Source organism: Lytechinus variegatus, chromosome 4 (assembly GCF_018143015.1).
Source record: "Lytechinus variegatus isolate NC3 chromosome 4, Lvar_3.0, whole genome shotgun sequence".
Classification (NCBI taxonomy): Eukaryota; Metazoa; Echinodermata; class Echinoidea; order Temnopleuroida; family Toxopneustidae; genus Lytechinus; species Lytechinus variegatus.
The window spans coordinates 17,629,952-17,693,494 of record NC_054743.1 but is presented as its reverse complement, the minus strand read 5'-3'; the positions used below and the strand labels follow the sequence as shown (position 1 = coordinate 17,693,494).

Sequence of the window (63,543 nt, the reverse complement as noted above, 5' to 3'; positions counted from 1 at the left end):
TTTCATCCTTAGTCTTCTCTTTTCTTCAAGGTCTACAAATTACATGTTTGTAGCCAAACTGTTAATGGTGGTGAAATGTAGCATACGTTATGAATTCATATCATGTATTTAATTTCCACAGAGGTAGTCATATGATACCAAGAACTGGTATTTAATCTAATAAACAGGGCTTTTAAGAAAGTGCTAGATGAGTAGTGACTTGTTTACTATGGCTTTTTATTATTACTCTTATCCCCCTCTCGCTGCTGTGCTGATAAATCTTCTTAACCCAAAATCTAAATATTTTTATGCCAGCTCAGAATAAGCTAGATTAGAGTTATGACACGAGTACCATCGTTCTTTTGCCTCAAAGAGTTCTTCACAGGTATCAGAAGACTGTTTTCAGACAATATGAGACTGCCACCATTGCTATACTTTGTAGCCTTTTCTAAGCTCCTCTCAATTCAAAAAAAAATTGAGGTACAAGGTTTTATCAGCCCACTAGTGTTACTGCAGTTTTAGGTATGCATGTCTATAGACATTGCATAAAGAAAGTTTATCTGAAAATGACTGGCCACAATAATTTTCAAGACGATCATATATTTTGCTCCAATTTCTATGAAATATTTGGCAACCTATTTTTTGGAATGAGGAGCAATTTCAAGTGAATACTTTGTGGAAATTTAATGATATTCATGTTAAATCTGAACTATTTTGAGATGCTCAGACATGGCCCCGCTTATCACTAGCATACAGATGAGGGCGGGGGCCAAATTTTTTAAGACCAAGAAAACAGAAGAGAAAAAGAGAGAAGGGTGAATTATGATATTAAAAAAAAACAGAGAAAGACAATACAAGATGGAGAAAGAAAGCGGGAGAGAATTATGAAGAAAGAACATGAGAGACATAGTGAAATAAAGAGATAGAGGATAGAATGGAAGGAAAAAGAAAGGGAACAAGAAAGGGCGATGAATGATCTTCTCTTCCCTATGTCTCCCGTCTTCATCACTTCTCTTGCAAGAGAGAATACCACATATCTTGAAATCATCAATGCTCTGGTAAATTAAAATGTTGAGCAACAGGAAGTCCTGGTGTGCAGAGCCTTATTGATCTTTGATGCTCGGTAGTTCTGTTAGCCATGCTTAGTATCCCGGATGTAGATCATGTTTCAATACCAGCAGACAATGGCATGTACTAGGGTGCTGGAGGTACAGGTGAATACATCTCTTCAATCCTGATATTCAAGGTTGTCCATCGTTTAGCTCCATAAAAAGAATAAAAGAATGCTGTCTAGATCCTGGCTTGTGCTCATCTGGTACAGGTGTCACTCTTCATGTATCAATCACACACCTAAAGGGAAATGGAGACTGTACCTTTTCATCTATTGCTCCATGTCTCTAGACATCCCTCCCTTCTTCACTCTTTAAAATTGACAACATTGAACACTTCAAATCGTCGCTCAAATCTCACTTATTTCAGCATATGTGTAGTAATTGAGCTTAGTTGGATGAGCCTATGCTTATGAATGGTTTTAAACAGAAATATAGCACAATATAAATACTGTGGATCATTACCATCATACCCTAAGTCAGTTGAGGATTGGACGCTTTTCAAAATTGTTTCAATACCATCTACATTCCCTTTTGTTCAGCCATTTGAGGTTAAAAAAGGACCATCCATATTTACCAAATGTCCTCAGGTTTCAATGTTCTGTCATACTGTCATTAAGGTTGACGACAACTACCAGTGCACACAAACATATATACACCTGTAAACATTCACTATTAAACAAGACTCAATAATTCATAACAGTATACTGTATTCATTATATATATATATGCTTTTTTAAGTATAATATTGCATTAATTTTGGTTAATATATATACATTATGGGCAATGGTGACTTTACTTACAATGCAATTAGGGGGATCCAGTATACAGAAGAGTTAGTTTGATAATTTCTTATAGCAGAAGTTCAAAGAAGGGTAAATCTGTCTAAGAATTAACTTCAGAATGCAAATTATTGAAAAGGTGTCTTGAAATGGAATACAATAATGGCCCCATCTTACAAAGAGTTGTGATTGATCCGATCGATCGCAAATATGGACGGCCTGCAATGTCAACACCTTTGTTCAAAATATTTTCTAGCTATGATGTATATTCATTCATTCATCATTGTCTTAAAATTCACTGTGCTTCTCTTTGTCTACAAAGGACATTGAGTACATTTCCAGTAAAAAAAAACTATGACACTAATGGATTTCCATAGAGTTAGGATTGATTGGATCAATCGTAACACCTTGTAAGACAGGACCAGACTCATTCATTGCAGTCATGCCTTACTTTAGCGCAAATCAAAATTTTACATCACTGCATCCAAGCGTTAACACATAAATATGGTATCATATTTTGGGAGAACATACTTTTTTCAGGCCATATATAATACGTATGTGTTCATGACATATTTCATCCTTACATTGGGGATTTGTAAGGTGTCGAGTTTGTTTTTGACTCACGCAGTAGTACTCGATAAAATAAAAAAAATTCAAACAAATACTTCTACTACCCTGGCAGCATAGCCAATTAGAATATAAGTTTTTGTATCTCTACACAGGACAGGAAAATGTTTGTGTATGTTAACTCAGATTCTCATTTCTTTTGATCCCCTCAAGTTGAAATATGGTAACTATGTAATTTCAAATTTTTGTGTAAATAACATATACCTGAGGGTAAATTTTAATCATTTACCAAAATTTAAAGAAAATACATCATTAGTCACTTTGTTGAATATGCAGTGGAGCTATCCCATTTCAGCAGCCAAAGAGGTGGGGAGGGGGGGGGGGAAGATGGGGTTCTGCCCTTCTCACTTTTATCAGTTAAAAATGTACAAAAATTTAGTTGAAAATAACATATTGTGATTTGCATTCAACCCCCCCCCCATTTTCAAAATCGTCCAGCGGCTCCTGCATTTAGCTGCACAAGCCATGAGTGAAATTGTATGAGCATAACGCTGAAAATTTCATGAAAATCAGATGTAAAATAAGAAAGTTATAACATTTTAAATTTTCACTTATTTTTCACAAAACATTTATATGCACAACACTGTGACCTGCAAATGAGATAGTCGATGATGTCGCTCACTCACTAATTTCTTTTGTCATTTATTGTTTGAATTATATAACATTTCATTTTTGACAGATTTGACAAAAAGGACCAACTTGACTGAACCATATAGTATTAAAACAATGCTAATTCCACATGTTCTGTGAGGATTCAATCGTTGTTTCACTTGACAATGAGGAGAAAATTAGGATATTTCATATTTCATATATAACGAAATACAAAAGAAATAGTGAGTGGATGACGTCATCAGTCTCCTCATTTTCAGACCGGCCAGGATGTGCATACAAGTGGAATGCCTCTGGCCGTCTCACCTGCATCACGCGGTTCAATATAGCAGCAGTGCTGACTTTGAATACTACTCTAACTCGCACAAGATGTTCAGTGATACATGGTTACTCTTATGTCCACTTTTTATGAACTAGACCAATAAACTTACAGAGATATGATGGTTATTCACCAAAAAACCCCAACATGGCCAAAGTTCATTGACCTTACATGACCTTTGACCATGATCATGTGACCTGAAACTCAAACAGGATATTCAGTGATACTTGATTACTCTTATGTACAAGTTTCATGAATCAGATCCATAAACTTTCAAAGTTATGATGGTAATTCAACAGATACACCCAATTCGGCCAAAGTTCATTGACCTTTGACCTTGGTCATGTGACCTGAAACGTGCACAGGATGTTCAGTGATACTTGATTACTCTAATGTCCAAGTTTAATGAACTAGCCCAATAAACTTCCAAAGTTATGATGGTAATTCAACAGATACCCCCGATTCGGCCAAAGTTCATTGACCCTAATGACCTTTGACCTTAATCATGAGACCTGAAACTTGCACAAAATTTCCAGTGATGCTTGATTACTATTATGTCCAAGTTTCATGAATCAGATCCATAAACTTTCAAAGTTATGATGGGAATTCAACAGATATCCCCAATTCGGCCAAAGTTCATTGACCCTAAATGACCTTTGACCTTGGTCATGTGACGTGAAACTCATGCAGGATGTTCAGTGATACTTGATTAACCTTATGTCCAAGTTTCATGAACTAGGTCCATATATTTTCTAAGTTATGATGACATTTCAAAAACTTAACCACAGGTTAAGATTTCGATGTTGATTCCTCCAACATGGTCTAAGTTCATTGACCCTAAATGACCTTTGACCTTGGTCATGTGACATGAAACTCTAATAGGATGTTCAGTAATACTTGATTAACCTTATGGCCAAGTTTCATGAACTAGGTCCATATACTTTCTAAGTTATGATGTCATTTCAAAAACTTAACCTCAGGTTAAGATTTGATGTTGACGCCGCCGCCGCCGTCGGAAAAGCGGCGCCTATAGTCTCACTTTGCTTCGCAGGTGAGACAATAACTGTTTTGTGAAATTAAGCGAAACTTTAAAATGTTGTTACTTTCTGATTTTTCATCCGATTTTGATAAAAATTTCAGTGTTATGCTTTTTCTCTTTTTATTAAAATCAACTTTGTTGGGGTAATGAAATGCCTCAAAGCTTCACCTAAAGGTATTTAAATCAAGAGGTATGCTAAACCATGAGGGGGTCGGGTGTAATATAAATTATAAAGCCGGAGTAACATGCTCTACCATGATACAATCCAAATTATATACAATTCCTAAAATTTAATGATGCAAATTTAAATAACAAGGTAATCAGATAACAGAAGGAATCAAAACCATTCACTTATCCTGTATTATGATTTGAATCTTCAACAACAAGACAGGCTTTGGTTAGGGTCCTGTATCTTTGTCATACAATGGCCAATGCTGAAACTTGTATAGTTTGATTTTAAATAGCAAATGTTGCTTTTACAGTGTGTAAGACATCTTCTTAAGAAAAGATGTGCATGTATACCAAACAAGCAGAAAATGATACGGTCCAGAGGAGGTTCACAATGGCACAATTAAATGGATAACAATAGGTCCAAGTCATATTCATGTCCAGGTTCCCCTAAATTGAATGATTTTGACCCAGAGTTCAAACAAGGCATAAGCGATGTTGTGTCTCGCCGACTTGTGAAAATAACCAGAAATATCGCGATTTGCAACGTCACGCAACAGAATCGTATCAAAAGTTCATTGTGAAATAACTAGGATGGAATAACATTTGTTATAAGAGAGTCCTGCACGTAAACTTAAACACTGACCTCAAAATGACTTTTGACCTTACCATGTGATCTCCGACTGCAGCACAATATGCAGGTCTCCTAAGTACCTCTACAAACCAAGTTTGGGTGAAAAAGGACTTACGGTTGCAGAGTTATGTGTCATAAGATAGTCTTGCACATAAACTTTAATGTTAACCTCAAAATGACTTTTGACCTTACCATGTGATCTCCGACTGCAGCACAATATGCAGGTCTCCTCAGTACCTCTACAACCCAAGTTTGGGTGAAAAGTGACTTATTGTTGCAAAGTTATGTGTCAAAATGTTTATGACGGACGAAGACAAACAAACGTTAGGATCCCTTAGTCTCGCCTTCACCTCTGAAGGGCGAGACAAAAATGAGGAACACAGCAATTAGATCTCCCGTTGCAGACAGACTTGGGTTTAAATTGCAACAAAAACAAGAGCATCGCTAAAAGACAAGCACATAATACACCCGTCTGTAATGCACATAATGGAGTTATTGGTCAAGCAAGAAAAGTAGGTGGCGACTTCACCTTTGACCTTTTGGCCTCAAAATCAATAGAATTCTAGGATCTATGCTAGTATCATACACACCAAATTATATGAGCCTAGGTTAAGTTACACTGAAATTATCGCATTTACAAGGACTGCAGAAGGGTAAGATGAAAACATATCACTGTGGCCTTGATCTTTGACCTTTTGACCTCAAAATCAATAGGCTTCCTGGGATTCATGCTAGTATTATACATACCAAATTATAATGAACCTAGGTTAACTTAAACTGAAGTTATCATGTTTACAAGGACTGCAGAAGGGTAAGATGAAAATATCTCAGTGTGACCTTGACATTTGACCTCAATATCAATAGGTTTCCTAGGATCCATGCTAGTATCATACACACCAAATTATATGAGCCTAGGTTAAGTCAAACTGAAGTTATCTCGTTTACAAGGAAATGTTAACGGACGGACGGACACCGAGCATGATAGCATAATACGTCCCGTCCCAGGACGGGCGTATAAAAATCAAATTCAAGTCCCCCAATACACGCATTTTATTGGTTGAAAAACAAGTTGTTTTGAATTTTAGATTTGCGTTTGATAAAACTCTTTTGACGATTGGACCCCGTACACCTAAGCCCTGCTTATAGAAGTTATCCTTCAGGCACAGTATTCAATGTTACCAGTGTCACATCTGGCAAACCAAATGGCAAAGATCACATTTCTTGAAGTACTTTTCCATTGCAAAAATTTCTGACAAGCAAAAAAAAAAGGGATATCAATATTCTGTGAGCTGGGGGACTCTATCTTTTACATTGGGTATGCCAGTGACACCTACTTTTATTGGTGACGAGCAGTCGTGTACATCCACTGGGCATATTCTGACCAATATATGGTGTGTTCAGTACTGCATACAACTGGATTATGAAAGAGTCATATCGTACATTGAATTGCATTGCAAAGTCACTGTGTGAAACGTTCCCTGATCATTGTTTGAGAGGTCAGCTGGTATAGTTAATTTGAGATAGGAATTTATCCACATCCAGATTGACAGGAAATCCAAGGTCTTTGTTCGTCTTAGACTTGCTTCGCTTGGTCTTCTTGGCAACCTGTAGGGATTCAGAACCAGGATCAAAATCTTTACAATTTAAGCTGCTTGTCTTATTCTTTATATAAAATACACTGTTATTCAAGAAACTGATTTGTCAGTGACTGAAAACCTATTTTCCAGAAAAAGATCATACAGTGATGTCTTCAAACTTAAAATAAATAACAGTATTAGAGGCAATGGTTTCTAGATAGACATACATCCTTACTTCAAAAATTTAAAATTTAAATCCTTACTTTTGTCTTGTCAGCATCTTTCCTCTCCCGTTTGGTACCCTTTTTAGCGGATTTGGTTGCTTTGTCCTGAGGAACACCATCTGTCTTAACCCCTTCCTCAGAGATGTTTGGCTGACGCTCATCATCATGGGGTCGAGAGGCTGGTGTAGGCACCTTCCCACTTCTGTTACTCTCAGGTGGTTGTCCACTTTTCGACTGTCCTGGAAGCTCACTCAACTGAACACCATTGACCTGACCAACTGCAGGAATGGTGGCAACTTGCTCTATATTTCTTCTCTCTGTTCTCTTTGCTGGAGAACTGCTACTCAGTGGTTGGAGGCCAGTACCAGCTCTTCTTGAGTGTTTCAAGACCACCACATTCTTGCCATCAATGACAACTGACTGTGTCGTGACTGAACTGTCTTTTGAAGGAGTTGTTGGTAATTTGGTCAGCAACCGAGCCACTGCTTTTTCCTCTGGAGAGTAAAGCCTCTCTGCACTTCGGGGAACTGATCTCTTGGATGGTGTTGTTTCATTTTGGCGCTGCATTCGAGGAGACTGCGACGCTTTCTTTGTCACTTTCCTTCTCGAAGTTGTTTCCTGTGATGTTGAAGCCACATCGATTTTATGGGACTTGTCTTTTTGTTCTTTGGTAGGAGTGGTGCTCTGGACATAGGTTAGCGCTCTGACGTGACCTTTGGGATAATAGTCTAGAAGTGAAGTCAATGTCACGCTTGAGGATTTGCCTTTAGAAGGCTTCCCTCCAGTACCACCTGCACTTTCAGAGTTCATCCTCTGCGGTGCTGTTGATGAGGATGCAGCATCTCCTGCTGACGGACTACTTCTTACCACCATATTGGGAAACATATCCTGTCCCCTTGAAGATAGTCTCTCAAGTTCTTCACTTAAGAATACCTGTTCTTGATCGGTGGAGGAAATGTTACTTTGACCTACGACCTCTGGAGAATGACCTGTTGATGTCCCAGTGGCCTGTGTGACTCCAGTTCTTCCTTGGCTGATGATGGTTACAGTACTTGCTTGTGAGGATGAGGGTATCAAGGACTGTTGCTGGTTAGTCTGACTTGGAGGTAGAGATGGAGCTTGCTGTACAGATGATTCAACAATGCATTCTCTTGAGGAGTTAAGATCATCTGCAGATTGAAAAAAAAGGACTTGATCCTCTAAATTTGTAAAAAGTGGCACCAGAAATATTTTTAGCAGACATAAAAGGAACTATGGAAAAACAACATTTATCTAATACCTCAAGTCTTTGTGTTCGTAATATATTTTGGCAATTTTTTTTTAAACAATATCAATTATAATAATGGCACTAATATCCATATTTTCAATACTACTTGCTCATGTACCACCAAAAAAATGTGAAGAGAGCAATCAATCATATTCATATTTTATTTGGTTATAGTCAGTTATAATTTAAACCTTCCATCTAAAATAGCTATTAATGACCAGCTTGCTAATGAAATCGAGAAAGGAGGACTTTGGAAAGAAAGGAAAATATCTTCAAACAACAGAAATAATGACAAAATCCTTATTTTAGAAGGAAACATGAGGATGGTTCTTGTTTCATCACTATCATAGGTAGATGGTGACTTCATAAAGTTGGGGAACGACTTGACAAGAAACTCAAGGTGTGCTTTATGAAGAATTTACCAACTTCCAATTGAAACTTTGCTACCATAGTGAAATACTATGGCAACAGAACTCGAAAGAAGCCAATCAAAATCAAGATGTCAATTACTTTAATGACACAATAAACATAATCTAAAAGAAACATAAAGAAGCCCTGGTGCCTTGTTATCAATAACATGTGCTAGAATTCTAAGAAAAAACAAGTGTCGCTAAGGTGAGCACATAATACACCCGGCTGTAACACGGAAAATGGAGTTATTGGTCAAGCAAGAAAAGTGAAAGGTAGTGACTTGACCTTTGTCCTAAAAATCAATAGGCTTCCTACACCAAATCATATGAGCCTAGCTTAAGTTAAACAAGCATATAAAAATGATTTTAGCAATTTAGCCAATCAGATTTCTCAATTTCAGATTTTGTAATAAGATGCTCATAATTTTTCATTGATCGATTAAAGTTTACGAAACGGGGCCCAAATCAAGAATCCTGCCTATTGAAACCCAAGAACCTTGCATATCATGAATACAAACCATCCATCTCGGTAGCACTGAGCTGAAGTTTCTTCCTCTCGCTGTTCAAGAATTTATCCCTGTCGGTGTTGAATAGCGCAAAGAGAGAGTTGAAGGTGGGATCGCCGCTCGTCATGTCGACAAACTCGTCCATCATGGAGTCGGAGACAGTCCCGCTGAGGAGGTCGTCCAGGACCTGGCTGTTGCTTCCAGACTGTTGACTTTCCTCTGTTCCCTGACTGATGTTGGCCTGGTCTTGAGGTATGGAGTGACCGGGGGATTCCTCTTGACAGTTCACTTCCCTGTTCCAATATAAATATGTTAATTATTTGACAAGGGTTGACTTGTGCATAAAAAAAGCCTAAAAAGGGAATTTTTCATGACTGGCATCTATGCTCATGCTACGTATGACATAATGCTAACATCTCCCTGGATATCACTTCTAAAATCCTGATTGGTGATCCAAACAGCTGTTCTTAGAGTTAAGCCCTTCTCATTCTATGCGATTCGTTGCGATCCAAATTTCAAATCAATTGTGATAACATTTAATATGGATATTCCAACTAATATAATGTTACGGATCAGAGTTCAGAATATTTTTTCAGTAATTTTTACGCCAAATTTCGAAAATTTCCTTTAATTTTATGTACGATTTTGCTTTGATCCAGCCGGTGGATTAAAGTCAAGAAATAGGCGACTTTTTGGCTTCTGACCACTCACCTATAATCCTGCCAGGTAACCACACATTCACCACACCTAGGTCGAGTACAGCATAATGTGTACCAATTAAAACATTCAGTGGTAGATGATATATTTGATGTGCACTGCACAATTAAAGAACGTCAATATCATAACTATTACTATAGACTCACTGTATTGGTAAGACCTTGTTGATGTTCTCTGCCAGCTTCTCAACAAGCTCTTGATTATTACAGAGTGACCCCCAGGGGGACGGGAGGTCCGGTATCTCCTCCCCATGGGTTACCCCTCCACTGGTAGAAGGGGCACTAGTGATAACCCTCTCCAGGGAAGCTCCTGTGTGGGCCTTGCGTCTGGGTGGTGCACTGTAAAATTCAAACAATGATACCAATGAAAATACAGTGCCAGTATCTTCTAAATAAATCAAACCCCCCCCCCCCCATTACACTATTTCATAATATTAATAGAATGTGTTTTTCATAATTCTAATTAAAAATTCCCAAAACATTGTATACCATCGTAGAAAGGCTAGATTTTGGATATTCTGATGAGAAACATAAAGTAACTGATATTTCTGAGAATTGACAGTGAATCTATATCATCTTTCATGTAGCTCTAATTTAAGCAAAATTAGCTTATCATTCTAAGCTAGCCGGTTTCTGGAAGATACAACACTACTGACCTTTTCCTCTTCGGTGACTTTCCAACGACCTTCTCGCCTCCCACATGTCTGCCGTCCTGTTGTGTTTTAGTAGGGGTCACAAACTGGGTTTGGGTACCTGCGATTGGATACGATTTTTTAATAGGATGATTGAATTTTTTTTACCATTAAAGAACTTGAATGTAACCAATACTTTAAATGCAAATCAAACACTAGGACAAACAAAAATAAAGAGAGGACTGCAGTATTATGCTTTTATGGGAAATAAAAATATAACCCAAGGAATATTCTTTTATACAAGGAGTCCCCAAATTACTGATATGTCGAATATGTACTGGTAGAGCTTTTCATTGAATTTGATTGGCTGTACAATACATGGGAGTAATTTAAAACTCGGACAAAATGTGCGCGGACAAGTTTGATTTAAGATTCAGATTTGAAAAAGAAATCACAATTAAGACAAAGTAAGATTGAAATTGCTACTAATAGTAAATAATAGTAATAACAAAATTATAATAGTGAGAAATAGGGAGGGAGGGGTGTTGCAAGTAAAATTTAAGTGAAAAAAGAGGGACATGGTAGTTGTATGAAAAGGTCATTAGGCAAGATGTATTATTATTCAGAATAATTTCCTTTAACTACCCAGCAATCTGTTAATACATGTCATAATTTGAAATTGAAAATGGGTGTATCAAAATTCTGACTCACTTGTGACGCTCTGCGAAGGAGAAGTGGACAGCGCCTCCTGCACCATCGGTGACCTTGACCGGGGTGTGGAACACCTGCTTGACCCCTCACGGCCCCCTCCATTGTCCGGGAACGGCGAATGCACCATCTGCGGCTGGGTGTCCGGCTCGATATCATGACGGAATGGCCGACGGAAAGGAGAGTTGCTTGGCTCCCGTTTTTGCTTTGTTTGGAGAAAGGGGTGGAGTTGCTGCTGTTGTTGCTGGAGGCTTTGTAGATGTTGCTGGGGTACAGGACCAATGGAATTCACATGGCGTAGGGCATTTTCTCGCTCAAGTTGCATGCGCTCGTGATGGAGTCGATTGAGGCTGTAGCGACTTCTCACTGCAAATGTAAAGAGATGTATGCTGATTAAATGCTGCTAAGAACTTAAGAGAATTTCTAAAAACTGAAAACCATTTTAATCTAATCATAATAATAATGATAATAATAATAATATGCATTTATGTAGCACCATCTATCTAGAAATATTCTACTCCGAGGCGCGTTGTTATTATTATTATTACCCTGGCTTTAGCTCGAGCTGCCTTTCAGCGCTCATGCATTCAAGGAATTAATCCTGCCGAGAACCCATTCAACTCACCTGGGTCGAGTCCAGCACAATGTGGATACATTTCTTGATGAAGGAAATTACACCATGGCTGGGATTCGAACCCATGACCCTCTGTTACAAAGTCAGAATACTAATTCACTGGGCCACAATGCTCCCGTCATCCTAAACCCTAAAACATTGCGTTCAGGAGACAATGACCTATAACCCACAAGATGCTGATGAATTCTCTTTCAATTTGTCAGGATTAAACAAGTGGAACACCTCAGGCAGACTTGCCATCATTATGCAATGCAATGTAGCAGCAGTGCTGAATTAGAAAATTATGTGTACATACAATGAATAATATTTCAAAAAGAGAGGGAAAAATCCAAACAGTCATTTTATAATAAAATGAACCATTATGGCCTTTGCCTTGTGACCTGAAATTACATTAGTTCATTTGCTCAACCTGACAGTCATTATATGTTTTTTTTTAAATAGAGACACTTGCAAAATTATCTTGAAAATTCAAAATTTTGACTTAAAAGATTTTGATACCAAAACATGGTCAAAGTTCATTGATCCTACATGATCATCTATTTTAATCATGTTGCCTGTAACTACATTTTCAAAGTTATGACATTTTTAAAATTTTGATAACACAACATAGCCAAGGTTTTTTTTACTCTGTATGACCTTGACCTTGATAAATCACCTGAAATTTATGCAAAATGATCAGTGATACTTGATTACCCCTTTGTGTCACTTTCATGAAATAAATCCAAATACCTCCTAAGTCATCATGACATTTTAAAAACTTAACCTTGGTTAAGATTTCAATATTCATTGCCCCAACATGGTCCGAGTTCGTTGACCCTAAATGACCTTTGACCTTGGTCGTGTGACTTGAAACTAAGGCAAGATGTTCAGTAATACTTGATTACCCTTATGTCCAAGCTCCATGAACTAGGTCCATATACTTTCTAAGTTATAATGATATTTCAAAAACTTAACCTTGGTTAAGATTTCAGTGTTGACGATGATGCTGTCGTTGCCGTCAGAAAAGTGGCGCCTATAGTTTCGCTCTGGCATGCAGGCGAGACAAAATTGTCCATAATATTTTATTTTGTATATAGCAGAGAAAAAAGGACACGAAGTGTGTTTTGCCCCTGAGATGGGATAAAAAGTGCCCTTACAAAATGGCATTTTAGACCCCCACTGTTTGGTTCATATCAGGGTTGGGCTCAATTACAAAGTAATAAAATACATTTCTTTAGAGTAATTGTATTTGTAATTGAATTTTTTAAAGGGAAAGTAATTGTAATTGTAACTGAAAAATTGTAATCAACTTGTAATCAACTTAAACTACTGTCAATTATTTTTACATTTAATTATATTACTTTATTACTTAATTTATTATTCAATTTACTCAGGATTGCTCACATTCCTTTTCTCTTAGCTATATAGTGCTCTCGAAACTACATCCTTTTCCCATTATAGGGAGGAAAGATTATTGCTATAAAGTGCACAAAATGGGTGGCAATATATACAAAATATAAATTGATCTAATTTATGACTTATAGAAAGTAATTGAATTGTAATTGACAAAAGTAATTGGTAATTATGAATAATGTAATTCAATTGACAAGTAATTGTTGTCACAAGTCAAGTTCCTAAATTGTCATTTTATCTTAAATATTTTTTTCTTTTATCTCCCAAAATTTAACCGAGGAAAAGATTTCTTAATATTTCGTTTAAACAAAATACTGTTCAATGATCGGGCCAATTCAAATGTATAGCAAAATTGCTTCGTGGCGAATTGCCGCCAATTTTCTTTCTTAGCGCTCGTCGCTATGGTAATTATGCAAAATTAGTTCACCGAGCGTACGTGGCTCGTAATTGAATCTGTACGAATATATATACGTACACGTATGTGCCACGCCCAAGTTGATACGTCGGGTAAGGTGTATTGGTTGGTGTACAAGCTAGTAGCAGGCATTACGTTTTTTGCTTTCGTTGAGTGAAGACATGTAGTCGTCTAAGTTTAATTCCTGCCAGTCGCCATTTTATGTTTCCTGAATTGTATCTTCGAGTTATTTAGTCGCCAAATGAATCTTATTTTTTTGAAGTCTTCAGTAATTATTTACCAAGCTTTTAATCAACTTATGAGACGTGTAGAGAAGTCGTCCTTTTTGGTGTATCTGAAAAACTCACTGCGGTGGTAAGCAATGATTGTATTTATTTATCTCTCGCCATCTTTAAGGCAAAATACGACTTTTGAAAGCATTTGAATGCTAAATATAGAACTGATTTCAAATTAATAGTTATTGAGTATTGCTATAGATTAAACTCAATTACTAAATGAAAAAAAAAACGGAAGAAATGAATAGCTAATGTGATAGAAGCATCTTTTGTACATCATTTCCATCATTGATTGTTAATTTATTATTCTTATGAAATGTTTTAAAGAGCATATGAAAGGATGATTTAATCTTTTGAAATGATTTATTATACAAGATTTGTTTACCTCGATCTTTAATGCGTTAGGTAAAATGAGGAAATGTAATCCAAACGGACAAGATTGGCATGTATGCTTGAGGATGAATGCGAATGTTTGTTTGGGTAAATATAATTCGCAATCTCAAAGAACCTTTTCTTGAAAGACATTTTGGATTATTGTTTTAATATAGAGTTCCATCGTCGGGACTGGGGTCGGCTACCCTATTGGGTACGATTATGCAGCCAATACTGATCGTCAAGGACAGCACAAGGTCGTCGTTTTGGGACGTCACAACATCTTTCAGACCACCAATTTGTCGCAGAAATATTGACAGCGCCATCACGGGCAAGAGTTGGAACCGTGTTTCAAAACCAAGGGGCCCCACACTACCGCAAACTGATAATCAGGTTTCGAATGCGTGTGTGTGATTGGGTGTGGGTGTTTCATTTAGTCTGTGAATATTTTTCCTCTTCAATTGATCTATGATTCAAACTCTCAAATGTATTTTGAACACACTAGTGTTCGATTAGTTTTTCCAAGCTTTTGTAATAATAACTCCTTTCCACTGTTGTAAATTGACATGGGAACAAGACCTTATTAATTAAATGATATTACAAAATTTACTCAAAGTGTCAGGGTTTGTTGTACTGAGTATTCGTTCACAAGTCTACCTCTCTCTTTTCTTTCCGGACCCCAATATAGGGCCGTGACATTGTAATTAAATTTTTTTTCAAATGCGTAATTGTAATAAGCCAGTTCGTAATTCTACTCTGCCAATGATCAGAGAAGGTCATTGGTACTAAAGTGACATGGTGGTTTAACGTTTAACCTTGATGTCTTGATTATTCATATATTCTTTTGCATTGTGTTTTTCATTTATATCCAAAAAACAACATTGCGTCCATGAACAACTGGTATTTCAGTTTGCCAAGTACATTTTACAACATGCAAAGATATGCATTCATTTAAAGTAGGAATGTAACAATACCTTCATAGAGTGTTCATTGGTGTGCTATTCTAGTCACTTGGTCTATTCAATTTCTTCATACTGCTATGTAAGGCATGCTTATGTAATATCTTGCTTTGAAATATGCTTTTTATAATGAAAGAAATGAAAGGTCATTAATAATAATAATAATGATAAACATTTCTTGTATAGCGCATATCAAAATTCTAAATAATGTCTCTATGCGCTTCTGAAGGACTTTATTATTACCCCAGCTGTAGCTTGGCAGCCGTAATTACTAAGATTATAGCGCACACGCATTTCAAGGAATAAATTCTTGCCAAGTACCCATTCACCTCACCTGGGTTGAGTGCAGCACGATGTGGATAAATTTCTTGCCAAAGGAAATTACGCCATGGCTGGGATTCGAACCCACGACCCTCTGTTTCAAAGTCCGGAGACTAATCCACTGGGCCACAACGCTCCACAATTGACCAAAATTGTCCATGAAGTAACCACAAACTGGTCTATTGAAGTAATTGAGCCCAAACCTGGTTCATACTTTTCATATTGTATTACCTGACTGACTTGCGAGTTCACTTGACAGCATAGTGATGTTCCCACTTCCTTTGTAGTGATGCCTGTGATACAGAAATATGACACAGGGAATTATGCAGGCCACTTTGTCATGATTTGCGCATTATTAAACGTATCACAATATAAAATACTAAATGGAAATACATACATATGTGTACAAGAATACAGATAAAGGAGCCTGTTTCATAAAATTTGTTATAACAAATTTGCAATAAGAGTTAAAAGCTACTGAAATCCTTCAATCTTATTGGCTGATGGTTAATTTGTTATAGAAATTGTGCATTTATTATTATAACAAGTCTTCATGACACAGGGCGCTGAAACCAACAATGTGGCTGGACAAATGGAGAGACATACCGGTATCAGTGAGGTAACGGAACTTCCATTTGTTGTAAAAGATCATAAAAGAAATGAGTTTTGAACAAAAATCTGATTAAATTACCATCCATGTGTTTGTACCTATGATTAAAATATGTACCTGCAAATTATTAAGGGGTAATGGCAGAGTGATATGTTAAACAGGCCTGGCAGTCTGTCTGGTTGACAGGTCTGTATTCCAAGCTTAAACAATACACATGCCCATGTGTGCTTATCTATGTTGGCCACTTTCAACACTAGTTCAACTGTTCAGTGTAAAATTGGCAGAGGTTATAATGGAAGGCTGAGGTAAAAAAAATGGCAGAGGTAAATATAGCAGAGGCAAAATTGGCACAGGCTTCAATGGCAGAGGTAAAAAAAATGAGAGAGGCCTTACACTCCCATGCAATCAAATTTGCCAATGAAAGTTAATAAGATGTGAATTTAAAAATCAATGTTGGACTGCCTTGAGGGCCTAACTCTCTTATCATTCAGATATCATCTGCACCAAATTGATATTGCCTTATTTATACCTTTGACTAGCAAGAATATCATGTCAAATTCTGGATAACTTTTAGCATTATACAATTCGATAGCTTTGCTCATTAAAACAGGCCAATATAGAAACAAGCATACATTGATTCACTGATGCCCTAACCTTTCCAAACACAGGCGGTAATAATTTTGGAAACTGGTGCCAGGTTTGAGAACTCGACATCCATTCGGCTATAGCTGCTATGACGTATTGCAATGCCAAAGTGAACAATTGTATCAAAATTATTGCAGACTTTACATGTTATATCAGATTATACTTTGAGTAATTTCATCCTGAATGATATTAAAATGATAAAGAATTGCTCTCCTTAAAAAAATGTTTTATTGTTGTTTGTCTGCTATCCATGGCATACATGCCTTTTTCAAAATGGCATTTTCCACACTGGGACATTACGTAAGGTGGGAAAATTTCAAGAATACAGGTCCACTTACTAGTTCTAGTGGAAGAATGTAGTGTTCCTAGACTTGTCAATTTTGGTTGATATAGAATCTGAAATGCTTATTACACTTAAAATGATTATCGTCACTATTCATGAAAGAGTGCTTGAGGTGTGTTAGAAGGACTTACGCCTCCACAAGGACAACCAGACGAAACTACGCCCAGGTCCTGATCATAACCATGACATTGACATGGAAGGAGCAGAGATTACCAAAGCATGACAAGCTGAACGCATCTATCACCCACAACACGCCAAAGCAGATCTACACCATACTGTTACAAATCTACCAAGGGAAGTGCAAGCAAGCCTGCTAAGCCATGCAGACGTTAAAAGGACTCTCCTTAACCAGTGCAGGGGAGCCGACTCTTTGGCTTATTTAGTTGTGGACCCGGAGTTCATGATGGCCGACGGACAAAACACAATTTCTACTGTATGATAATGGGCCACAAGCTCAAAGTCGGATCATTGCCTTTACCATGGAGGAATTCATTGCTCACTTTCAAATGCAGAGCTATGCTACATAGTTGGGATTTGGCTATGTCTCTGACACTCTTCAAATAGCTCTATATAATTTGAGTACTCTTTGGGAATGGAAGTTTTGATGTAACAGTTGTTTATGCCTTTCTGAAGAAGAAACACCAAAGAGACATATGTGGCATAATTTCAAGCCATACTAGATAAAGTCACTGCACTTAGACTTTAGCCAAGATTTGGAACAATAATAACAGACTTTGAGATTGCTGTAATGCAGGCTAACAATGAGGTATTTCCATCCCATCAACACCAAGGATGTTTCCATCATCTCACACAGGCAACTTGGAGAAAAATTCAGGTAAATGTTATCTAGCTTCCTAACAAAAAAAAAAGATAATACTGTTGAAGTACTTTTAATGACTTTTAACCACTAGCAAATGGTTAAAACAGGCTCTTAAGAACTTAAATGTATTTGATAATTTGATTGAATTTATTTTTTAAAATTCATATCAGTTTAAACTATAAAACTCCTATGGAACAATATTTATGTTTTAACAGCATCAACCTGCATGGACTTGGCTAATCTGCGACATTCACAAATATTCCTCCCCTAGAGATTTGACCTTCACCTGTATAGTCATTATTGCAGCTGGTAAAACGTAAAAATATGAAGTTACTATTTAGTGCAAAACATGTGGCGATAGCCAATATAATCTGATATAGATGATGTAGGCATATTACTGACAAATCTCAAAACCAACTGTCATTTCTTCAAGCAGGAACTTGGATTGATCAAGCACTAACGTAACGACACTGACTTCCAGGGTTGATGTCGATAGAGCGTTCGACTCTTTGAGGAATATCGCACCACCACAAGCGAAAGGCATACAAGAGTACTTCAAGAGGACCAATGTAAGAGGTTCCAGGCACCAACATCAAGGGCAACAATTTAATATGCAGCATCGGCTTCCTCCCATCTTCTCTCCCCAGATCCGGAATGTCAATGAGGCAACCAAAGACGGCAACCCTCGTACCAACAATTCTTGCGAGAGGTGGAATTTCAGGTTCCTAAATCAAGTTGGGCACTACCATCCTACTTTCTGGAAGGCATTGCGAAACCTGAGAGCGGAGCAGTCAGTAGCTGAAGTAGCCATCTCCCAGGTCCTGATTGCTAAGCAGAATAGAGACGAAAAGGATGTATCGTGATCTGCAACAAAGGCTCCACAACCTCTGCGTAGAACTTCACATTGGCGCAACATGACCCAAGTTCCTGCAATTAGTCATAACATTCAACCACTAAGAACTTGAATGTTGAACCAGATGAAGTCCAGAGCCTGAAAACATTACTGCAGTGACACTTCAGAGGAATGTAACTGATATAAGTTAACCTGCTTTAGATTTATTTGTTGCTGATCAACACATGATTATTTAGCTGCACTTTAGTTGTGTGTATTCTGTGTTCTTGTTTTACATGATCTCACAGTTTTGCTTTTTAACCATTTTGTGATTTGTATCCGATCCACTTTCTACTTTGTAATTTGTTGTGTGAACAGTACTCAGGCCCTTTCGAGTTTTTGTCCTTTGCGTTTTGCACTGTGCCTGTAACAGTAGAAATTTCTGGCATTGCTAACTGTTAAGGTGAATGCAAAATATATTTTTTTCTTTTTGATTTAAAATTTGGGATAAAGCACAAGACTTCAAATTTATATTGAGGATGTGCGTGAGCGTGTGAGGGGCGTGCAAATGTTTGTTTAAAATGTAAAATTCATGTCTTATTAGCTTTCTTTGTGACCTATTTACACCTTTCCACTTTTCCCTGGGAAATTGGTCATTATATACGCATGGGCTTTGCAATGACAGTTTTATTACATGGGAGTGCAAGACCTGCCAATTTTCCTTTGTCATTTTACCTCTGCTACTTTTACCTCTGCCACTTTTACCTATGCAATTTTTACCTATGCCATTATTTCTTCTACCATCTTTACCTCTGCCATTTTTACCTCTGCTACCTTTACCTCTTCCATTTTGACCTCTGCCATTGTTTCCTCTACCATATTTACCTCTGCCATTTTAACCTATGCTATTTTTTCCTCCACTTTCTTTTCTTCTGCCATTCTATTCTCTGGCATTTTTACATCTGCCAGTTTTACCTGGCACCAATTCAACAACCTTACCGAGACTCAAGGTTTCTTTTTATACTTACTTGATCTGTACCAGGAGAGAATCAAATCTCTTCCAAAGCTTGTAAAGGGCATCATTGGCATTCTTCACTTTACTTGTATCTGAAAAATGAGACAAGAACAATGTAATCATATCATATGGGCACAAAAATGCCACACACAAAATAAAAACTAAATTGTCCCAAGTGGGCTCTGATTGGCCCCTTTGTCCCTGCCATACTCGTCATCATCAAGATTTTTCATCTGATTTATTTATTTCCACATTCCAATAACATAATATATATATAGTATATATAAGAGTAATACTTTCTTAGCATAACATAACAATAAACAAATGACATAATGAATAAGATATGCATATATACATTCTAAATATATTTATACCTGATATCTTTTTTAATTATTAAAACAAATAGCACAAAAAATTAATATATACACATATATTGACACAATATATTTTGAAATGTGGGAGAACTTTATCTTAAGCTTAGAGCTTGAAATTGATTAAGGCCTCAAAAGGAAAGGGGAAAAAAAACCAGACAAACAGTGCAATAAAAGAGACTTATCTTTTATCGCACAAAATAATAGGATTAACAAAAAAGTAGATAGGGAAATAAAAATTCAAATGAGAAAGTTATAATCATGTTGAGAAAACTGCAAGTGTGCAATGGACATGAAAGTACAAGATGTGGCCTTTTATAGCATTCTGATGTAAATGCAGAAAAAAAAATAACATAAAAAAATCAAAGGTAAATTCACAGTGCATTCAAATTGTTCTTTTTATCATAGAGCTTGTTTACCCCATCACACTGTAATTTCATCCCATTAATATGTCCAGATGATATATTTCAGTATGAACTACTTGAGCTCCATGAGGTGACAACTTGTTTTGTGTGTTTTAAAGCGAGCGCAAACCTCACAGTTAGTCTGCAACCCAATTTCAGAATAAAATGTAGTAGGATTTGATGCTAATGAGGCTTGGGATATGTTCTAAATCATTGTACGAATACCCATATTCAAATCTGTGACTATGCTATCATCCTTAGAATAAAAGCAAATTTAACATCTAGTCACAATAACGTCATAGCAGTCATGCGACTGGCTAAGATTTGAAACTAATTTGGCCTTTACTCCGAAATAAAGGCTTGTAATCTTTCAAAATGGTTACCGTATATTAGTATTCTTTCAATTAATTTAAACCTCAAATAAAATGATATGTTCGATTCACATTTTCAGAAAATGAGCAAAATGCGATTTGTTCAAAAATTTGGTCGCTGAGCTATCGTAAGGTATGCGGTGGCTTTCAGTGTTTTATCACCTTTCAGATGTTTAATAAAAATTATCATTTTCTCATATCATATCATCATTATTAATATACATTGCAGAATGCAGTTCAGATTTTATTCCGGGGGGGGGGGGGGGGGAGAATGCATAATTAAAAAGAAAATTGATAGCGAAGAAGCAAAGCTACTGAACTTGCCAGGGAGGGGGGGGTTGCGCTTTTGCACTTTCTAAAATGAAGATAAGGGATTTTGTGCACATGTTTGGTGAATTTTGCGAACATTTACAGAAAAAAATGTAAGTTTTCAAAATTTCTGGGGGACAACTGCCCTCATCCCACTGTGTACAGCCATGGTAATATACATATAATTCAATCTTTGACCTCACCTTGGGACATCAATTCATAATACTCTTCAACGATCACTTGTAAACTCTTTGCTCCAAGAGGCTGAATGAAAGAAAAAAATGTAGAAAACTATAAGATGCATCAAATGAGCATCAATGCTACATTTCTCATATAAATCGTCGCACGCACCGCGAACAGTCCTCTCTGCGCACTTCGATGCGAAAGTTAGTTTTGCAGAAAACGCATTTAAAGAAAAGCTTTTTTAAAACCAGCAATAAGTGCACCTACAAGGAGAGCAAATTATTTACCTGCATCTTTGTTCGATAGTTCAGGTTCCAAAGTTTCATCCCGTATCTTTATATTTGTTTGAAGTGAATTACTTACGCTACAGTGGACATCGTAACAGAGCGGAAGGTGCGTGGTGAAATCACGAGGCGTGATAGCGCAATTCCATGAACCGTCCTCTCTGTTAAGATGCCCACTGTGGCGTAAATAATTAAGTTCAAGAAAATATAAAGATAGGGGATGAAACTTTGGAACCTGAACTATCGAACAAAGACACCGGTAAATAATTTGCCCTCCTTGTAGGTGCACTTATTGCTGGTTTTAAAAAAGCTTTTCTTTAAATGCGTTTTCTGCAAAACTAACTTTCGCATTGAAATGCGCAGAGGACGGTTCGTGGTGCGTGTGACGAAATGTAGGACTGTCATTTTGACATTTGGTTTCTTTATGAAGTTTAGTCATTTACAGTTCAAGCTTTGGTATCTAGTTCAGCTTTGTTTACATTCTTGATGCTTCTGTTGTCATCCATTTACATTTGACTTTCAACCTGCTTCTGTCATTCCTTTCCTATTCAGATGTGTTCATTCATTACATTCTCACATCTGATTCTTTTGTTCAACATTCTTATTATGTAATCATCTCAACATCTTCTTCATCTCACTCCCCTATCTCTTATTGGTTGTTTTTTTATGAATTAGACTTGTCCACTTTCAGTTGGCTCCTCCATTCTCTTTATTTTCATTGGTTGATTGTGATGTAATTTGAATATACATGTATGCTAAATTTGTAATGCAATTCTGAGATTGACTGAGGCAAGGAAGCCTACATGTAGCAAATAAATCAGCGCACTACCAGACTTTATCAAATTTAGTTCAATCATGTTCCTGTGTCTTCCAAGTTAAGTTCCATCTCCTTCTCTTTGTTTGTTTCTGTTTGAGCTTATTAGAAAATTACAGAAAACAATTTTCATTTAAGGAAAGATGTGATTTGCATGTACGTGGAGGGGGGGGGGTATAAATCAAAGAGGGTATTGATCCAGATATTTCTTCAGCAATTAATGAAGTGACACAATTGGCATTGCTGGCTGGCTTCAGAAGAGAAGGATGTCATGATTTTGCCAACATGAATGAGTAACAAGTGAGACTGGTTTCTCTAGACCATTAGAAATTTTAAGGAGTCTAACCTGACAGAAACATAGCTTTAATGAGTATGAAAAACATGATGAAAAAAAGGTACAAATGAAGATTTGGTGTCCACATTTTTCATGTAATATAAATCCTACCAGTATTTCCTTCCCTTCTTCACATTACACATTGTAAACCGTAAACCTTCTCCACGTTATAAACTCCACCATTTGCAAACCTACAAAGATCAACCAATTCCTACCATGTATGAATTGCCTTTTCTCAGAAAGTTGAATTTTTACATTCATGAGCATTCAATCTAACATAGACATACTTCTATGAATAAAATATTTTTGTCAAACAATCAATGGTATTTATCTATTTTTTTTGCTTTGATTGAAACCAACTTTAGATCAGGAAGGACTTATTCTTTTATATTTCAATCATGGCCCTGGGAAACGGGCGCTGATGCACCTTAAAAGAGTTTCCTGAGGGGTGCAGCGTATGATATACACCACAGGCAGCAACCCCTGGAAATCAGGATGGTATGCCAGCTAAATTATATATAAATTTAAACAAAATCACCTTCATTTTAGAGTTAAAACACTTTTTTTTCCAAGCTTGCCTTTTTTTTTCGAAACCAGCATCTCCACTTTATAAGAAATCGTTCCCAGTCCCCTGATTTACATAATTGTACAAACAACTTACCAGTATACCCATGGCAGGGAAGTTTCTCATCTCTTCCAGATGGGGGCTCTCCTGTAAGAATACATCATACGTCTCCTGAAGGCCCTCAGAATACAGGTAATCTGAAAATTGGAGAATTAATTGGCCGGAGGAGCGTTTCTTCAACATTTTGTCGGACAAGTAGTCAGATCTGACAACTTTCATTGATTTTGATTGGCTGAGAAGCAGTATTACCATGGTAACTGTCAATGCAATTGAACTGAAACTTGTCTGATAAAATGTTGGACATAATAAAAAGCTTCCCTGTATTTTTCACTCTGGTTTATCTTAAAGACTATGGTCTCACTATTGCTAAACTCAGGCAATAATTTTTTTTCTCTTTAGTAAGGATGTACATGTAGAGGCTGGTCTTTAGGCCTATTTTTCCGGCCTTGGCCTCCGGTCAAGTCATGTGGACAAAGTCTATGAGAGAAGGTTCTCTCCAGAAGCCTTGTGACTTGGACTTACCAGTCTCGACTACATCCATGAGTTTTGGTACATATATTCAATAGTTCTGGGCCTGTTACATAAAAGTTACAATTATGGTAACATCCAATGGTAACAATACTCATCAGCCAATGAAAATCAAGGTTTCCATGAAAGATACCATTGGATGGTAAAGTTACCATACTAGTAAATTTCATGCAACGGGGCACTGAACTAGTAGTATATTAAAGCCTGCTAAACAAAGAACTGTTTAAAAAAGACCCAGACTGGAACAAAAGTGAAATTGACCAATCATATATTCATAAGCTATCAAATACAAAAGCTAGCCAAACACAGCAATTAAAGCTTTATGCATTTTCACCAATTATCATTTAAGTATTTTGCTGAAGGATAGCTCCAATTATCAAGCTTTGAAAATGCATTTAGGGTTTCTTGAGCTCTCACAAGCCTCAAGAGAAGCATTGTGATTGATTTGTGCACAAAAAAATGTGTGATCTTTCTGCTTTTCAGCTTTCGCATAATTCACTTCTATCACATAAAGATATAAATATCTTTCCGGCAAGCTTTAATTGCTAAATTTTGCACTAGTTTTTGGCATTTATATTTTCCGCTTATTTGGCGCAGCTATCAAATCTATCTGCATTCAGATTTTGTGTAACCACATTTCCTGACATAGCAATTTAGGCCCATTAAGAGTCAAACAAAGAAATCACATAGATATCTAGTAAAGAGTTGTAGATTTCCATTCATTTGAGATCTGAATAATTGTCATTGCCATGTTCCTTTGGAAATTGAAAAAAAAAAAAATCAAATCTATGTATTGTTTCAATAACCTCCTCCACAGACTTAAAGTCATTCTTCCACTCTGTCCAAAGAACCTATACCTACAAATAAGCTTTGGTAAATATCCCAAAATGTGGCTATCACTATTCCAATTCATTACAAAATAAAAATGCCCTAAAGCAATTATGGTGTAATGAAAATGTGTTTACAAGACAATTTTTTGTGATTATACATGATATACAGTTTGATCAAGAGCCAAATCAAAATATAATTTTTCAATGTTATAAAAAACCTATTCCAAAGCATAAAATGGGCTTTTGCTTTTGACATATGTAAAATAAATGCTCAAGGAACTCATTTAAAGGATGAACAATATATCACAGGGACAGGATGCTAAATAAGTCTGATTTGAATATTTAATTTTCAGAGAATTGGCAGTTGAAACTGCCTGCAATGTTTCCATAGCTTAGCCCCAGTTTCTGTCATCAGCAGCCCCATGCGGTTGAGACCCCTATTTTCAGCTTAACTTTCCATTCCAGAGCATCACCAATTCAGAATGCCATAGAAATTATTTTTTCCTGTTCCTGGAATCCTCAAATTTGTGTATTCTCGTTCCAATGCACGCTCATTGAAGAACTACTCAGCCGGTCAGAGTGGCGAGCTCGATCGGCGCAGAGCCACAGTACTGGCCCGCCAAAGCCCCCGCACCCCTACCTAGCTTGCGCTAGCCTGATATTATCATCATTTATATACTACGCTTTTCCCAGAATGGCCCAAAGCACTTACAACAAGAAAAGAAATTGTTATAACAACTATAACAAGTGGAATGCCTCTGGCCGTCTCACCTGCATCACGCGGTTCAATATAGCAGCAGTGCTGACTTTGAATACTACTCTAACTCGCACAAGATGTTCAGTGATACCTGGTTACTCTTATGTCCACTTTTTATGAACTAGACCAATAAACTTACAGAGATATGATGGTTATTCAACAAAAAACCCCAACATGGCCAAAGTTCATTGACCTTACATGACCTTCGACCTTGATCATGTGACCTGAAACTCGAACAGGATATTCAGTGATACTTGATTACTCTTATGTACAAGTTTCATGAATCAGATCCATAAACTTTCAAAGTTATGATGGTAATTCAACAGATACACCCAATTCGGCCAAAGTTCATTGACCTTTGACCTTGGTCATGTGACCTGAAACGCGCACAGGATGTTCAGTGATACTTGATTACTCTAATGTCCAAGTTTAATGAACTAGACCAATAAACTTTCAAAGTTATGATGGTAATTCAACAGATACCCCCGATTCGGCAAAAGTTCATTGACCCTAAATGACCTTTGACCTTGATCATGAGACCTGAAACTCATGTAGGATGTTCAGTGATACTTGATTAACCTAATGTCCAAGTTTCATGAACTAGGTCCATATATTTTCTAAGTTATGATGACATTTCAAAAACTTAACCTCAGGTTAAGATTTCGATGTTGATTCCTCCAACATGGTCTAAGTTCATTGACCCTAAATGACCTTTGACCTTGGTCATGTGACATGAAACTCTAATAGGATGTTCAGTAATACTTGATTAACCTTATGGCCAAGTTTCATGAACTAGATCCATATACTTTCTAAGTTATGTCATTTCAAAAACTTAACCTCAGGTTAAGTTTTGATGTTGACGCCGCCGCCGCCGCCGTCGGAAAAGCGGCGCCTATAGTCTCACTTGGCTTCGCAGGTGAGACAAAAATGAACCTTACAATCCTAAAAATCGGGATTGGAAAAAAGAAAGGTTTTAAGTCCCTTTTTAAATGAAGCAACAGATGGTGATTAAAAAAGGTAAGCGATTCCAATATTTAGAAGCGGTTACAGTAAAAGTCCTATCTCCAGCCAGTTTCTTTGTGATTTTATATGTGAGATGGAATGGGTCACTGGAGGCTCGTACATTCCTGCGAGGGGTGTATAGGGTCAAACAATCACGCAGATATAAAGGTACCTGCTGATTAAGAGACTTAAAAACTAACAAAAGTAACTTAAAAACTATACGATGTCGTATGGGAAGCCAGTGTAACGATTCAAGGAGTGGTTTAGAGAAGTGAAATCTTGTTACTTGATCAGACTATTAGAGCTGCCCAATTTTGAAGCCTTTGTATAATGTACAATTGGGTGTCATCGGCATAAAGATGGTAGCTGATACAATGATGTGTAATAATGTTACCAACTGGTAGGGTGTATATAGAATACCCGATGGGGCCTACTACCGAACCTTGAGGAAGACCAAAATCAAGGTTAGTGGGTTTAGATAGTTCACAAATAATGTTAACTCTGGAAGACCATCCTGTGAGGTACGACTCAAACCATGACAGAGCTGTAGATCTCACACCTATTCTGCTGTAACGACGGGATAAAAGAATTTTGTGATCGATCGTGTCGAAAGCAGCAGATAAATCTAAAAGTGTGATCAAAACAACTCTGTTACAGTCAAGGGAAAACATGATATCGTTTATTAACTTTAACCAGTGCCGACTCTGTGCTATGATGCGACCTTTAAGCAGACTGAACACGATTTTTAAATAGCGGCTACCCATTACGCCTACAATCTAATGAGTTAGGGAGACCCCCCCTTTTTTATATGTTCAGTTCAAGAGCATTGCATTTTTAGCAATCGTTGATCCAAGAGCCTTTCCGGAGACCCCCGTTTAAAGACCAAGATTTAGTACCAGAGCCAAAAATTTTGACTTTGGCACGGCACAAAGGTATGTTACAATTTGAGTACCCCACGCCCCCAGGTCATTCAGGCCTTGTTGCAAAAATATATATTGTATTTGGCAATACATAGTTTCATCTGGCCTGGAAGTTAAGTCCTTATTTACAGCCCCGTGTATCATAGCGATTACTCCCTCATTTAGTGAATTCTATACTTTTACCATTATTACACTACGAAAACTTGGTCTTAAGATTAAAAAGCCAAAAAATTACTAAAGAAATAAACACCCCATTTCTATTTCTACAATGTCAAACGATATCTGTTTAAAGTAACAGAACTGACCAAACACTCTTCTTCATACATGAATATTCATAAAACAACCTTCCGTTTCATGTACCCACTCATTTATCTGTAACTGATCGAGGTAATAGAGAAAAAGAAATAAAGAAAGAAAGCAAGAGTCTGGCTACTCCAATAATTCATGCTGCAAAGGAGCTAGATGCTGACTTCAAAGTCAGTCTTTTACCTCAGTTAAAGATACTTCATATACACACATAATTTTATGATTAAAATCCACTTCACTCTTAGACTAAAAATACCATTCTTATTTCAAGAAACACCCTAAGTAGCATCTTTAACTGATCTAGGTAATAAAGAGAAAGAGGTAGAGATATATTTATAGAGGAAAAAAAGAGGAAAGAAAGGAAGAGACTGGCTACTCCAATAATTCATGTTGCAGAAGAGCTAGATGCTGACTTCAAAGTCAGTCTTTTACCTTAGTTAAAGATAAAAACATAATTTTATGAATTAAAATTTAGTTTACTCTGAGGCTAAAAAAAAAAATCATTCATTTTTCACGAAATGATCTTTAAGTTGGCTAAGCTAACTTCAGTACCTGTAACTGATTTAGGTAATAAAGAGAAAAATAGACAGGAAGAGACTAGCTACCCCAATAATTCATGTTGCAAAGGAGCTAGATGCTGACTTCAAAGTCTTTTACCTCAGTTAAAAATACTTCACATAAAAACATAATTTTATGAATTAAAATCCTTTTCACTCTTAGGCAATTAATGTTGGCATATTATGAAACGATCTTTAAGTTAGCTCAGCCAACTTCAGTATCTGTAACTGAGCGAGGTAATAATGAAAAAGATGTAAAGATATACAGAAAGATAGAAAGGAAGAGAGTCAAGAGACTGGCTACTCCAATAATTCATGTTGCAAAGGAGCTACATGCTGACTTCAAAGTCAGTAAACTCAGTTAAAGATATTTCACATAAAAACATAATTTTATGAATTAAAATCCACTTTACTCTGTGCCTTGAAAAAATCATTCATTTTTCACGAAACGATCTTTAAGTTAGCTAAGCTAACTTCAGCATCTGTAACTGATGGAGGTAATAAAGAAAAAGATGTAAATATATCGAGAAAGAAAGAAAGGAAGAGACTGGCCACTCCAATTATTCATGTTGCAAAGGAGTTAAATGCCGACTTCAAAGTCAGTCTTTTACCTCAGTTAAAGATACTTCACATACAAACATAATTTTATGAATTGAAACCCTATTCACTCTTAGACAATTAATGTTTGCATTTTATGAAACGATCTTTAAGTTAGCTAAGATAACTTCAGTATCTGTAACTGATCGAGGTAATAAAGAAAAAGATATAAAGATATAGAGAAAGAAAGGAAAAGACTAGCCACTCCAATAATTTATGTTGCAAAGGAGCGAAATGCTGACTTCAAAATCAGTCTTTCACCTCAGTTAAAGATACTTCACATCCAAACATATTTTTTGAATTAAAATCCACTTTACTCTGAGCCTAAAAAAATCACTAATTTTTCACAAAATGATCTTTAAGTTAGCTAAGCCAACTTCAGTATCTGTAACTGATCGAGGTAATAAAGAAAAAGATGTAAAAATATAGAGGAAGATAGAAATGAAAAGACTGGCTACTCCAATAATTCATGTTGCAAAGGAGCTAGATGCTGACTTCAAAGTCAGTCTTTTCCCTCAGTTAAAGATACTTCACATAAAAACACAATTTTATGAATTAAAATCCTATTCACTCTTAGACTACAAATACTGTTCGTATTTCATGAAACACTCTTTAAGTAATCAAACCTCACGACAGTATCTGTAACTGATCTAGGTAATAAAGAAAAAGATGTAAAGATATATAGAGAAAGATAGAAAGGAAGAGACTGGCTACTCCAATAATTCATGTTGCAAAGGAGCTAGATGCTGACTTCAAAGTCAGTCTTTTACCTCAGTTAAAGATACTTCACATACATTGTAAAAACATAATTTTATGAATTAAGATCCACTTTACTCTGTGCCTTAAAAAAATCACTAATTTTTAACAAAATGATCTTTAAGTTAGCTAAGCTAACTTCAGTATCTGTAACTGATCGAGGTAATAAAGAAAAAGATGTAAAGATATAGAGAAAGAAAGAAAGAAAGGAAGAGACTGGCTACTCCAATACTTATTCAGGTTGCAAAGGAGTTAAATGCTGACTTCAAAGTCAGTCTTTTACCTCACTTAAAGATACTTCACATAAAAACATAATTTTATGAATTAAAATCCTATTCACTCTTAGGCAACTAATGTTTGCATTTTATGAAACGATCTTTAAGTTAGCAAAGCAAACTTCAGTAACTGTAACTGATCGAGGTAATAAAGAAAAAGATGTAAAGATATCGAGAAAGAAAGAAAGGAAGAGACTGGCCACTCCAATTATTCATGTTGCAAAGGAGTTAAATGCCGACTTCAAAGTCAGTCTTTTACCTCAGTTAAAGATACTTCACATACAAACATAATTTTATGAATTGAAACCCTATTCACTCTTAGACAATTAATGTTTGCATTTTATGAAACGATCTTTAAGTTAGCTAAGATAACTTCAGTATCTGTAACTGATCAAGGTAATAAAGAAAAAGATATAAAGATATAGAGAAAGAAAGAAAGGAAAAGACTAGCCACTCCAATAATTTATGTTGCAAAGGAGCGAAATGCTGACTTCAAAATCAGTCTTTCACCTCAGTTAAAGATACTTCACATCCAAACATATTTTTTGAATTAAAATCCACTTTACTCTGAGCCTAAAAAAATCACTAATTTTTCACAAAATGATCTTTAAGTTAGCTAAGCCAACTTCAGTATCTGTAACTGATCGAGGTAATAAAGAAAAAGATGTAAAAATATAGAGGAAGATAGAAATGAAAAGACTGGCTACTCCAATAATTCATGTTGCAAAGGAGCTAGATGCTGACTTCAAAGTCAGTCTTTTACCTCAGTTAAAGATACTTCACATAAAAACACAATTTTATGAATTAAAATCCTATTCACTCTTAGACTACAAATACTGTTCGTATTTCATGAAACACTCTTTAAGTAATCAAACCTCACGACAGTATCTGTAACTGATCTAGGTAATAAAGAAAAAGATGTAAAGATATATAGAGAAAGATAGAAAGGAAGAGACTGGCTACTCCAATAATTCATGTTGCAAAGGAGCTAGATGCTGACTTCAAAGTCAGTCTTTTACCTCAGTTAAAGATACTTCACATACATTGTAAAAACATAATTTTATGAATTAAGATCCACTTTACTCTGTGCCTTAAAAAAATCACTAATTTTTAACAAAATGATCTTTAAGTTAGCTAAGCTAACTTCAGTATCTGTAACTGATCGAGGTAATAAAGAAAAAGATGTAAAGATATAGAGAAAGAAAGAAAGAAAGGAAGAGACTGGCTACTCCAATACTTATTCAGGTTGCAAAGGAGTTAAATGCTGACTTCAAAGTCAGTCTTTTACCTCACTTAAAGATACTTCACATAAAAACATAATTTTATGAATTAAAATCCTATTCACTCTTAGGCAACTAATGTTTGCATTTTATGAAACGATCTTTAAGTTAGCAAAGCAAACTTCAGTAACTGTAACTGATCGAGGTAATAAAGAAAAAGATGTAAAGATATCGAGAAAGAAAGAAAGGAAGAGACTGGCCACTCCAATTATTCATGTTGCAAAGGAGTTAAATGCTGACTTCAAAGTCAGTCTTTTACCTCAGTTAAAGATACTTCACATAAAAACACAATTTTATGAATTAAAATCCTATTCACTCATAGACTAAAAATACCGTTCGTATTTCATGAAACACTCTGTAAGTTAGCAAAGCTCACGACAGTATCTGTAACTGATCGAGGTAATAAAGAAAAAGATATAAACATATAGAGAAAGAAAGAAAGGAAGAGACTGGCTACTCCAATAATTTATGTCGCAAAGGAGCTAAATGCTGACTTCAAAGTCAGTCTTTTAAGTCAGTTAAAGATACTTCACATACAAACATAATCTTATGAATTAAAATCTACTTTACTCTGAGGCTAAAAAAATCATTCATTTTCACGTAATGATCTTTAAGTTAGCTAAGCTAACTTCAGTATCTGTAACTGATCGAGGTAATAAAGAAAAAGATATAGAGAAAGAAAGAAAGGAAGAGACTGGCCACTCCAATAATTCATGTTGCAAAGGAGTTAAATGCTGACTTCAAAGTCAGTCTACATGTATTCCCTCAGTTAAAGATACTTCACATACAAACATAATTTTATGAATTAAAATCTACTTTACTCTGAGGCTAAAAAAATCATTCATTTTCACGAAATGATCTTTAAGTTAGTTAAGTTAGCAAAGCTAACTTCAGTATCTGCAACTGATCGAGGTAATAAAGAAAAAGATGTAAAGATATACAGAAAGATAGAAAGGAAGAGACCGGCTACTCCAATAATTCATGTTGCAAAGGAGCTACATGCTGACTTCAAAGTCAGTAAACTCAGTTAAAGATATTTCACATAAAAACACAATTTTATGAATTAAAATCTTATTCACTCTTACACAATTAATGTTTGCATTTCATGAAACGATCTTTAAGTTAGCTAAGCCAACTTCAGTATCTGTAACTGATGGAGGTAATAAAGAAAAAGATGTAAAGATATCGAGAAAGAAAGAAAGGAAGAGACTGGCCACTCCAATTATTCATGTTGCAAAGGAGCTAGATGCTGACTTCAAAGTCAGTAAACTCAGTTAAAGACACTTCACATAAAAACACAATTTTATGAATTAAAATCCACTTTACTCTGAGTCTAAAAAAAAAATCATTTTTCACGAAATGATCTTTAAGTTAGCTAACTTCATACCGTGTTTACACATTGACTCGGCTCGCGTGTTGAATCCGCGAGCCGCGTTGAACACTGTGAAAAAGGGATCAGAGATCGCGTTTATACGTACATATAAAAAGGCGAGTTCAACACGGCTCACGGATCTCGAACGGAAGAATTATGACGTCGCAAATTAAAGGCGGGAAATTCACCGCCGGAATCGAATCTTGTCCGTGCGAACAACAACAATGCCAAAAGTGAAAGCGCGGGCAGTGACCTAGGTCAAGAGAGTTCGACACGGCTTTCTGTTTACACACGAAAAAATTGCCGAGTCTGACTCGGCTCGCGGGTTGAAACCTACGATTTTGGCGGATCGAAAAAGCCGTGTTCGACACGGCTCGCGGATCACACTGATCGCGTTTACACAGCATAAAATTGCCGTGTTGAGCACGGCTCGCGTGTCGAACCCCCGAGCCGTGTCACTGTGTAAACACGGTATCAGTATCTGATCGAGGTAATAAAGAAAATATGTAAAGATATAGAGAAAGAAAGGAAGAGACTGGCCACTCCAATTATTCATGTTGCAAAGGAGCTAGATGCTGACTTCAAAGTCAGTCTTTTACCTCAGCTAAAGATACTTCACATACAAACATAATTTTATGAAATAAAATCCTATTCACTCTTAGACAATTACTGTTTGCATTTCATAAAACGATCTTTAAGTTAGCTAAGCCAACTTCAGTATCTGTAACTGATCGAGGTAATAAAGAAAAAGATATAAAGATATAGAGAAAGAAAGAAAGAAAGAAAGGAAGAGACTGGCCACTCCAATAATTTATGTCGCAAAGAAGCTAGATGCTGACTTCAAAGTCAGACTTTTACCTCAGTTAAAGATATTTCACATGAAAACATAATTTTATGAATTAAAATCCACTTTACTCTGAGCCTAAAAAAATCACTCATTTTTCAAAAAATGATCTTTAAGTTAGCTAAGCCATCTTCAGTATCTGTAACTGATCGAGGTAATAAAGAAAAAGATGTAAAGATATAGAGAAAGAAAGAAAGGAAGAGACTGGCCACTCCAATAATTCATGTTGCAAAGGAGCTAAATGCTGACTTCAAAGTCAGCCTTTTACCTCAGTTAAAGATACTTCACATAAAAACACAATTTTATGAATTAAAATCTTATTCACTCTTACACAATTAATGTTTGCATTTCATGAAACGATCTTTAAGTTAGCTAAGCCAACTTCAGTATCTGTAACTGATGGAGGTAATAAAGAAAAAGATGTAAAGATATCGAGAAAGAAAGAAAGGAAGAGACTGGCCACTCCAATTATTCATGTTGCAAAGGAGTTAAATGCTGACTTCAAAGTCAGTCTTTTACCTCAGTTAAAGATACTTCACATAAAAACACAATTTTATGAATTAAAATCTTATTCACTCTTACACAATTAATGTTTGCATTTCATGAAACGATCTTTAAGTTAGCTAAGCCAACTTCAGTATCTGTAACTGATGGAGGTAATAAAGAAAAAGATGTAAAGATATCGAGAAAGAAAGAAAGGAAGAGACTGGCCACTCCAATTATTCATGTTGCAAAGGAGTTAAATGCTGACTTCAAAGTCAGTCTTTTACCTCAGTTAAAGACACTTCACATAAAAACACAATTTTATGAATTAAAATCCACTTTCCTCTGAGCCTAAAAAAAAATCATTTTTCAAGAAATGATCTTTAAGTTAGCTAACTTCAGTATCTGATCGAGGTAATAAAGAAAATATGTAAAGATATAGAGAAAGATAGAAAGGAGGAGACTGGACACTCCAATACTTATTCAGGTTGCAAAGGAGTTAAATGCTGACTTCAAAGTCAGTCTTTTACCTCAGTTAAAGATACTTCACATAAAAACACAATTTTATGAATTAAAATCCACTTTACTCTGTGCCTTAAAAAATCACTCATTTTTCACAAAATGATCTTTAAGTTAGCCAAGCTAACTTCAGTATCTGTAACTGATCGAGGTAATAAAGAAAAAGATGTAAAGATATAGAGAAAGAAAGAAAGAGACTGGCCACTCCAATAATTCATGTTGCAAAGGAGTTAAATGCTGACTTCAAAGTCAGTCTTTTACCTCAGTCAAAGAAACTTCACATAAAAACATAATTTTATGAATTAAAATCTTATTCACTCTTAGACAATTAATGTTTGCATTTCATGAAACGATCTTTAAGTTAGCAAAGCTAACTTCAGTATCTGTAACTGATTGAGGTAATAAAGAAAAAGATGTAAAGATATAGAGAAAGAAAGAAAGGAAGAGACTGGCTACTCCAATAATTCATGTTGCAATGGAGCTAGATGCTGACTTCAAAGTCAGTCTTTAACCTCAGTCAAAGATACTACACATAAAAACATAATTTTATGAATTAAAATCCACTTTACTCTGAGCCTAAAAAAAATCATCCATTTTTCACGAAATGATCTTTAAGTTAGCTAAGCTAACTTAAGTATCTGTAACTGATTGAGATAATAAAGAAAAAAGATGTAAAGATATCGAGAAAGAAAGAAAGGAAGAGACTGGCCACTCCAGTAATTCATGTTGCAATGGAGCTAAATGCTGACTTCAAAGTCAGTCTTTTACTTCAGTTAAAGATACTTCACATAAAAATATAATTTTATGAACTAAAATCCACTTCACTCTTAGAGTAAAAATACTGTTCGCATTTCATGAAACAATCTTTAAGTTAGCAAAGCTAACTTCAGTATCTGTAACTGATCGAGGTAATAAAGAAAAAGATGTAAAGATATCGAGAAAGAAAGGAAGAGACTGGCCACTCCAATAATTCATGTTGCAAAGGAGTTAAATGCTGACTTCAAAGTCAGTCTTTTACTTCAGTTAAAGATACTTCACATAAAAACATAATTTTATGAACTAAAATCCTATTCACTCTTGGACAATTAATGTTTGCATTTCATGAAACGATCTTTAAGTTAGCTAAGCTAACTTCAGCATCTGTAACTGATCGAGGTAATAAAGAAAAAGATGTAAAGATATTGAGAAAGAAAGGAAGAGACTGGCCACTCCAATAATTCATGTTGCAAAGGAGCTAAATGCTGACTTCAAAGTCAGTCTTTTACTTCAGTTAAAGATACTTCACATAAAAACATAATTTTATGAACTAAAATCCTATTCACTCTGAGACAATTCATGTTTGCATTTCATGAAACGATCTTTAAGTTAGCAAAGCTCACAACAGTATCTGTAACTGATCGAGGTAATAAAGAAAAAGATGTAGAGATATAGAGAAAGAAAGAAAGAAAGAATAAAAGAAAGAAAGGTAGAAACTGGCTACTCTATTGATTTATGTTGCAAAGGAGATAAATGCTGACTTCAAAGTCAGTCTTTTACCTCAGTTAAAGATACTTCACATTAAAACATAATTTCATGAATTAAAATCCAATTTATTCTGAGCCTAAAAAAATCAATAATTTTTCACGAAACGATCTTTAAGTTAGCTATTAAGCTAACTTCAGTATCTGTAACTGATAGAGGAAATAAAGAGGAAGATATAGAGATATGGAGAAAGAGAAAGAAAGAAAAAAAGAAAGAAAGAAAGAAAGAGACTGGCTACTCCAATAATTCATAATGCAAAGGAGCTAGATGCTGACTTCAAAGTCAGTCTTTTACCTCAGTTAAAGATACTTCACATAAAAATATAATTTTATGAAATAAAATCCACTTCACTCTTAGACAATTAATGTTCGCATTTCATGAAACAATCTTTAAGTTAGCAAAGCTACATGTAACTTCAGCATCTGTAACTGATCGAGGTTATAAAGAAAAAGATGTAAAGATATAGAGAAAGAAAGAAAGGAAGAGACTGGCCACTCCAATAATTCATGTTGCAAAGGAGTTAAATGCTGACTTCAAAGTCAGTCTTTAACCTCAGTTAAAGATACTTCACATAAAAATATAATTTTATGAAATAAAATCCACTTCACTCTTAGACAATTAATGTTCGCATTTCATGAAACAATCTTTAAGTTAGCAAAGCTACATGTAACTTCAGCATTTGTAACTGATCGAGGTTATAAAGAAAAAGATGTAAAGATATAGAGAAAGAAAGAAAGGAAGAGACTGGCCACTCCAATAATTCATGTTGCAAAGGAGTTAAATGCTGACTTCAAAGTCAGTCTTTAACCTCAGTTAAAGATACTTCACATAAAAACATAATTTTATGAATTAAAATCCACTTTACTCTTAGACTAAAAATATTGTTCATCTTTCACAAACACTCTTTTAAGTTAGCAAAGCTAACTTCAGCATCTGCAACTGATCGAGGTAATAAAGAGGAAGATGTAGAGATACATGTATGGAGAAAAGGAGAAAGAAAGGAAGAGATTGGCTACTCCAATAATTCATAATGCAAAGGAGCTAGATGCTGACTTCAAAGTCAGTCTTTTACCTCAGTTAAAGATACTTCACATAAAAACATAATTTTATGAATTAAAATCCACTTTACTCTTAGACTAAAAATATTGTTCATCTTTCACAAACACTCTTAAGTTAGCAAAGCTAACTTCAGCATCTGTAACTGATCGAGGTAATAAAGAGGAAGATGTAGAGATATGGAGAAAAGGAGAAAGAAAGAAAGAAAGAAAGGAAGAGATTGGCTACTCCAATAATTCATAATGCAAAGGAGCTAGATGCTGACTTCAAAGTCAGTCTTTTACCTCAGTTAAAGATACTTCACATAAAAACATAATTTTATGAATTAAAATCCACTTCACTCTTAGACTAAAAATAATGTTCGCATTTCATGATAAAATCTTTAAGTTAGCAAACCTAACTTCAGCATCTGTAACTGATCGAGGTAATAAAGAGAAATATGTAGAGATATATAGAGAGGAAAAAAGGAACGAAAGGAAGGTACTGGCCACTCCAATAAGTCATGTTGCAAAGGAGCTAGATGCGGACTTCAAAGTCAGTAAACTCAGTTAAAGATACTTCACATAAAAACACATGAATTAAAATCTTATTCACTCTTAGACAATTAATGTTTGCATTTAATGAAACGATCTTTAAGTTAGCAAAGCTAATTTCAGTATCTGTAACTGATTGAGGTAATAAAGAAATTGATATCGAGAAAGAAAGGAAGAGACTGGCCACTCCAGTAATTCATGTTGCAATGGAGCTAAATGCTGACTTCAAAGTCAGTCTTTTACTTCAGTTAAAGATACTTCACATAAAAACATAATTTTATGAATTAAAATCTTATTCACTCTTAGACAATTAATGTTTGCATTTCATGAAACGATCCTTAAGTAAGCTTAGCTAACTTCAGCATCTGTAACTGATCGAGGTAATAAAGAAAAAGATGTAAAGATATCGAGAAAGAAAGAAAGAAAGAAAAAAAGAAAGAAAGAGACTGGCTACTCCAATAATTCATAATGCAAAGGAGCTAGATGCTGACTTAAAAGTCAGTCTTTGACCTCAGTTAAAGATACTTCACATAAAAACATAATTTTATGAACTAAAATCCTATTCACTCTTAGACAATTAATGTTTGCATTTCATGAAACAATCTTTAAGTTAGCTAAGCTAACTTCAGTATCTGTAACTGATCGAGGTAATAAAGAAATTGATATCGAGAAAGAAAGGAAGAGACTGGCCACTCCAGTAATTCATGTTGCAATGGAGCTAAATGCTGACTTCAAAGTCAGTCTTTTACTTCAGTTAAAGATACTTCACATTAAAACATAATTTCATGAATTAAAATCCAATTTATTCTGAGCCTAAAAAAATCAATAATTTTTCACGAAACAATCTTTAAGTTAGCTATTAAGCTAACTTCAGTATCTGTAACTGATAGAGGAAATAAAGAGGAAGATATAGAGATATGGAGAAAAAGAGAAAGAAAGAAAAAAAGAAAGAAAGAGACTGGCTACTCCAATAATTCATAATGCAAAGGAGCTAGATGCTGACTTAAAAGTCAGTCTTTTACCTCAGTTAAAGATACTTCACATAAAAATATAATTTTATAAAATAAAATCCACTTCACTCTTAGACAATTAATGTTCGCATTTCATGAAACAATCTTTAAGTTAGCAAAGCTAGATGTAACTTCAGCATCTGTAACTGATCGAGGTAATAAAGAAAAAGATGTAAAGATATAGAGAAAGAAAGGAAGAGACTGGCCACTCCAATAATTCATGTTGCAAAGGAGTTAAATGCTGACTTCAAAGTCAGTCTTTTACCTCAGTTAAAGATACTTCACATAAAAACATAATTTTATGAATTAAAATCCACTTTACTCTTAGACTAAAAATATTGTTCATCTTTCACAAACACTCTTTTAAGTTAGCAAAGCTAACTTCAGCATCTGCAACTGATCGAGGTAATAAAGAGGAAGATGTAGAGATATGGAGAAAAGGAGAAAGAAAGAAAGGAAGAGATTGGCTACTCCAATAATTCATAATGCAAAGGAGCTAGATGCTGACTTCAAGATACTTCACATAAAAACATAATTTTATGAATTAAAATCCACTTTACTCTTAGACTAAAAATATTGTTCATCTTTCACAAACACTCTTAAGTTAGCAAAGCTAACTTCAGCATCTGCAACTGATCGAGGTAATAAAGAGGAAGATGTAGAGATATGGAGAAAAGGAGAAAGAAAGAAAGAAAGAAAGAAAGAAAGAGAGATTGGCTACTCCAATAATTCATAATGCAAAGGAGCTAGATGCTAACTTCAAAGTCAGTCTTTTACCTCAGTTAAAGATACTTCACATAAAAACATAATTTTATGAATTAAAATCCACTTTACTCTTAGACTAAAAATATTGTTCATCTTTCACAAACACTCTTTAAGTTAGCAAAGCTAACTTCAGCATCTGCAACTGATCGAGGTAATAAAGAGGAAGATGTAGAGATATGGAGAAAAGGAGAAAGAAAGAAAGAAAGAAAGGAAGAGATTGGCTACTCCAATAATTCATAATGCAAAGGAGCTAGATGCTGACTTCAAGATACTTCACATAAAAACATAATTTTATGAATTAAAATCCACTTTACTCTTAGACTAAAAATATTGTTCATCTTTCACAAACACTCTTAAGTTAGCAAAGCTAACTTCAGCATCTGCAACTGATCGAGGTAATAAAGAGGAAGATGTAGAGATATGGAGAAAAGGAGAAAGAAAGAAAGAAAGAAAGAAAGAGAGATTGGATACTCCAATAATTCATAATGCAAAGGAGCTAGATGCTGACTTCAAAGTCAGTCTTTTACCTCAGTTAAAGATACTTCACATAAAAACATAATTTTATGAATTAAAATCCACTTCACTCTTAGACTAAAAATAATGTTCGCATTTCATGATAAAATCTTTAAGTTAGCAAAGCTAACTTCAGCATCTGTAACTGATCGAGGTAATAAAGAGAAAGATGTAGAGATATGGAGAAAAGGAGAAAGAAAGAAAGAAAGAGATTGGCTACTCCAATAATTCATAATGCAAAGGAGCTAGATGCTGACTTCAAAGTCAGTCTTTGACAGTTAAAGATACTTCACATAAAAACATACTTTTATGAATTAAAATCCACTTCACTCTTAGACTAAAAATAATGTTCGCATTTCATGATAAAATCTTTAAGTTAGCAAACCTAACTTCAGCATCTGTAACTGATCGAGGTAATAAAGAGAAATATGTAGAGATATATAGAGAGGAAAAAAGGAACGAAAGGAAGAGACTGGCCACTCCAATAAGTCATGTTGCAAAGGAGCTAGATGCTGACTTCAAAGTCAGTAAACTCAGTTAAAGATACTTCACATAAAAACACATTTTTTATGAATTAAAATCTTATTCACTCTTAGACAATTAATGTTTGCATTTCATGAAACGATCTTTAAGTTAGCTAAGCTAACTTCAGTATCTGTAACTGATCGAGGTAATAAAGAAAAAGATGTAAAGATATCGAGAAAGAAAGAAAGAAAGGAAGAGACTGGCCACTCCAATTATTCATGTTGCAAAGGAGTTAAATGCTGACTTCAAAGTCAGTCTTTTACCTCAGTTAAAGATACTTCACATAAAAACATAATTTTATGAATTAAAATCCACTTCACTCTTAGACTAAAAATAATGTTTGCATTTCATGATAAAATCTTTAAGTTAGCAAAGCTAACTTCAGCATCTGTAACTGATCGAGGTAATAAAGAGAAAGATGTAGAGATATGGAGAAAAGGAGAAAGAAAGAAAGAAAGGAAGAGATTGGCTACTCCAATAATTCATAATGCAAAGGAGCTAGATGCTGACTTCAAAGTCAGTCTTTGACAGTTAAAGATACTTCACATAAAAACATACTTTTATGAATTAAAATCCACTTCACTCTTAGACTAAAAATAATGTTTGCATTTCATGATAAAATCTTTAAGTTAGCAAACCTAACTTCAGCATCTGTAACTGATCGAGGTAATAAAGAGAAATATGTAGAGATATATAGAGAGGAAAAAAGGAACGAAAGGAAGAGACTGGCCACTCCAATAAGTCATGTTGCAAAGGAGCTAAATGCTGACTTCAAAGTCAGTATTTTACCTCAGTTAAAGATACTTCACATAAAAACATAATTTCATGAATTAAAATCTTATTCACTCTTAGACAATTAATGTTTGCATTTAATGAAACGATCTTTAAGTTAGCTAAGCTAATTTCAGTATCTGTAACTGATTGAGGTAATAAAGAAAAAGATGTAAAGATATCGAGAAAGAAAGAAAGAAAGAAAGGGGTCATTCCATGCCAATTCACCCAATGAAAGTGCAATTTTGCACCCGACCCTCTCGGAATTCGTTGTAAATTGGTATACATAAAATTCAAAATGGCCCAAGCACAAAACAAAAAAAATTAGTCAAATCGGTCCGTCGGTTCTCGCGCTACAGCCCGCCCTTTTCTCCTTGTTTTGACAAAAATGGGCGTGACCTTCAACTTTCAATGGCCATTGCGTCATAACGTGTTGACCAATTTTCACGAAAGTGGTACTATTTAATAGGAAATTCAGAGAGGAATCCAAAACATGCATCAAATAATGTATTAGAGCGATTTATAAGGTCGTGACCCTTGACCTATTCTTTGACCTTGAATTTGACCCCCGGACAAATAATTTTTTGACTTGATTTTCATGTATGTTAATTATTTGTATGAAATTGACAAAATATGTTAAAACCAATGATGATATTTTATTTCTTCACCTTTAAAAACTCTTCCAAAGATACCATGAAATTTCACTCTAGTCCCACATACTGATATTCATGTAAGTAAAGTGTTCACCAGTTACATGATTTCTTCCAATCTTTAAGTCACAGTATGCAAACACATGATAAGAAATTAAGCTCATCAGTTCACAAATGAAACATTAAACATTTATGCTCATGAATAGGTATCTGTTTAGGCATTTTTATGTTCAGCAATATATATCATATATGTATATTAGGGATCCTTAAATAAGCATATACTCAACAAGTTGATGATAAAAGTACCGGGTAAACACTTTACTAAGAAGAATATATACATATATGATATATATTGCTGAACATCAAAATGCCTAAACAGATACCTACTCATGAGCATAAATGTTTAATGTTTCATTTGTGAACTGATGAGCTTAATTTCTTTTAATGTGTTTGCATACTGTGACTTAAGATTAGAAGAAATCATGTAACTTTTGAACACTTTACTAACATGAATATCAGTATGTGGGACTAGAGTGAAATTTCATGGTATCTTTGGAAGAGTTTTTAAAGGTGAAGAAATAAAATATCATCATTGGTTTTAACATATTTTGTCAATTTCATACAAATAATTAACATACATGAAAATCAAGTCAAAAAATTATTTGTCCGAGGGTCAAATTCAATGTCAAAGAATAGGTCAAGGGTCACGACCTTATAAATCGCTCTAATACATTATTTGATGCATGTTTTGGATTCCTCTCTGAATTTCCTATTAAATAGTACCACTTTCGTGAAAATTGGTCAACACGTTATGACGCAATGGCCATTGAAAGTTGAAGGTCACGCCCATTTTTGTCAAAACAAGGAGAAAAGGGCGGGCTGTAGCGCGAGAACCGACGGACCGATTTGAATAATTTTTCTGTTTTGTGCTTGGGCCATGTTGAATTTTATGTATACCAATTTACAACGAATTCTGAGACGATCGGGTGCAACCACTGGGTGAATCCAGATGGAATGACCCAAAGGAAGAGACTGGCCACTCCAATTATTCATGTTGCAAAGGAGTTAAATGCTGAATTCAAAGTCAGTCTTTTACCTCAGTTAAAGATACTTCACATAAAAACATAATTTCATGAATTAAAATCTTATTCACTCTTAGACAATTAATGTTTGCATTTAATGAAACGATCTTTAAGTTAGCAAAGCTAATTTCAGTATCTGTAACTGATTGAGGTAATAAAGAAAAAGATGTAAAGATATGGAGAAAGAAAGGAAGAGACTGGCTACTCCAATAATTCATGTTGCAATGGAGCTAGATGCTGACTTCAAAGTCAGTCTTTTACCTCAGTCAAAGATACTACACATAAAAACATAATTTTATGAATTAAAATCCACTTTACTCTGAGCCTAAAAAAAATCATCCATTTTTCACGAAATGATCTTTAAGTTAGCTAAGCTAACTTAAGTATCTGTAACTGATTGAGATAATAAAGAAAAAAGATGTAAAGATATCGAGAAAGAAAGAAAGGAAGAGACTGGCCACTCCAGTAATTCATGTTGCAATGGAGCTAAATGCTGACTTCAAAGTCAGTCTTTTACTTCAGTTAAAGATACTTCACATAAAAACATAATTTTATGAATTAAAATCCACTTTACTCTGAGCCTAAAAAAAATCATCCATTTTTCACGAAATGATCTTTAAGTTAGCTAAGCTAACTTCAGTATCTGTAACTGATTGAGATAATAAAGAAAAAAGATGTAAAGATATCGAGAAAGAAAGGAAGAGACTGGCCACTCCAGTAATTCATGTTGCAATGGAGCTAAATGCTGACTTCAAAGTCAGTCTTTTACTTCAGTTAAAGATACTTCACATAAAAACATAATTTTATGAACTAAAATCTTATTCACTCTTAGACAATTAATGTTTGCATTTCATGAAACGATCTTTAAGTTAGCTAAGCTAACTTCAGTATCTGTAACTGATCGAGGTAATAAAGAAAAAGATGTAAAGATATCGAGAAAGAAAGGAAGAGACTGGCCACTCCAATAATTCATGTTGCAAAGGAGTTAAATGCTGAATTCAAAGTCAGTCTTTTACCTCAGTCAAAGATACTTCACATAAAAACATAATTTAATGAATTAAAATCTTTTTCACTCTGAGACAATTCATGTTTGCATTTCATGAAACGATCTTTAAGTTAGCAAAGCTCACAACAGTATCTGTAACTGATCGAGGTAATAAAGAAAAAGATGTAGAGATATAGAGAAAGAGAGAAAGAAAGGAAGAGACTGGCCACTCCAATAATTCATAATGCAAAGGAGCTAGATGCTGACTTCAAAGTCAGTCTTTTACCTCAGTTAAAGATACTTCACATAAAAATATAATTTTATGAACTAAAATCCTATTCACTCTTGGACAATTAATGTTTGCATTTCATGAAACGATCTTAAAGTTAGCTAAGCTAACTTTAGTATCTGTAACTGATCGAGGTAATAAAGAAAAAGATATAAAGATATAGAGAAAGACAGAAAGAAAGGAAGAGACTGGCCACTTCAGTAATTCATGTTGCAAAGGAGCTAAATGCTGACTTCAAAGTCAGTCTTTTACTTCAGTTAAAGATACTTCACATAAAAACATAATTTTATGAACTAAAATCCTATTCACTCTTAGACAATTAATGTTTGCATTTCATGAAACGATCTTTAAGTACATGTAAGCTAAGCTAACTTCAGCATCTGTCACTGATCGAGGTAATAAAGAAAAAGATGTAAAGATATAGAGAAAGATAGAAAGGAAGAGACTGGCTACTCCAATAATTCATGTTGCAAAGGAGCTAGATGCTGACTTCAAAGTCAGTCTTTTACCTCAGTTAAAGATACTTCACATAAAAACATAATTTTATGAATTAAAATCCACTTTACTCTTAGACTAAAAATATTGTTCATCTTTCACAAACACTCTTTTAAGTTAGCAAAGCTAACTTCAGCATCTGCAACTGATCGAGGTAATAAAGAGGAAGATATTGTAGAGATATGGAGAAAAAGAGAAAGAAAGAAAGAAAGAAAGAAAGGAAGGAAGAGATTGGCTACTCCAATAATTCATAATGCAAAGGAGCTAGATGCTGACTTCAAAGTCAGTAAACTCAGTTAAAGATACTTCACATAAAAACATAATTTTATGAATTAAAATCCTATTCACTCTTAGATTAAAAATATTGTTTGCATTTCATAAAACAATCTTTGAGTTAGCAAAGCTAAATTCAGCATCTGTAACTGATTGAGGTAATAAAGAAAAAGATATAAAGATATAGAGAAGAGAGAAAGAAAGAAAGGAAGAGACTGGCCACTCCAAAAATTCATGTTGCAATGGAGTTAAATGCTGACTTCAAAGTCAGTCTTTTACCTCAGTTAAAGATACTTCACATAAAAACATAATTTTATGAATTAAAATCTTATTCACTCTTAGACTAAAACTAATGTTCGCATTTCATGAAACAATCTTTAAGCAAGCAAAGCTAACTTCAGTATCTGTACATGATCGAGGTAATAAAGAGTACCGGTAAGATGTAGAGATATAAAGAGAGAAAAAAGGAATGAAAGGAAGAGACTGGCTACTCCAATAATTCATGTTGCAAATCCGGAGCTAACTGCCAACTTCAAAGTAAGCCTTTTACCTGAGTTAAAGATACTTCACATACATGTAAAAACATATTTCTAAGAGTAAAAATTTATTTTATTCTTAGATAATTTCTCAATCACAAAACAACTTTTAAGTTAGTGAACCCACATAGACCTCCTCATGTTCCTCGTAAATCATGTGCAAGTACCTTCCCTTATTTACACTCCTTTGGAAGAAAAAGGGTCCAATCAAAATACTTTAGCCAGCTCAGGCATCGATGAAAGTACTTACTTCAGCATCTGCCCTTTTATCAAGTTTTCAAAAACTTAGAAAAATGGTTATCTGTACCTTTAACTTTGCTGTTGTCTTCAACATCAATTAATTCAATCATGCATGGCATGGCACAAATAGGGTGCGTTTCTCTTTCGTATCCATGCAGAATAATTTCACAAAATTAAATATGATTTGAAAATTGGCCTTCTAAATTTGGATTAACTTTTTTTCTGAAATGCTCTGTAGATCTAAAAAAAAAAAGATTCCAACTTATCTCAAGTCTGCGAAGGCATGAAAGGCTGAAAGTAAAAGCCTAAATTTTTCACAAGAGTGACCTAGCATACGTACATGTACTCCCACTGGCACTAGATGGTGCTGTCGTGCATGTGCACAAAAAGTCAATACGTGAGATGGCCCCACCGGTTCTTCTATAGTCTGAGTGAACCATTTAGTTACGTTTAGCGACATTTTCACATTTTCTGTCAGCCGAGTTGATTATCTATCAATAGTCCCAGGGCTTAATAAACATAGTTTTTGGCCACAAGCCTATGGTAATGAGTGTACAGTGAGATACCATTTCTTCTAGGCCTATGTATTTTTTGGTACACAAACATGATTTATTTTGCTACTTTTTCAGAAGTTATACAGAATTTCTGTAACTTTTGAATAATTTTTATTATGATTTAGAGTTGAAGATTATTTTTATGTGTTTTTATGACAACTCAAGAGCTTTATAAAGTTTGTGGTCCTACATGTACGCCAAGAGTCCCAAGACCCTTAAAAACAGACTTTAATTGTCGACTTTCATTGTAAAATCAACATTTTTCAACAAAATGTACCGGTGGATCTACATACGCAGTAAAGGCTCACACAGTCACACGCACACATAAACACTCCAGGGGCAGTATTCTAAAAATGTTTTTATATCTACGTCACAATCTCAAATTGGTATTCTGAAAATGTTCTTAGTTTTCTTACCATCTTGAGTGTGTAAATTTATAACTTGCGCATATAATATCAAAGCGTGCTAGGATAAGAACAGAATGTACATGTGGTATTCTGAAAACTTTCTTTAATCTTTCTTATCTTTAATGATATTTAAGACATTTATAGTAGCTAGAGGGTTATCACATCTCATGATGGCTGGGTTCTTTCTTGCTCAAAATCGACGACCACTGGTATATAACAAGTATTCCTTTCACCCTTTCTTTCATTCACCCTTATTTTGCCCGTCTCCTTTTTTTCCTTCCTTTTTCTGTTTCCTTCCTGTCTTTCTTTTATTCCTCATTTATTGTTTTATTCTTCTCATTTCTTCCTTATTTTTCTTTTACTTTCTTTTATTTATTCTTCATCTTTCTTCCCCTTTTCGTTCTTTTTCTTTCTGTCTTAAATAATAATAATAATGTGACTTATAAAGCGCCAATCCTCTCTGTACATGTAGAGTGCTCAAGGTGCATTAAGACCTAAGAGTTAAATAAAAGAGTTTTGAGAAGATTTTTAAAAGTCTCGACAGAGGTAATTTTTTTAAGTCTACAACAGGCGGCTATTCCACATTGGAATAGCCTTTCTTTTTTCTAATTTTCTTTTAGTCTTTACTTTTGCTCTTTCCCCTTTTCTTCTTCATTTTTTTCCTTTTCCTGCATCTTTGTAATTTTTATTTAATTTCTTCTTACATTCATTCTTTAGATCTTATCTTTATTTTCCTTGTTTATTTCATTTTCTTTTATCCCTTTTTTCTCTTTCTTTCTTCCCCTAGTTTTTAAGGTATACCAGTTTTTAAATCTTATTTCTTCCTTCTTTTATATATTTTTCCTTTTTATTTTTGTTCTTTCTCTACCTGTTCATTCGTATGTTCTTTCTTTCATATTATTTCTGCTTTCTGACACTTATATGCCTTCTTATTTTCTTTCTTCTTTTTTTTTAATATTTCGTTCATATAACCTTGTGGCTTGTCCTTGTTCATTGAATGAGAGAACAAGCCAGGTCCATATTTACCTTGTTCAGACATTTGAATAAGTGGATAGTGCTTTATTCTTTATCTTATCTCAGCACAATGAGATAAGAACAAAGATAAAAACATTTTCTACCATCCCCTGGCATGCCTGGCTTACTAGTCAAACTTTATAGTCTTAGACTTATTTTGGCTAACCTAGGCTAAGGCTAAGCGAGGCTATTCCATTGTGTCGTTTCGGTTTCCTGAAACCTGGAGTTTTATCAGGCCACAAATCCAGTTTACTTTTGCTTTTTCTGTTGCAGCTTACTGTAGCAGAAGAAAGTCAAACGTGTTGCAAGAAGCAGAACGCAATCAAAAGCAAAATAAATCAATTTTTTAAAAAAGGAAGGGAAACAAAAAAGAAAAAAAAAGGAAAAAAAAGAGAAAAGAAAAGAAAAAGAATTTAAAAAAAGAAAAACAAGAAGAAATTTAAGAAGAAAAGCAAAGAAAACAGAAGAAAGAAAAAAGAAAAGAAAAGAAAAAAAAGAAAAGAGAAGACAAAAACTAAAGAAAAGAAAAAAAATAACAGAAAAGAAAAGGAAGAAAAAGAGAAAAAAAGAATTAGAGAGAGAAGGAAAAAAGGAATGGAAAAAATATATAATAAGCTACTGAAAATGGACAAAAGCTGTGGCAAAAATAGTCAATCCTGACTGGTTGCCAACCAAGGAAAGAAGAAGATTGTGCCCTGACTGAGCTGCTGCTAGTGCTAGATCGTCTAGTCATTCGTCAAGCAAGCGCGCGCCTGTACTTACCCAGCACAAGTCGTGCAAGATCCGAAGGGAGTGCTCTCACGTTAACCATTTTCTAATTTCAATTTTTACATTTATCAACAGCAAGTCCAGTTTGCCAACTATGACATGGTGAGTCCTCTGCCTTATCTTGAAGGATGGGTTATACAGTAAAACGATAAAACGACATCTGAAAGCGAGGAAGTTTTGGATTTCAGAGTTTGTTTATGTTTTCCTCGCGGCGAAGATTCAATTTTGCAGCAATCGCGCGAAATCCTTTTGCCATCCACTTCCGGTAAGGGTCAGCAGCTGTGTGACCTTTCAGATTATGCAATGAAGGTTTTTGGCCGCGGCTGCTCTGATCTTGTATAGTCCAATTTCACTGGGGACAAGACATTTTAACAGTCTACTTCTTTGGACTTACCTTTGCAAGCTGATAGTAATGACACAATTCCAAAGATAAAGCACCACGTGACTGCGACTTAATTTTGGCTGTTTGCGGGGTTCTAATTCTGGCAGAAAGCTCAGCCTCAGCAGCAACGAAACCGAACTCTACGTCCCCGGGGGCCAGGGCCGATGCCAGGGCAGTAGTACAGTAGACAGTAGTCACTAGTGGTGTCGCTGGATGGACAATCGCAGGCGCAGTTCAGCAGCAGCTGTCTCATCTCATTTGGTAATGAACATTTTTGCACATTTTGGTTACAAATCTATAGTAAGAAGATGGTCACTAACTTAATTAAATTTTAAAGATCAAGACAAGTCCATCCCAGAAAATGTTGATTGATCCTATTCCTAATTTCTTATCTTAGTTTATTAAATGTAAATCAGATTTTGATGAAATTTTTAGTGTTACAATACATGTATGCTTGTTGCCTGTTGGATTTTTCTCTTTTTATTCAAATCAACTTTTTGTTTGGGTGGACTTGTCCTTTAACTGTCATCCTAAGATAACAAAATATTAAATGGAGATCCAGGGCCAGGCCGACCGGCCAGGGCCCAGGCTGCAGAAAAGGAGATGATAAAAAGAAAAATACTTTGCCACTTCATCAGTTAGTAGAGGCGCATGGCCAATTTGGGAGACTATCTCCCATTTAAGAGACTATCTGCAATATCAGAAACTTCTTACTTTTGTAAAGAATTTGGGTATCCAATTTCAGAGACAGTCTCCAGTTTGGCCTTTGTCAGGCTTTGGGAGACCAATTTTCTTTGTTTACATTTACTACAAAGGATTACCTTGGGCTTGGCAGCAAATGGAATGATAAGCAGATTCCTCATGAAAGATTACCTCTTTTCACCATCTACTTTTGACCTCAGTGAGGTGAAATTTCGGATGAAAAAAAATTAAGTTCTTGTTGATGTTGTTTCTTTTGTCCTTTAGATTGTTTCCCATATTGGAGAGAGTCTCCCACATTGGCCGTGCTCCTCTTTTCTAGTTGGGATTGGGCTTGGTCTTTTTTTTTCATCTACATGTATCCAATATAACGAGGTTATTTTGTTTTCAGAACCCCCGGCCTGTGTAGTGAAATAAGGTTGGCAATGTTTGGCCTATTTTCTCTTGTTCTAAGACTAAGGGGATGAACATGATGAATAATTTATATTGAGTGTCTGTTTCTATTATAGTTATTAATCATATAACATGGCCCTAGCCAGGCCTAAGTTAATGGAATTCTTCTAATTATGTAAAAGAGAGTAAGGGATTGTCCAATCCTAACTTTTACCAAGACTTAGGGTCTCACAAAAATATGTTCAAAATTCAAGTTTTCGACTTCAGCACTCTGGTGAATTAAAAAAAAAAAAGATCCTCAACTGTATGAAAACAAAGCATAAATGAATAGAACTGAGTATCTTTGGTTACAAATAGCCAGACTGCAGAGTCCATGCTAATCAGCAAATAAGCAAGATTTATTCTCACCCTCTTGTGGCTGAATTCACCTCTCCGCAGACTCTCATAAATTGTGAGACTTTCTTATTGTAAAGCTCATTATCTGTTCTTTCTCACAATGTCACTCTTGATATGTGGCACATTGGAAATGGGTCAGGATCCAGCAATTAACAATAAGATACAATACAAGAGACTAGCATGAAATCTATAGAAATGATTGGCTGGATAATGTTTCACATTTATTCACAACAACATGCCCTGGTAAATATGAAGAGAACATCACATGGTGAGTGTGACCTTGGATAGGCCCCCAGAGTGGAAACCATTGAAATTTTGGTGGGTGTTTGGTCTCTTTGACCAATAAGAGTGAAATATTCTAGCTGCAAAATGTACTTTTCCTATTAATAGGTTGGTCCTAAAATGAGGGCAAATACAAGGGAATACAATGCGTAACAAGTTCATGAACTTTTAAGTTCTTGTTTTGAGCAGACCTAATACTACCAGGACTGTGGCACCTCGTTCGTAGGATGAGTGCTTGTCAGCTTGATATTGATATAGTCTTTGTGATCTCATTTTTAAAGAAGTAGATTTAGTTTCAATGCCCTTATTAAAGGAGATATTCTCTGCCATATTTTCCCCTTTTACATGTACATGTATGCTGTGAAATGATTTTTTTTTTTCAAAGGAAAATTACCCTTGCTCTAGAAATTATGGAAATTTTATTAACCCCTACTACTATGCTCAGATTACCCTTTAATTTCTTTAATACTGACTACATTTAGGGCCTAGGTATGCAACAAGAAATTGTTTTTATTTTCTCTTCAATTTGTCCTATTTATATTGTAGGAATTATTGATTGCAACAAAGGAGGATGCTGTCAGATTGAAAGTTTAAAATATTTTTACTTATTTCACTGAATTGAGCCTGAAGAGTAGACTATGAATCATCATCCAAGACCTCCAATAGCCTTCAAATCTCCTGGTCGCCATGGATACGCAGTGGAGTTTTCTCCATATCTTCCCCAGCGACTTGCTGTGGCAACGGCCCAACACTATGGTATTGCTGGTAGGTTTGTGTGTTTTGGGGATCAGGTGCTTTTCTGTAATAACAAAAGAGGTCTCAATTTAATTTCCCCCCAAATAATTTATTTTGACAAGAAATGCAAAGCATTGAGAATACTCTGTAGATTAGATTTGAATGAGTTCAGTTGATAATTTCTCTGCAGATATGTTAATTGTTTTGATGTTTGAAGATTTTTTTTTGTACATGTATCTCCCATTTGTAGTGTAAAAATGTGCTATGGAAAATGGCCTTGCCCTGAAACATTGAGATTGAAGGCATGTTCTTTAATAGATTTTTATTTCCAATAGAAGGGGATTAATACATAAATCAATTCTTGTGTCTGCATAAATACCAAAAGAAATCACTTTGACTTTATCAAGTTGCATTATGTTTGTTCCCTAATTATTCCTTCCTAACAAGGAACTGGCACTCTATTCTTGATCGACATCACACCCGCTGGTGCTGTCCTCCTGGGAACATTTGACTGGAAGGAAGGCCTGTTTGATCTGACATGGTCTGAGAGCAATGAGAGACTCATTATGACAGGGAGTGGGGACGGGTCCATCCAACTCTGGGATATTAACATCCCAGCTGAACCAGTCAAAGTATTCAAGGTTAGTCTTTGTGGGATAGAGAGATGATCTTATTCAGGCATTTTGATAAAAGGCCAAGTTTACTTTGGCTTCACTTTTAAGAGAAATCTGTTCTTGTTCCTTTTTTTTGTATTTCTGCAAAATCTTTCAAGATAGAACAATGAGTGTTCTGAAATCCATTAAATTTTGCAAAGAGTGAATGAGAAGGACTTTGCTTTTTGTGAAGCTATTTGTGAAGCTTTATGTTCTGATATGATTTATGTTTCCTTTTATTACATTCTGTCGATATTGTCTTTAATTGTCCAAGTCTGATCATACATGATTTAAGTACTTTATTATTTTGTCAGCGTAAGGTATTCATTATTTACGTTTGCTTCCATACTTTCCCTCACTGATATAATATTTTCTTTTAAAATTTTCTTCTGTGAGTTCAATGAATTGACACCCAGAATAAATAGAGGGCATGAAACATGTCATTCACTGTTTCCCAACAAAGACATACATGTATGATTGATTGTTTCTTAACAATGAATGAGTTTGAAAAAAAAAGAGTAAAATGAGCAAGTGTGTTTCCCTCAAAAGCCTCTGTGGAACTAAGTCCATTCTAATCTAGAGTAAAGTGAGAGCAATAAGCAAGCAGGCAAAATAATCAGGATAAAAAAAGATAAAAATCATTATTGGATAAATTATTCAACAAAGTTCAACAGTTGCATTGTGTTGTTTGTAACTAGCTTTTTAAGTAACAAAATTAAGTTAAGTTATCATATGTAAGCAGGAAAATGAAAATGTACCAAATTTTAGGGAAAAGGTTTATCTGATTGACAAACTCCCTTTATCCTTCTCTCCAGGAACATGGTCGAGAGGTCTACAGTGTGAACTGGAATCAGACCCGGGACCAGAACTTTGTCCTTTCCGCTTCCTGGGACAAGACCATCAAGTTATGGGATACCAACCGGGACCATTCTCTCCAGACCTTTGTAGGCCACAGACACAATGTCTACAGTGCCGTCTGGTCTCCTCTTGTTCCTGGGTGCTTTGCTTCCTCATCAGGTATGATTGGTTGTTTAGTTTATAGTAGGCCTAAATAATCCGCTTTTATATAGCGCTTAATACATGTACATCGGAACGACGTGTCTAAGCGCTTTACAGATATATTATTACCCTGGTCATCGGATTTATATCAGTCATTCCCACTCACAATATGTGCACATCCTCCACTCCCTGGGGAGTATTCCAGTCAGTCGCCGGTGAGGCGCACACAGTACTGGACAAGCTACAATGACTTTCACATTGTACCAGGTACCCGTTTAGCACCTTGGTCAGAGAGGCAAAGTGTGGATTTACGCCTTGCCAAAGGACGCTAGACTGTGGTGGGAATCAAACACATGACCCTCTGTATACAAGGCAAGAGTCAGAACCACTACACCACGGCTTCTCCACTTATTCACTTGGTATACTGGCAGATGGTCTAAGGTACCTTGTCAAAAGTCTGTGCCATTTCTGTTAGCAGAAATGTGTTTTTCATTGTTGCTTTCCTGCATGCTCCATCATTTTGTCTGTGATTAAGCACAAAAAAATGAAATTAAAGCCACTTTTTTCACACTTTCTGTTTTTATATAGGGCATGTACAAAAGACATGTCAGAATAATGACTTAGAATCAAATCTGACTGAAAAGCCTTTAAAGGACAAGTCCACCCAATAAAAAGTTGATATGAATAAAAAGAGAAAATTCCAACAAGCATAACACTGAAAATTTCATCAAAATCGGATGTAAAATAAGAAAGTTATGACATTTTAAATTTTCGCTTAATTTTACAAGAGTTATATGCACATCCTGGCTGGTATGCAAATGACTCACTATTTCTTTTTTATTTTATTATGTGAAATATGAAATATTCTAATTTTCTTCTTTGTCAAGTGATGCAGTGATAAATTCCTCCCTGAACATATGGAATTAGCATTGTTTAATACTATATGGTTCAGTCGAGTTGGTCCTTAATTGTCAAATCTATAAAAATGAAATATTGTATAATTCAAACAATAAAAAACAAAAGAAATAGTGAGTGATGGACATCATCGACTGCGTCACCTAGTTGTGCATATCACTGTTTTGTGGAAAATACACATGTAAGCGAAACTTTAAAATGTCCTAACTTTCTTATTTTACATCTGATTTTGATGAAATTTTCAGCATTATGCTAGTTTGATTTTTCTCTATTTATTCAAGTCAGCATTTTCCTGGGGTGGACTTGACCTTTAAACACAATAAAAAATGGCTTTGAGGAGTATATTATTGCACATGTTTTGCACTATTGCTTCTCTGAAATGCTGTGGGTGGAAGTGTTTGGAACATCTTCCGATCATGAATTCAACAACCTGTGAAAATGTCAGGACCCCTGCGATTCGCGAAAATTCTGTACGCAAAAATAACAGCTTATACAGTACTTTGCATTATAAAGTGACATCATTAGTTTAGGTTCAGGGTTATTTGGATGATATTCAATTCAATTCAATTTTTCAATTCATTTTATTCACATCGCTTTAAAAACATCAAAAGATCAAGTTTACAAATCAATACAAAATACAACATATTCAATGTTACATGAGTGAAGATATTTATTGATATTAGAGTACTCTTCTGAGTGAATGTCAAACTAATATATGCGAGATAACCCTTGTCATCATAAATGACACCTAAAATTTTACATTGTTTGAATTCTGCATAGTCTGCTGAAAGTGCTAATATCTGTACAGCTCGTTTTACATGTATGATAATTTTTATTCAGAGTTTTATTATTGTTTACAAAACAGGATCAAGGTTATAGCAGAGTTGTTTTATGTTTTTTATCTTTAATCATCACATTTAGACTTACAATGGAATATTCCTGTTTTATTTGGTTGTAAACCATTTTAGAGCTTATTGTGTAAAAAAGGCTGTTATTTTTAGACTTTAACCCTCAAATAAACATGGATAAACTACATACTAAACACATTTCATCATGGTATTGCTAGATCAATAGCCTATGTAAACTATATCTGTTAAACACATTTCTACTCACGTATTAATTTATGATAACTACTAAGAATTTTAACGGTTGTATTTGGTAAAACATTTCATAGTTATTTATGGCTTTTGGCTTTACAGATAGAATTAAAAATGCGAAATGAGATGCAAAAATATGCCTCAAGTATTTTTACATACAAATCTGTGGGTAAAATTGTAAGGAATTTAAAGCAATATTCTATGTTAATTACAACTTATATTTTTTCATCTCAGTCAGATTAAAGAAAACTATGTAGCATGCCATACGTATTCAAATCAGTCGAAAGTCGTACATTTAACTTTACGTGCTGCTGTGCCAAGATTTTTAGAGTTGTGTTGCCATATATCATAAATTTGTGCCTTTGGCATGACAGCGATATGCTTTTTAATATTCTCTGTCCTGCAAAGTGATTCATAAAGCTATTTATAAAATTATGACTTCAGGAACAACTTGCCTATGGAAAGCGAGATGGGGCTCCTTCTCATCAATAAAATCTGCAATATGTTTTATCATATCTTTTCTGATAAAAAAAGCTTTTGAATTATGAAACTATTTTTTTTGGGGGGGTACAATCTTCTTGGAATTTTTCAAAATGCAGTCATAGTTTTTGTCTCACCTGCGAAGCAAAGTGAGACTATAGGCGCCGCTTTTCCGACGGCGGCGGCGGCGTCAACATCAAATCTTAATCTGAGGTTAAGTTTTTGAAATGACATCATAACTTAGAAAGTATATGGACCTAGTTAATAAAACTTGGCCATAAGGTTAATCAAGTATTACTGAACATCCTATTAGAGTTTCATGTCACATGACCAAGGTCAAAGGTCATTTAGGGTCAATGAACTTAGACCATGTTGGAGGAATCAACATCGAAATCTTAACCTGAGGTTAAGTTTTTGAAATGTCATCATAACTTAGAAAATATATGGACCTAGTTCATGAAACTTGGACATAAGGTTAATCAAGTATCAATGAACATCCTGCATGAGTTTCACGTCACATGACCAAGGTCAAAGGTCATTTAGGGTCAATGAACTTTGGACGAATTGGGGATATCTGTTGAATTCCCATCATAACAATTCCCATCATAACTTTGAAAGTTTATGGATCTGATTCATGAAACTTGGACATAATAGTAATCAAGCATCACTGAACATTTTGTGCAAGTTTCAGGTCACATGATCAAGGTCAAAGGTCATTTAGGGTCAATGAACTTTGGCCGAATTGGGGATATCTGTTGAATTCCCATCATAACTTTGAAAGTTTATGGATCTGATTCATGAAACTTGGACATAATAGTAATCAAGCATCACTGAACATTTTGTGCAAGTTTCAGGTCTCATGATTAAGGTCAAAGGTCATTTAGGGTCAATGAACTTTGGCCGAATCGGGGGTATCTGTTGAATTACCATCATAACTTTGAAAGTTTATTGGTCTAGTTCGTTAAACTTGGACATTAGAGTAACCAAGTATCACTGAACATCCTGTGCGTGTTTCAGGTCACATGTCCAAGGTCAAAGGTCAATGAACTTTAGCCGAATTGGGTGTATCTGTTGAATTACCATCATAGCTTTGAAAGTTTATGGATCTGATTCATGAAACTTGTACATAAGAGTAATCAAGTATCACTGAACATCCTGTTCCAGTTTCAGGTCACATGATCAAGGTCAAAGGTCATGTAAGGTCAATGAACTTTGGCCATGTTGGGGTTTTTTGTTGAATAACCATCATATCTCTCTAAGTTTATTGGTCTAGTTCATAAAAAGAGGACATAAGAGTAACCATGTATCACTGAACATCTTGTGCGAGTTAGAGTAGTATGCAAAGTCAGCACTGCTGCTATATTGAACCGCGTGATGCAGGTGAGACGGCCAGAGGCATTCCACTTGTTAATAACTTCCAAGAATATTTTTTGTTCATGAAATTTTGCTCTTAATAATGGTGTATCAGTTTGTGCGTGATTCAGAGAGCATATATTAAACAAATCTAACCTACCAGCTGAAGTCCTGTACACGCACATTTATTTGTATCCAGTCAGAATAATTTTCTCAAATATTGGAATTAATTTACAATTGTGTCATAGCTAAATACAGGATCATAATTTATTTTTTTATATATTTAGCAATATAGTAGCAAGCTGTATATGGGATATGTATATTTACTTACATATTCAATGGTGTTTTATATTCTCATCATTAAATTATAGAAATGGCAGTGATGTGAATTTATCGGTGTTAAATCTTCAAACAGCGAATCAATTCAGCATGGTATGTGATGATATTGACATAATTATATTGCACAATAAGTTTTTTTATTGCATACTTTTCAGGTGAAAAAAATCAGTACTTTATGAGTCTTATGTTTATATTCATGTTTGTTTCTGTTTATTCTTCAGGTGATGGCTCTTTGTGTGTATGGGACATTCGAAGGCCACAGAAACCTAGATTCCTCATCCCTGTCAGCAAAGCAGATGTCATATCATGTGACTGGTGTAAATATGATCAGGTGACTAACATAATCACTCTCTTATCTCAGTTTTTAAGGGCGACTAAAGACTTTGAATCAGGGGTGCCATATTTCAGATCTTGTGTCTTTGATCTTTCCTTTCTGGTATCCTGAATTTTAAATCCCTGGTCCTTAATCCTTTTTATGTAAACGGCATTTGAATCTATTTGATCTCTTTCTTGCAGTGATGAGAACCAGAATATTTATTTATATATATATATGTATATATATATATATATAAAAGAAACAAGGTTGAAACTTTCAAGCTTTAATCCAACAAAATTTATTGAAGTCCACAAATTTTCAATGAGTACATACCATCTTTATCAAGTGAAACGTATGTACTCGGTATGTACTCGTCAAAAATTTGTGGACTTCAATATATTTTGTTGGATTAAAGCATGAAAGTTTCAACCTTTTTTCTCTTAATATTACTCCAACACATAGAATATCTACTGAATAAAATAGATATTATATATATATATACTTTTTTCGATTCAACAGAATATCATTGTTGCTGGTTCAGTTGATTGTAAGATTCGTGGTTGGGACCTTCGCTATGCAACTAAAGTACTCTTTCAACTTGGTGGACACACACATGCAATAAGGAGGATAAAGGTGAGTGTAGGTCATTTCTAAGAGTGGAATCTAGTTATATAGTTGTATGAATAATTATCCAGACATGGTGTAATACTGCTCAATTATGCTTTTTTTCATGTTAATATAGAGTGAGACAATTGCCCAACATATGTGTGTGTTTGTATTTTAGTTTTGTCAGATGTGTATCAATCAGATATTATTTACATCTGGGACCAACCTTTAACGTCACCATTCGAAAGATGTGACCAGGGCCCAAACCTCTGCATCAATTTGTAACTTCCCCACAGCTTGGATTAAAGGCACATGCCACAATGCCCATAGTTCTAAAGACGTCAAGTCTGAAGTCATACCTTTTTCAACATATTTCCTCCCACAATAAACCTATTCTTAGTGTCGGAAAGGATTATTTTTTTTGATGATTTTCAGACATTTTCACATTTTCTAAGTAGCATCCCTGAAATGGGATATTACACAATTCATCACATGACAGCTTACTTATATTATCTAATGTCATAATGATTTCATTATGATGTCCTAAGTTGTGAGGATATGCTCCCTTGATGATGAAAACACCTTATCACTTTTTCATCAAAATTTTGATCAGGTGTAATTTTTTAACCAGCCTACCTACAGTGGTGCAAGAATAAGATTTCCCTGCTTCTTTTTTAAGCAATTTTTATTGCTTATATCACTTTGATGTTTTGTAAGAAATATTGGTAAGCTTTATCTGATCAAGGTTTTACGATTTATAGACTCTTCCTCATAATGGGATATTCCCTAGTTTTCTCCTCAATTTGTGCTGTTCTTTTTCAACTATGATGTAACCAGATTTTGTAAAGATAAGGTAATTAGCAGTGCAAACAAACTTAGGTAACAAATCCAAATGTGCCAAAATCATGTGGAGAGCCATGTGGATCTGTACATATTCAGCATTGTTATTTTATATATTGTTTCATGTGTGTTCATATTATTCACAAATAGAGGGCGACATTTAGTGGACCACATACATACGAATAGAATGATTTTTGCATTAATAATACAGAATATACCACATGTGGATGTACCATTACCAATTCATAGAACACAAAATGGGTCTTGCATCATAAGCTTGAAGCTTGAGTAGTTACATAAGAGAAAAACTCTATTTAATAAATTCTCATAATTGTGAACTGGTATACTGCATTTCCAGTTTTCCAAGAAGGGGGGGGGGGCGGAGGTATGGTCCAAATATGACAGGTTTTTTTATAGATTGATTATCCATAGTATGATCCTGTTACAAGTATCTTCTCTCCTATTTCAGCTCTTCATAATAATGGTCTGCTATGGGCAGCTGTTTAGTTCATGCTGCATTTATTATAGAAGTAGAAGTGGCAGTGCAACCTCCCATATTTAACTCTGGGATTCAAAAAGGGAGATTAATACCCCAAATTTTTTTTCTTAAGGGGGGATACATGGACATGAAATGGTTAATATCAAGGACAATGTTATAGCCTGCCTTAATAATGTTATGGAAAATTTCTCTGATTGTATATTTCAGTATTTTTAAGCAGGGGTGTGAGAGTTCAGATTTTTATCTGATTTCAGATTTTTTTGTTTTAATTTTCAGCTGAATTTCAGCTTATATTTGGCTTTCCTCTGTACAAAAAGTATGGGAGCTCTTTCTATTTCAGACTTTTTCAGATCTTTTTATTTGTGACCACTCACACCCCTGTTTAAGGTTTTGATTTGTTATGAGAAATATTAATTTATTCAGGTATTGTTTTCTCTTCAGGTCCACTAAATGTTGCCTTCTATTTTTATTTACCATGCAGTGTTCTCCCCATAGTAAGACGGTGCTAGCATCCTCATCGTATGACTTCACAGTACGAACATGGGATTTTGCTAGGCAGCCTACTCCCCTAGAGACCATTGAAAATCATACTGAGTTTGTTTGTGGACTAGACTTCAATGTACATGTGCCTGGACAGGTAAGCATTTCATGTTGAGTTGGGCAAAAGAGAACTTTTTAATTTTAATTTTTTATATTTTTTGTATCCACTTACATGGCCACTGGGGCCCGTTGCAGAAAGAGTTGCGTTTAAACGCAAGTAAAAAAATCAATCGCAAGTCCCAAATGCGCGCTTTTGATTGGTTGAAAATCAAGTTTCGCATGATTTTTAGTTGCAACTCTTTCTGCAACAGGCCCCTGACCACCGTCACAAAACACTCATTTATGTACATCAAAAACTTGTTGACAGTCCTCAAACACAGGAAATAGTCTGCGAAGGTGTTCCGTTATTGTGATGTGACTACTGCACATTAATCCTGAGAGACTGATCTACAATAGGGTACTCAACACCATGTATTCATTATATTGTTTCTCCTTATAGTGATTACAACCCACCTTATACCTTTTTTTTTCCTGAGACCTTACTTTTACAGTTCTCCTGATTAATCCTTACTGTTTCTGTTATTGAAGTCATGTCCCTCTGATTTATTGTCAGGTTCAAAATATTTCTTTATAGAAAGTTGGGGGAAAAAAGAAACTTGTGACGTGGAAAGTAATTTTCTTTTCTTTTCTTTGCAGTTGGCAGACTGTGCTTGGGATGAGAGGACTGTGGTGTATGTTCCTAAATCTCTAGCTGCTTTTAACACATGATGAAGGTGAAAAACCTAGTGTATCCTTGGCTTAACACCATAACCTTTCTGGTGTATTCCTGGTTTGATCAATGATTTCTAGAAATGTATTGATTTGAATACTTGGCTTAACACCAAAACCTCTGCAGTGTGCTCATGGTTTGGTCAGTGAGTTCTAGAAATATATTGATATATATCCTTGGTTTAACACCAAAACATCTCTGGTGTATTCCCGGTTTGATCAGTGATTTCTAGAAATTCATTGATGTGAAGACCAAGAATAGCTTGGGCAAAATGAGATGATGATATCCTGTGGACTATTAAAGGTGTTACCTCATTTCCTCTTGAATGATCTCCTGCAAGGTGTAAGTATGGATGCATAGGCAAGCTAGATGGGAATGGACTTGATAGTCACTTAGCACCCATATCTGATGATAAACTTTCGCTGATCTATCATCCTGTGAGATTTGAGTATTGACACAAAGTCTTGTAACAAAGACGATACCATACATACTGTTTGACAAATTTATTATGCGTTTGCTTTGTACCTCACATGTGTGTGCTTATCAATTATGTTATCTGTGATCAACTCTGAGTATTAGGTGCCGGGTCATAATATGGATGGCTCTGATTTGGGCTGATATCTTGTTCGGGTTTTTTGTGTATGATTTTATTGTATATATTCAATGCATTCATAAAATAACTCCCAAGGATATCTTCGGTCATGGTGAACAATTTTGATGAATGGGATGTGTGTTAACATTCTAAATGTTTTGCACATCCTCATGCTAGAACATCAACTCTCAATGCAATTGTCCTTCATTCAGTGTTTTGTATTTGGAATGCCCCTCAGAAATTATGAATGGGAGATTTGTAGTGTCTAATCTTTCAAAGAGCAATTCAAATAGAACATTATTTGTATATATATTTTGATGAGGAAATTTCAATTTTTATCTTTCATAAAGAAACATACATATAGGAAGAGAAGGAAGAGGCTAGAATAAAAATAATAAAAGGAGGGGGAGGTTGTGAAAGTAAGTTGGATACTAGTTTGAGTAGTAATGAGAGAAAATAAGGGGAGACAGTATTATCTTATGACTTAGTGTACAGATCATCAGCATTTACTAGTTCGACCAGCATTGTCTTACAATTTTGGAAACACTTGAATTTCATTTGAATTTGTAATGAAACTCTAACGTTGTCATTGTGTTTAAAAAGAATTCCCCAGGATGATGAAACTCTTTATAAAAACTTAGGCACATATTCTGAATTAAAGTTTAAGGCCCGTACCCGCTGCAAAGAGGATTTTAAACGGAAGAAAATTGTGACATCCATTGGAAAACGGTATGCATCTGTTGTGTACTCATTGCATATGTGTTTCATACGCTCTATCCATAGAGCATCTGTCCACTGTTATTTCACCGGCGTAAAAAGATTTGAGCTGCACAAAGTTTATAGAACGGATGAACTTTCTGCTGGGTACAATGTAAATCCGCGACACATACGAGCAACAAACATTACATGTCCGTTATCATCCATTAAACATTTGCTGTATCCTCTGCATCCTTGCAACTCAGATCCACTGAAGCTGAACAACGGAAAGAGGGAGGAAAGATAAGGTACATGGAACGTCTAAACATTGTTAGTAGCATGGAAATAGAAAGGATGTATACAGCATATGCATCTCGTAAATAAAGTGTTCAAAACCCCTGGTAATCGCTTCAGTGCTGTCATCCACTTTGATCCGTTTATATCCACAAGGTTTCCGATGAACAATCGTCAAAACCCACGTCCATTCTTTTCACCAATGAATTGAGCCACCCACAAAATTTTGCTCGTCCGCTGTGTCCTCTATGAATATGTTTTGTATCTATCGGCCAGTGGGACCAGGCCATTAACTCAGACCATGGTCGAAGCCTGGGCTAAAATTCCTAAAAGTTTTAGCATTTGCTTACAATTTAATTACCATGTTTGCCTTTTTTAAATTTTACTGGGATCTAACAATGTTTTAATCATGAAAACAATTTATAATTTCATGATTGTTTGTAAAGCTTTGGGTGTTGGATGTAAATATACTTTGATCATAAAGCCCAGCTCACACTAAGCGATTCGTTGCAACGCGATTTTACAAGAATTTGTATTTTCCATTGAATATGAAAGATCCAAGAAGTAAAATTATTTTATTTAAAGTTTCGGCGTAATGTTAGAAATAATAAAATCATACTTATACTTCGCAGCAAGCTCTGTGGTGGGAGTAAAGTCCAAATCGACTTTAAGTTGCAGCCGATGATGACGTCATTACGATAATTTTTAGTCATTCAGGGAGGCTCAAACTTGACTGAGTTTCAATAGCAGTAGTCCTGCCGTTATTCTGAACTCAGATCGGTAAGAGTTTATTGGTTAGAATGTTCATATCAGATGTTATTACAATTTCTTTGAAATTTGGATCGCAACAAAGCGCCTAGTGTGAGCCGGGCTTAAGAATATTTGTTTTTGGTACCCATAGTCGTCTTGGACCACAGCTTTAAACCGAGGTTTAAGTTAAACAGTGGTTTGGAATACAGGCCTTTGTATTAAGCTGATGATTGTTTATTCAACACTGTACGAAGTGTATTCCTGAATGTGA

The 63,543-nt window shown here is 35.1% G+C and overlaps 2 protein-coding genes across 2 annotated transcripts; one reads left to right on the top strand and one right to left on the bottom strand.

Annotated features, from left to right (window-relative positions):
* Positions 1–6,559: 6,559 nt before the first annotated feature.
* Positions 6,560–48,919, bottom strand: LOC121413526 (protein NPAT-like). The gene is made up of 11 exons (XM_041606365.1): positions 48,642–48,919; positions 23,671–23,771; positions 21,598–21,658; positions 19,953–20,031; positions 15,906–15,967; positions 11,310–11,672; positions 10,623–10,719; positions 10,114–10,305; positions 9,263–9,543; positions 7,107–8,236; positions 6,560–6,871 (listed from the first exon to the last, which is right to left on the bottom strand). Exons 1-11 carry the CDS (start codon positions 48,688–48,690, stop codon positions 6,764–6,766), a joined length of 2,523 nt encoding a protein of 840 aa, XP_041462299.1. The 5' UTR covers positions 48,691–48,919; the 3' UTR covers positions 6,560–6,763.
* Positions 48,920–48,962: 43 nt separating this feature from the next.
* On the top strand, positions 48,963–61,863 carry LOC121413527 (peroxisomal targeting signal 2 receptor-like). The gene is made up of 8 exons (XM_041606366.1): positions 48,963–49,290; positions 51,346–51,564; positions 51,982–52,175; positions 53,003–53,204; positions 57,592–57,701; positions 58,206–58,319; positions 60,113–60,268; positions 60,868–61,863. The coding sequence occupies exons 2-8, from the start codon at positions 51,438–51,440 to the stop codon at positions 60,937–60,939; spliced, it is 975 nt and encodes a 324-aa protein (XP_041462300.1). The 5' UTR covers positions 48,963–49,290; positions 51,346–51,437; the 3' UTR covers positions 60,940–61,863.
* The last annotated feature ends 1,680 nt before the right edge of the window (positions 61,864–63,543 follow it).

Excerpts from the sequence above, each read along its gene's own strand:
- LOC121413527 (XM_041606366.1), top strand. The coding sequence starts at position 51,438 with ATGAATCATCATCCAAGACCTCCAATAGCCTTCAAATCTCCTGGTCGC. Across the intron at positions 51,565-51,981 it reads CCAACACTATGGTATTGCTG|GAACTGGCACTCTATTCTTG; the intron begins GTAGGTTTGTGT and ends CTTCCTAACAAG. Across the intron at positions 58,320-60,112 it reads ATGCAATAAGGAGGATAAAG|TGTTCTCCCCATAGTAAGAC; the intron begins GTGAGTGTAGGT and ends TTTACCATGCAG.
- LOC121413526 (XM_041606365.1), bottom strand. The coding sequence starts at position 48,690 with ATGGTTAACGTGAGAGCACTCCCTTCGGATCTTGCACGACTTGTGCTG. Across the intron at positions 10,306-10,622 it reads AAGTCACCGAAGAGGAAAAG|TGCACCACCCAGACGCAAGG; the intron begins GTCAGTAGTGTT and ends TGAATTTTACAG. Across the intron at positions 8,237-9,262 it reads CAGTGCTACCGAGATGGATG|ATGATCTTAACTCCTCAAGA; the intron begins GTTTGTATTCAT and ends TTCAATCTGCAG.